Raw genomic sequence first — 60,948 nt, 5'->3', positions numbered from 1 at the left:
TATTTCTCGGTGCAAGTTATTTTTATTTGGTTAAAATATTTTAAGTGCTTAATTTTTTAATCATTTTTTTAGTACACAATTCACCCCGCTCTTGTGTCGTTTGGAGTCACTTGACTAACAGAATGTACATATTATGATGGATGATCTTTGGAGAGGTCAAATGATTTTAGTTCTAAGGTTAAAATATTTGTTTTCGGTTGTTTTAATAATCAAATAGGTATTATTACGGTTTAGTTTGTATTCTCTAAATTATCGGTCCTTGTTTGTCTTGAGCAAGGATTTGGTTATTAAATAAAATTTGTCGTAAAAAAAAAATCAAATAGGTATTATTTAAATCATTTTTTCAATTATAAAAATTATAAAGGTCATTAACCTAAAAATTTAAGAAACGATATTTATTATCAATTGTTGATGTTTTGAACATGTCTCAAAACATATGTTGAGGGAGATTTTTGTCTCTTGGATATGTTTCCTTCGTACTCTCGTTGACTATAGTTACTTTTATTTACGAGTAAGAATCAACCTTGGTACAAATCATAGACATATTACATCAGAGTCGTTAATTTTAAATCAGAGTATTTAAATCAATTATTACTATGTGGAATCCGAATTCGATCCCAATTTATATATGTGTTTTGTTTACCTTCTTAATTACAAAATTAAAATCTCCGTCTTGACAAAAAAAAAAAAACTCCAATTTGGATTAATTTAGCAAAATTGCATCTTTTAGTGTGAATGAATAAATAGGTGTACTCGTACACTGGTGCAATGTTGTTATAATTAAGAAGAAAGTGAGAAATTAAGTCGAACAAAATTCTTATATATGTTTTAATTAATTAATATATGAGTTGAAAAATGAATATGAAACGGTGTTTTAAAAACCGGACCGGTCATCAAACCGGTGAGGGCACTAGGTCACTGGTTCATTGGTCGAACCACTGGGTCACTGATCGAACCGCATGATAAATCAGATTAAACCGGTGAAATGAACTAATCTCTATAATAAAACTACATGGTTATTAAACCGGTCGAATCAGATAACTCGATCTTTAAAAAAAAATCATAAAATATATGAAAATTTGAAAATTTCACAAACTCATAATGTTACAATTTCTTAAATTCAAATCATAAATATTGTCATCACACATATTAAAATATTATAAATTCACAAGTTCATTATTTAAATTCAAATTCAATTTCTAAACAAATTCATTCACAAATTCTTGAAACTCAAATATCAATTAACTCGGTTAAATAAACTGATGTCTATAATATAATTATATAGTTATAAGTTTTAGTGCATACAAATAACCTGATTTTTTAAGCCACTAGGTTTGGTCTAGTGGTAAGAGATTTGAATAGTATATTATAGGTCCTGAGTTCGATCTCCAACTCATTGTAAACCAAAATAAATAACCTGATTTTTTATTGTCAACAAAATAACCTGACTCTTTAGTTAAAAAAAAAGCCCACTTTGACACGTGATAAATTAGCCCACTAAAGTATCATTTCACGAAAATTGTTTTTTTCCCCTCCATTGTTTCCTCCAAGGCCCCCCCAAAGTGACCATTTTGACCCTATAAATGCGTTTGGACTCTAGAATCCGAAATTTGTTTGTTATGGTCCATACAATCCGAAATCAGTTTAAACAAGCAATTGGCTGGTTATGCCTGCCTTGTACGTGATGTTTTGCCCAGGAAAACCTGGGTTTGGACTGTACAATCCGAACGTCCTTATTTTTAACGGTTTTGGAGTATGGAAGTCGAAACTTGTTTGATATGGACCATACAATCCGAAACCAGTTTAAACAAGCCATTGACTAGCTATGCCTGACTTGTACATCGTTGATGATTTGCCCAAGAAAACTTGATTTTGGACTGTACAATCCGAAATGCTTTGATTTTTAAAATTTTGCATCATTTCGGATTCTACCAACCGGAAACGCTCATATTCGGTGTGTAGGATCCGAATAGAGTCTATATAGCCTATATTTCAGAAGTTGCACTTTCATAATCACTTGGACACTCAATTGGGAGTTTTGGAGCTAGGGCGATTTTTTTGGCGTATCAGAGACTTGAAAGCAACGTTTATTCACTCAAAGAGGGGCGCAATACTCAATCGGAGTCATACAAGAGGTAATAAGCACTTTAAACCGTTAATTTTTTCAATTTTAATGGTTTTATGATCGCAGTCGCATTTGACTCATACAATCCGAACCCATTTCGGATCCCACATGCCAAACTGGACAGCTTTTTAAAATTTTGAAATTTATTGTGATAGGTAGGGTTTGTGATGGCCGAACCTCCGTTTGAAATGAAACCGAACATCGATGAACCTGACATTGCATAACCTAATGTAGTTGAACCTGCAAATATTTTGGTTAACATGCATAAGAGCAAAAGAGCAAATTCCGAACATGCATAATGTTGGCCTGTAAAACTGTAAAAAATTTCTGCAAAAAAGTTGATTTTGGACTATACACTCCAAACCTGTAATTTTAGTGATCATTTCAGTTCGCAGGATCCAAACCTGTGATTTTCGTGACCATTTCGGTTCGCAGGATCCAAACCTGTGATTTTCGTGACCATTTCAGTTCGCAGAATCCGAACATAATTGGTTTTGGATTGTAGACTCCAAACCAACGTATAAGCACAATTTTAAAGTATTAATAATGATATGTTTTAAAAAAAAATCATTTTGAATGTGATACACATACATTTGAAAAAAAAAAGTAATCACTTTCGAAGGCTCATAACTTGTCCACAACCTAACCATCCACTTACCTTTATCCCCATTCCATTTTAAAAGTGTAGAACCAATCCTAAATTAAAAGTGTAGGTAAAATTGATGCCAGCCATTGATTTTTATTAAATATAAACAGTCAACACAAAAATATTATTATTGGACAGTTCAAATCCGCACAAGACATCAAATTGGAGATGAAGTATATGAGAGAATCCGTATCCTAAATAGTATATAGCAAATCACCATGATAAAGTTTCGCACACATGATTTTTATATAAAAATCAAAATTTAAAATCAAAATGATTTAAAATCCTAACCTCGATTTTTATATAAAAATCAAAATTTAAAATCACCTAATCTTAATTATAATCAAATGATTTATAGATAATGACAATTGACTTCATCCACGCACGGTATCTAATCTGTTTTGAGAACCAAACGTGGTGTTTTTATACAATGTATTTAGTTGGAAGGCGACCTCGGAGTAAATTTCAAGAAAATGTAATCATTTTTTAAGGCTCGTAACTCACCCACAACCAAATCATCTACAGTATCTAATCCGTTTTGAGAACCAAACGTGGTATCTTTATACAATGTATTTAGTTGGAAGGCGACCTCAGAGTAATTTTCAAGAAAATATAATAAATTTTGAAGGCTCGTAACTCTCCCACAACCTAACGATCCACTTAACTTTATCTTTATCCCATTTTGAAGGTGTAAAACCAATCCTAAATAAAAAGCTATTGAACAATTTTAGCTACATATCAATATTATAATTTGAAAAATCCTAGAATTAGTGGACAACTGTCTCTAATTTAATTTGAAAGCCCTGTGATTTGTTCGGATTTTAAATTTGGCAAAAAAAGAATGATGTTCACACATCGTTTAAGGAAATGAAAATTGAAATAACCCCCTTAATCAACACGTTTTCCCTGCCCAAACAAAAGTGAAATAAAATTAATTGACATATCCATATGAGGAATTACTTAATTAAATAAGTTTTGTTAATAACTTCAGAAAGTAATTTTCAGAAAGTAATTTTCAAACAAACTATTTTAAAACATAACTTCTAGAATATATCAATTTATGTTGGTTTTAAAATTGTCATATTTTCACTTTGGTCTCAAACTAAGAGTGTTTCACTTAAAGATAAAAATAAGTATTTTTATTTATTTTGTATTTTTTTATATCATATATTATTATGAGAATATGATAGACGGTGAGAGTCTCTGGACATGCCAACTTTATTGGTATATCAAATGATCATTTGATTCCCGCTATTCTCTTAACTTAGCAAAATAAAAAAATTTAAAAAAAAAATATTTTTAGAGGGAGGGAGTTGTAATTAACACCCATAAAAAAAACTCATAGCTTATTTACTAGTCTGAAATCCTCTCTAAATAAAATTACTATTTATCTTTAGTTAAATTTTTATTAAAATGAAAAGAAAAGTTTTTTTTTTTAAATGTTATTCTCTGTTAAGTAGTCTAGTGGTTAAACTTGTGGTGCAGATGACTGGAAAGTAAATAACTGAAAGTGTGTAGTCACTGAACTAAGGAATTATCTGCAATATTGCGCAATTCTCTCAGAGTTCAACCGGTTCTTCACGATGATACACATGTCGAGATTATCAATAGACGAAAATATCAATAAAGTTTAGGTAGGTAATTCGGCACTCGGTGAAATTATTTTTTTTAATTTTGTTTACAAGAAAGGCATACCCAAAACCATGAAAGTAAGTCATCTTATTCTGTTAAAAAAGATCATGGATACAACAGCTCTGATTGCATGATACAAATCACAGATATATTATGATTACACCATAATATAATAATAATAATAATAATAATAATAATAATAATAAGTAATAACCATAACAAACACACACAAGAAATATATATTATTAATATTGTAACATCATCGATTTATTTAATGATTCATATAATAGATATATGAATATGATGATGAATCTAATTAATTAACCTTTGGAGAAGGAATGGATCCAGCTGCAGCAACAGGAACAGGAACAGGAATAGGGGGGGCGTGATGCTGAAGGACACATATGGCATAGTATTCTTGACAATAATGACGGTCAAGTAAACATTTCTGGTAAAGATCGGCACAAAAAGCTATCCATCCTATCCAAGTGTTTTGATGAGACTGAGACTTGACCATCTGAGGAATATCACTCATGACTATCAGGAGAGTAATCATAAAAATCAAAGTAACACTCATTCTTTTCATCGCCATATATTTTTTTATTACTCACTATGTATGTTTGTTTTAATTCTTAGGAGGATTGATCCCTTTTATATATAGAACAAGGGAAGGAATTTCCAATATTAATTATTATTATTATTATTATTAACAAAACTTATTTACTTAAGTAATTCCTCATATGGATATGTCAATTAATTTTATTTCTCTTTAGTAATTACTTAAGAATATTGATTGATATGTTTGTTTGTTTGGGTAGGGAAAACGTGTTGATTAAGGGGGTTATTTCAATTTTCATTTCCTTAAACGATGTGTGAATGAATCAAATTTTATATTGACTTTCCCTATATGGATATGTCAATTAATTTTTATATTTCTCTTTAGAGAAAGATTATTTACTTAAGTAATTCCTTATATGGATATGTCAATTAATTTTATTTCTCTTTAGTAATTACTTAAGAATATTGATAGATGATAGATATGTTTGTTTGGGCAGGGAAAACGTGCATGTACGTGTTTATTTCAATTTTCATTTCCTTAAACGATGTGTGAACATCATTCTTTTTTGCCAAATTTAAAATCCGAACAAATCAAATAATTAAATTAGAGACAGTTGTCCACTAATTCTAGGATTTTTCAAATTATAATATTGATATGCAGCTAAAATTGTTAAATAGCTTTTTATTTAGGATTGGTTTTACACCTTCAAAATGGGATAAAGATAAAGGTAAGTGGATCGTTAGGTTGTGGGCGAGTTACAAGCCTTCAAAATTTATTATATTTTCTTGAAAATTACTCCGAGGTCGCCTTCCAACTAAATACATTGTATAAAGACACCACGTTTGGTTCTCAAAACGGATTAGATACTGTAGATGATTTGGTTATGGGTGAGTTACGAGTCTTAAAAAATGATTACATTTTCTTGAAATTTACTCCGCGAGGTTGCCTTCCAACTAAATACATTGTATAAGATTACACATGAGCTTATTATTTGCATTTCCTTATTGAAGTATATATATGTCACATTCTTTTAATTAATCTTGTTAAAAAAAGATATCCTTAATCTTTATATATATATAAGATAAGATTTGTTTTACCTAAATTATTGCATATATTTTACATTGTCAAATTTATATTTTGTGTGTGGACAGAATAAGGAGCAAAACAATAATAAAAAAAAATAATAATAATAAAGAAGAAAACAATGAAAAGAAGGATTCAGACAAAGGGGGTGTGGTGTTAAAAGCAAATATACATTGTGAAGGTTGTTGTGACCAAATCTCTAAGTGCTTGAAAGGTTTTGAAGGTAATTAAATATATTAATTTGTCTACTTAATTAACATTTTATGATGGATAAATATTTGTGTTATACTCGTCTCATAAGCTTAACTTAATTAATGGAAACATCACATTTTATATGTACGGGTCGTGGTTCGAACTCCAGACATTCCCAGTTATCCAATTTAATGGTGAAATTTATTGTCACTGGACTATCTGACAAAAAAGATATATTTGTGTTATATACTCTAATTATTATATAGTTAATAATTAAATTATGATATGCTGTGTACAATGACTAGGAATAAATCATATAAGGATTGATAGGGAAAATTCAAAGATCTATCTGAAAGGAGATGTTATAAAAGATCCATCAAAAGTTTTGGAAAGACTTCAAAAGAAATTCAGCAAAAATGTTGAGCTAATTTCACCAAAACCCAAAGCCTGAAAACAAACAGAAAAACGAGTCTGAAAAAAAGGAACAAGTTAAATTCTATATTCTTTTTTTTTCAATTCAATTTTTTTAATATTACTCTCATCATATTATTTTTACTAAATATTTACTCTCTCATCTTGTTAAATTTATGTATTTTTGTTTATTTATAATTTTTTTTGACGAATTGTTTATTTATAATTGTAAGCAGGTAAAAGTGAAAACAGTGAAAAACGGTGGTGCTTAAGATGTACATTCATTGTGAAGGTTGTGAAAGTGATGTCAAGAGAAAAATTGAGAAAATGGAAGCTATGTTTTTATTCATTGCTCTCTGATTTTCCCTTCCAAAATAAATACATTGTATAATTTTATTTTTAAACAAGTTTTTTATTTCTATAAAATGTACAATTTTTTTTCATTTTTTGTTCATCAATTTTTCTCTTCAAATAATAATCCTCGAATATTGTCCCGTGAGCTTAGCACTTAAGTAGTTGGTAAGGACATTGTATTTTATATGCAGAGGTCGGGGTTCGAACTTTGTACGCTCCACTTATTTACCTTAAAAAGATGAAATTCTAACCACTAAACTACCCGACAAAAAAAAAAATCCGAATATTTCTCGTCAGAAAATCTGATGTTCTACGGATGGCAATTTAGCAAATAACATCAAGGAATTGTAGTCAAATTAATTAAATCTTGATAAGTCTCCAATGTTATTTGATAGATAATAACTTCTTTTTATTCATAAATATTTTATAAGTCTTGTAAAAGAATCTCAATCTCTATTTTATTTGAAATAAATCAAGATAATAAAGTAGTCCCCATGAGCTTAGCTCAATTGGTTGGGACATCAGCATTTTATATGCAGGAGCCAGGGTTCGAACCCTGGACACTCCACTTATCCATCTTTAAAGGTGGAATTTCAAGCCACTAGGCTACCTGACCAAAAAAAAATAAAAAAAATCAAGATAATAAAGTAGAGGAGTTTAAGACCTTTTATACTATAGCTCCCCCTTTATTTTAAAACACAATCGTTAGATCGGATGTAAGGCCGAGATCTGTTAGTGGATTTTTAAATCCAAGCCATTTGATCAAATCAAAAGGCCTGGATCCGGGAAGCCTACCATACACCCTTATCTTAACGCTGTACTTGATTAACTTTTGTTCTGCTTTTTTTTTGTTTGAACGGAAAGCTTGTGGAGCAAGGCAAGTCCATATTGTAGGATAATTCGGGATTCAGCACAGAAAAATCAACACAAGATGTGGGAAATTATGTTGTTGCTGCTGAAGAGGGTGAAGAGTTTCCTCGTAACCGGAGACTGGACTTAGAGCTCAATCTTCGGCCAACCAAAAAGTAAAGCTTATTTGATGTTTATGATATTTTTGTTTGTAAACATCTTTCTCACGTGTTTGATACTTGACAGTCCCTCAGTTGAGGATTTGTTACCGAGTCTGGACATGAAAAACCTGGACGGTCCGACATAAAGTAATGGTTTGTTTGTGGCAGGTTCCGTAGCTATTGAAGAGAACAAATCAAATTAAATTAGAGACAGTTGTCCACTAATTCTAGGATTTTTCAAATTATAATATTGATATGTAGCTAAAATTGTTCAATAGCTTTTTATTTAGGATTGGTTTTACACCTTCAAAATGGGATAAAGATAAATGTAAGTGGATCGTGGGCGAGTTACAAGCCTTCAAAATTTATTATATTTTCTTGAAAATTACTCTGAGGTCGCCTTCCAACTAAATAGATTGTATAAAGACATCACGTTTGGTTCTCAAAACGGATTAGATACTGTAGATGATTTGGTTGTGGGTGAGTTACGAGCCTTAAAAAATGATTACATTTTCTTGAAATTTACTCCGAGGTCGCCTTCCAACTAAATACATTGTACAAAAACACCACGTTTGGTTCTCAAAACGGATTAGATACCGTGTGTGGATGAAGTCAATTGTCATTATCTATAAATCATTTGATTATAATTAAGATTAGGTGATTTTAAATTTTGATTTTTATATAAAAATCGAGGTTGAATTTACCTAAAGGTGAAATGTTTGTTATTTTTTGACTATTTTTTGTGTGTGACTAAAATCTAAATTTGTTATCAGTGGCTATTGGCAAAGAATTTAGACACTCCTTGTATGTCTTATAATTTTTAAACAAAGAATTTAGGAACTCCAACATGTTGATTTTTATTAACTACTATACTGTAACTATTATAATTTTAAAATGCAAGTCATGGTATAAAGGTACATGCCCTTATTATATAGTGGCGATGTCCATGGTTTCAGCGTTGGTCATCAATCATCATGTTTTCATTTGCCAATGTCCATGTTTTTACTAGTTTATGTGTGCGAAACTTTATCATGGTGATTTGCTATATACTATTTAGAATATGGATTCTCTCATATATTTCATCTCCAATTTGATGTCTTGTGAGGATTTGAACTGTCCAATAATAATATTTTTGTGTTGACTGTTTATATTTAATAAAAATCAATGGCTGGCAACAATTTTACCTACACTTTTAATCTAGGATTGGTTCTACACTTTTAAAATGGAATGGGGATAAAAGTAAGTGGATGGTTAGGTTGTGGACAAGTTATGAGCCTTCGAAAGTGATTACTTTTTTTTTTCAAATGTATGTGTATCACATTCAAAATGAATTTTTTGAAAACATATCATTATTAATACTTTAAAATACAATTAATCTAATAATTTAACTATTTAGTATTTAATTTTTGTTAATTTAACTATTTAGAGAGAAGAATTGCAAGAATAAATCCGGGGGTGCATCCCCTCACTTATAAAGGACACCGCCCCTACTTGTGGTAACAATGAAAAATGGACAAAGAAAAAGAACGAAAGGGGGTTCCTTCAAATGCAGCACTTTTATTATGTGTTTGAACTATTATTGTCTTGGATTTCTCTTCAAATTCAGCACGTTGATTTTAAAATGCAAGTCATAATATAGAGGTGCATGCCTTAATATATGCATTGTTTGTGGCAATGTGCATAGGTTGACCGTTGGTAGAGGTGGGAACAGGCCAGGCCGGCCTACATGGCCTGAAGGCCTAGCCTACATAGGCTCAGGCCAGGCCAGCCTATTTCTTTAAATAGAGCAGGCCAATGCTTTTTTATAAGCCTATTTAGCTAAAAAGGCCAGGCCGCAGGCCATTAAAAAAGCCTTTGAGGCCTACTAGGCCGGCCTATTTAAGTTAACATGAATAATATTTTTATTACGATTATTATTTATATATTAAAATTTATACTTTGATTAAATTATAAATCTATTAACTTTTTAAGTAATTTAAGTTTATTAATCTACATTAGTTTTTAACATATATAAATGTATTATTATAAACTAGAATTGAAATATGATGACATATATAGTCAAATTCTCTAAAATATCAAATGGAACATTATTTTATTAGTTCATAAGTATATTTCAAAATAAATATAATTATTTATTTAAATATGTTCATATGAAATAGGCTTTTAAACAGGCTAACAGGCCACATCAGACTTTCAAAAGGCCAGGCTCAGGCCTAGAATTTAAGCCTATGATAGGCCACAGGCCAGGCTCAGACCTTCGATTTTTTGACAGGCCAGGCTCAGGCTTGGCAAAGCCTAGCTCGGCCTAGCCTATTCCCACCTCTAACCGTTGGTCATCATTCTTGGACTAGAAGAGGAGGATAAAATTGAAGAAAATCTGCTGAAATCTTTTATCATCGTGGCACGATGAGCTGTCGTCGTGGCGCGATAAGGATGTGAAAAATAAGCAGAAAATTTGGAACAAATCTTCCATCGCACCACGATAGGATCCATCGCGGCCACGATTAGGCGAATTTGCACTCCATCGTGGCCACGATGGGTGCGATGAGTATGCTGAAAAAGCCTAAAGTACCCGCAAAATACCCTTTTAAGTACCCAAAGCGAAGGCAACTAACCTATTCCTAAGCGAAACTAGTAACCTTGTCACAATCCCTGTGGAGAACGATAAACTTATCACTTTATTACTTGTTAGCGATTCTGTGCACTTGCAGAGCCGACTCATGACTGAAGATGTCTCATGTCTTTCTGCTTGCTAGTATATAATATATATAGAAATGATAACATAGATTGGTTTCTATAAAAAGAAGGGTTAAGTATATTTTTGTTCTATAAATATTTCGAATTTCGTTTTTAGTCTTTATATAATATTTCACTAATTTTTTGTCCCTAAAGTATTTTCTGTCATATTTTTGGTCCCTACTTTTCAATCAACTCGTGCATATCATTTAAACTTTTAAATTTGAATTGATCTCTTGCAAAATTTTAAATATTTTTTAATAAAAATAAATGAAATATGAATTTTTTAGTTTTTTGCACATAAAAAGTCATAAATAATTCATCTTATGTTAAAAAATTCTAAATTTTTATGGGAGAGATTCTTATAATATTATAAACATGAAAACAAAAAAATATTCAAAATTGTAAAAATACACAAGAGTTTGGTTAAAAGTAAGGATCAAAAGTTGTGACAGAAAATATTGAGGACTAAAAATTACTGAAAAATTTTATAGCGACTGAAAACAAAATTCAAATATTTATATAGGTACCAAAAACTTATTTAATTCTAAAAAGAAATAGACCAATTTAAAAAGCAATTGGTGCAATTGATACATTGTTATTTACATGTGAGAGGGTGCGAGGAGAATTGGTGTAGGCATACTATTGAGGGGGTGCAAAGTGCATAAAGTATTGGAAGGTAGATACGTGTAATTTCTGAAACTTGAGGGAGGGTGCAGTGCAGGTTCACTACTACTCTGGACCTAACGTAAGCCCACCACAGGCTATATTGCCAATACTAAGGAAGGATCTAATCCCAAACTATAATTTTTCTTTCTCTCAATAAACACCAAATCAAAACATTTCTCATCATTTGTCCCAAAAAAACAAACATTTCTAATGAATCAAACACAACAAGATTAGTTTATAAATAAACTTAATGAACCGGAAATTCAATGTAATACAGTTCTCTCAAGATTAGTTTTTATCAGCATAGTACAAAACTTACTTTTATTACAGTAATTAATTAATTAATAAACAGCAAATTGAAGCACATATATATTTATTGCTCGATGCAATCTGCAGGCTTAAAAGAAATAATATTTTTTTGGAGATCAAATCCAACTAAAAAGTTTTGTTGTGCTACATTGCCGAAGATGACACCTCGAGGAAACTGTGCTCCTGTGACAAATGCGAAGCACCAAACCTCATGATCTGTTTGATAAAAGGTGTTAAGAGCATTTAGTTTTACATCTGCGCCACTAAAATGTGCAGTTATAATAGGAACCTCCAACTTCTTTTCAAAAGGAGTTTTGTAGCAAAGGCTTAATTGCTTAGTAGGATCCTTAACACGCTCTAATTTAACCATGCTTGAAACTGCATATTCCAACTTAGAATAAACATCTTTTGGCAAACTAGTTAATGTTGATCCTGAATCAATAACAGTATTTCCTTTACCAAATCCAAATATGGACTGCTCCAATTTTATAATCTCATTTCCCACACTAAATGCTTCCAAATTTGTGATGTAAAAATTGTCTAAAAATAAACCACCTTTGAAACTTTGTAATAAGGGAGTTGAGACTGTACCTGGACCCGAAACTGTTGCTCTATTTCCAAAATATAATTTACTAGAGCTGTGAGGTAATTTTGAAAAATAAGGAACGAAACAATACGAAAATTTTCCACCAATTGAAGAACCCAATTGAGATATCAATGACAAACGTGCACGTCCAAGGCCAATTATACCAGAGACAATCCCATCTACTTGCAAATTATTTTTGTGTGCACATCCTATTACAATTCTCGGGAACGAGATAGTAGAGCGATCATTAGAGTTTAAAGTAAGAGTTTCAACACTAAGATCTCCTTTTGAATCTGACTTATCATCGTAAACAATATCAAATTCGCAATTATCTTTTTTGTTGGAAGAGCAATAATTACCTTTTTGTTGTAGGTATTTGCATGTGGGGGAAGAGCAAGGAATAGTTTTATAGGTTGAAGATTTTAAAGGGTCAAACATTGGTGATGTTTGGTTGAAACATTGTTTACTACACGGCTTGCATTGAAACCAAATCAAGTCACTGCCCGTATCTATAGCCCCATAAAGTTGAACAGGTGGAGTACCGATTGAATAATTCATCATATAACCTAAACCCATAAACGGTGTTATAGTGCTTTCAGGCATGTTTTTATTTGGAGACGACACAAATAAAGCATGATTAAGATAATGGATACGATTCATTGAATGTTGCATTACCTTTGAAACTCGTTCCAATTCAGATTCCATGATATTGTAGATTGGTGATTTTGGAGAATTGGGATGTATTAGTTCCACCGTGAAACCATGGTTTTGAGTCTCAGTCAAAGATACCTCACAAAAGCACCAAAGAAATACAAGAAGAACAGCAACAGACGAATAAAATGTCATCATTTATTTAATAATATTTGTGGTTTGTTTCTGACCACTAAGGCATTGTTAGTTACTTATTTATATTTTATTTTATTTTATTTTTGGTAACAACTTTTTTATATGTTTTTCATTTAACATGTGTATTACAACAACAACAACAAAAATTCAACGTGTGTATTATCTAGTTAATTTTTATTAATTTTAAGGAATTAGTTTTTTAAGGAATTCTTGGACGATTTTTTTAAGGAATTGTTTTAAATAAATTCCAAAACATACAAAATTTCTATAAATAAAAATATAGCATAAACAATTAATTTTATACAGAAATAGTATAATATTTAATAAATTAAATAATCTGTTTGGTAATTATTGAAAAAATGGTGATACGGTAATTATTTAAACAAATAATTTCATAATTAGAAAATCAAATTTCTTCAATATGGTCCATAATGTTCCTATGCTAATTGATTACTCAAGTTAAATTCATCCCCGTATTAATCCCAAACCTATAATCTTCAATTAATGATCAAGATTCAATATAATAATTAATTTAGGAAAATACTAATTAGTGCTTTAGAGAATCTCCAATGGTGATACCACTTTGGGTATCATACATTACTAATAAGTGGTTCCTGTAATGTCATGTAATATTTATACAACTCATACATATTTTATTTCAATGGTGATACCACTTTTTGAGTATCGTACATTAATGACAAAAAGTAATGTTTTTACATATATGGAAGCTGTTAAATTGGGTTTATACCAAAAATTAAAATAATAATAGCATTAAATTGATGATACTGGTATCTTATTTCAGGTACCGGTATCGTCAATTTTGATACCCTCTATGCCACGTCATGGAACTCCAATGATAAAAAAGTTAAGGTACTGCATCTAGAGCTGTCAAAACGGGCGGCCCAACCGATTTTGGGCCGGCCCGTTCGGTCTTCGTCGGACGGGCTAAAAAGCCCGGATAAAAAACAGGCTACCAAAATCAGTGTCCTATTTTTACTCATCCGCTACCTACGAGTTTCTTAGGTGTCCTATTTTTACTCACCCGCTAAGTAGCGGACGGTGTTTTATAATTTTTATTACAAAATAAGTTCAAATCATCCAAAACAAATTATTTATATTTATTTTAATTTATTCAACAAAAAAAATATTTATTTTTAATTTTAATTTTTTCGGGCTTGCGGGCCGACCACGACCCATTCGGGCTAGCCCATATTTTAATCGGGCTTTATTGGGCCGGGCTAAAAAGCCCGTAAATAATTCGGGTTAGGATTTTCAAGGCCTGAGCCCGGGAAAAAATCGGGCTTGGCAGGCCGGCCCATTCGGGCTAGCCCGTTTTGACAGCTCTAACTGTATCATTAGTTTATGAAACTCTCTTAGATATCCTTATTGGAGATGCTCTTAGGAGTACTCTTTACGCACCTTAAATAGTGTAAATTTTAATGAATTTTATAGAAATGTGTGAAGTCAACATTTTTTTTTACTCAAAAACAAAGAAATTCATTCATTCAAATTCACAGAGAATACATCGATCGAAATCATTACAAATTTAATTTCGTTAAAAACTAATAAGGATAATCTGCAAACAGATTCACAACATCCGAGTTAATAACATAAAACGGCCTAATCTCTAAGACAAAGCCTACAATTGAGATGACAAACTTCAAATGTCCAAAATAATCATGTATCTGGATCTACAACGTTGATGATGCTAAAATTATTGAATCTGCACTGAGTTGGGATCGAAATAAACTTGCAAATCTGAACAAAAACAAACACCGTACCAAGACGAGACAAACACCGTAGGAAAATCAAAAAAAAATTTGGCCAGACTTTATTTATCTTGCTGTCTAACTCTGAATAATAGGGGCAATGATGTAAGTAGAAGTAGAATCAAAATCCTTTGACAATGTCAAAATTAAGCCCAACAAACAAGAGATACATCCTTTAGTTTGTCCAATTAAACTTGTGCTTTCCAACAAGAAGCATGCATTCCAATAACCCATTCTTCCAGTCCAAGAATGTAAGGATGATGTGCCTTTTATGAATTTAGTTATTTATGAATTAAGTTATGACCAATCCAAAATTTCCTTCATTATTCATATCCAAAAGAATTCCTAGAGTCAGCAGCTCTTGTTGTGTGTGTATCTTCAGATGAAATAATGGGCAATCACTATGTGAGTTCTTAGAAGTTGAATCCATATCTCTAAGAATTTTGAAGACCTATTAGCTTTTATGTCATAGTTTTTTATGGAAGAGATTTTATTTTTCTTGGTTGAGTGTATAAATGTTGCTTTGCACTGTCTGTGCATGTCTCGTGCACTCAAAAATTATCAATCTTTGTAATATGTAACTAGGTTAACCCTAATTTGCTTTGCAGTTTTGGAGAGAATTTTTTCAATAGCTATATTATTAAAAAAAAATAGAAATATGTATATCATGTCATGGGAATCAAACCCGGAACACTTGGTATAAATAAAGTCTTTCTACCACTATGACATGTAAACCAATTGTGATTATAATTATGTCCTCCGGTTAATAAATCTGACTAATCAATTATATTTCTTGCATAATTAATTAACATCCATGTGAGTAATCAATAGCAAATATTTCATTCGACAAGTAATCACCATTAATTTGCTTTATGCAACATTTCATATAACAATTAAGTGGGCCAATTTTCTTTGTTTTCAAAGAATACCACACATGCTAACACATTTCACAATATTGAATACCACTCGTTATTTTTTCAAAATGGTATAACATCTAATCATTCAATTATTTTCTTTTCACTATACATTAATTCAGGGCCGGTCCTGACTATTTGAAGGCTCAGTTTAAATATTAAAAATAGACTCCTAATAAAAAATGTTAATTTTTTTTAAAAAAAATCATCTTATATTTAAATTATAAGTAACATATGAAATATCAATAATAAATTGGTCTAAGGTAAGAGTCTAGGTCACCTAAACATATGATATTTTACAAACATCGATAATATATAACTATTATTATAAGGCCTCAAAATTAATATATTGAGTACATAAGATATTTTATAAACATTAACAATTCATAACTATTATTATAGGAGCTCAAAAGTTTGAGTTGAGGTCCCTAAAATTAAGGCCCGATGTCGCCCCTGGCTCTGCACCCCCATAGGGGACGGGCCTGCATTAATTCTATCTAACTTATTTTTTAACAATTGTTCTATATATATATATATATATATATATATAAGCGGGCAATTAGTGGTCCGGCCTATCTTTTTTAACAGAATAAGATGACTTACTTTCATGGCTTTGGGTATGCCTTTCTTGTAAACAAAATTAAAAAAATAATTTCACTGAGTGCCGAATTACCTACCTAAATATTATTGATATTTTCGTGTATTGATAGTCTCGGCATGTGTATCATCGTGAAGAATCGGTTGAACTCTGGGAGAATTGCGCAATATTGCAGATAATTCCTTAGTTCAGTGACTACACGCTTCCAGTTATTTACTTTCCAGTCATCCGCACCACAAGTTTAACCACTAGACTACTTAACGGAGAATAACATTAAAAAAAAAACTTTTCTTTTCATTTTAATAAAAATTTAACTAAAGATAAATAGTAATTTTATTTAGAGAGGATTTCGGACTAGTAAAGAAGCTGTGAGTTTTTTTATGGGTGTTAATTACAACTCCCTCCCGCTAAAAATATTTTTTTTTAATTTTTTTATTTTGCTAAGTTAAGAGAATATCAGGAATCAAATGATCATTTGATATACCAATAAAGTTGGCATGTTCAGGGACTCTCACCATCTATCATATTCTCATAATAATATATGATATAAAAAAATACAAAATAAATAAAAATACTTATTTTTATTTATCTTTAAGTGAAACACTCTTAGTTTGAGACCAAAGTGAAAATATGACAATTTTAAAACCAACATAAATTGATATATTCTAGAAGTTATGTTTTAAAATAGTTTGTTTGAAAATTACTTTCTGAAATATATAAAATTAAATAAAAAAATTGGCACATTTCAAAACCTAGAGAAAAGGTGCAACATTTCATTCAGCCTACTAAAAATCTAATATAACTTTAATAAAAAGATTAAATTTAATTTTAGTCCCTCCAAATATTTCAAAATTAGTTTTGCTTCATCTAAAATATTTCGTTAAATATTAGTACATAAAACATTAAAATTAATCTCTACCGTTAATTTCTATTAACAATATTGACATAAACAATGTTAATATACAGAAATGACAAATTTTGTATTTGACTTGACATTCTTATTTTAATTTTTATTTTGAATTCTGAAATATGTTTAAAAAAATGCTTTTTTCTTGTTTAGCTGTTAATTTATTTTGACACACTTGTTTAGATGTTAATTAAGATGTTAAAAATGTTATTTTATTATTTCTGTGAGTTTAACTCAGTTGGTAGGGACATCGCACTATATATGCAGAAGTCCGGATTCGAATCCGGGACACTCCACTTATTTATCTTTAAGGTGGATTTTTTAGCCAATAAACTACTTAAAAAAAATCATTTCATTATCTTATTTTTTCCTACAATTCGTCGACCCTTATATTTTGCCCACCATCAATTTCAATAGTGAGAGTTGTTAAGGTACACAATTACACATAACACATTGAAAAAGTTAAAGCTATTGTAATTTTGGTTCCTATGCTAATTGATTACTCAAGTTAAATTCATCCCCATATTAATCCCAAACCTATAATCAACAATTAATGATATTCAAGATTCAATATACAGTAATAATTAATTTAAGGAAAATACTAACTAGTGGTTTTGGAGTACTCTTTAAACACCTTAAATAGTAAATTTTTATAAATTTTATGGAAATGTGTTGATAGTGACTCTGCAAGTGCACAAAATCACAATCAATTAATAAAATGATAAGTTATCGTTCTCCACAGGGATTGTGCCAAAATTACTAGTTTTACTTAGGAATTTAGAAAATAAATATTTTGCATTCACTTTGTTTGTTTGGAGAGAGTTTTGCATTAAAAGTAAATGACAATAAAGTAAAGACAAGATATTAAAGAAAAGGTGTGTGTGTGTGGCACATGCTTTGTGCGGTTAAGTGTTTCGAATCCCTCCCTTATTTCTACTTGGTAAGTGGCGTTATACTAATACCTTGTTATTATTTATAAGTTATCGGATTATTTTTTATTAAAGTAAGCCTGATGTTACTATCTCACTTCTATTGCAATCTGTCTAGGTCGAACCAATTAAGCTTCCCTAGCTATAGCCTCCGTTATTTCGTATCATTACCTTTAACGGGTTCAGTTTCCTTAAAGTACGTCATAACCTTTAGAAGTTCATAATTTAACAAGTTCTTTACGTCAGCTCGGTTTCCTAGTAGCAGTGCAAAATTTAACTACGTGTTATTCTTAATCCTGCCCCCATATCGTCAGATACTGAATTTAATGATCTCATATTAGTAGGATGAAATGTCTTTTTGGTCTGGTCTATTAATTCTGTTGTCACATGATCAACTAATTCCCTCTAAGTTCATTCACTTAATGTGATCAATATTAAGAATGAATAATTATAGCTAAGACAAATATAGAAAATAACGTAATAACAATTGAGCATAAACTTTATCGAACCAGGGTTACATGTCTCAAACATTCATAAGGGAGTTCATCTACTCGACCTAACCTAGGAAAAATAAATTACAAAAACAATAAAAGGAAGGAACCTTATTGCCTCAGAGTTCCTTGGCCTCCTTTTCTCCTCCTTAGAGTTCTCCTAACTCTCTCTTGAGTATCACTATTGTTGAGTGATTTCTGAATGAATAATAGTGAAGGAGGGAGACTAGGCATGACAATAAAATTCATACCCGCTTTGACGGGGAAAACCCGAGTTGACTGGGTTTGAGTTTGGGTTTCCCCGATTTCAAAAGATTGATTTGGGGCGGATAATGAGTACATTGATACCCACCCCGAACTCGTCCCCGAACCCGCCCCGCTTATACTAAAAATCAGATTTAACATCTTTTAAATTAGAAATCTGATTTCACCTCTATTTTACTTTGAAAAAAATTAAATATTAATTAATCATATCTTTTTTATGTCATTTAATACTTATAAGCTAATTCAACCGCTAGTTTTACCAATTACTACAAATTCAATCAACTAGAAGCTAAAAGCTAACCGATAAACTATTCGCTATAGCTTCATCCGTTATAAACTATCTTATCAATTGTTCGCTATTTTTTATCAAAGACCGTTGTACTTACATAAGTCAATCCATATCCGAGTATAATACCCCAGTTGAATTGCCGAGTAGATAGATCAGCTGTCCATTATAAACCATTCGTTATAGTTTTACCCGTTATAAACTATCTTATCGACTATCTGCTATTTTTTACCAAAGACCGTTATAGTTACATAACTCAATCCATGTAACACACTGGTTGGTACAGTAGTGGTAGCATTTATCTCTTTGCTTTAATCAAAGAACCATCGAGAAAGGGTGAAACATTTCATCCAGTCCAGCCATGCACTTGCACACAGCTCACAAAATGGTCCCCATTCCAATTTCCCATACTCCCAATTATCATCCGTCCGATTTCAAAACTAATCAAACGGTCCAAACTCATCCACGATCTCAGACATTAACCTTTGATTACTCATATTCCACATGGTTCACATTGTTCCACGGTCATCACTTCTAAGCCATCAGATTCTAAACAATCCAACGGTCATAACTTCACATAGAACCTCAACATGGTAGCGGGAACAACAACTTGAAGAAAGAAAAAAAAAGTGTAAGAAGAGTTTGAGCTGGCTTAAGATTTGGATGAACATGGAAGGAATAGCAACTGGGTCACATGAAAGAAGCGAACTTGTTCGTGTTAGAAATGGTTCAGCTTCTGGGGTTGGTGTTTCTTACAAAAAAAGCAATTAATTTCATAGTATTTTCAATTATGAGTTGTTTTTCTTTTCTGGGTTTGTGAATTTTGTTCTAAAGTTTGAATTTTTATGCTTTTAATAGAAATGGGTTATGGAAGTTTTCAATTTTTAGTCTTTTCATAAGATTGGTTTGTTTTTTTTTTTTCTTGCTTCATTTGACTAAGCTTTGTTGTATTTTTTGTTTGAAATGTCTGCAGGGATTATGATTTTGTTGGATGTTGAAAAATTTGATTGTTGATGTATGCACTAATCATTTACTATTGGTTATTTGAACTGATGTTTATCTTAATATGGTGTTTAGGATGTGAATTATGTGCTTTCTGATGTTTAAAAATGATTAATTTCAATTAATATGAGGATTTGAATTTATAGGTATTAGATGAGAATTTAGAAGTTTGTTTGGTAGGGGTGTTTGCGGTTCTGTTTGCATCGGTTTTGAGGCAAAAAGTCGTCTGATTCGAAGATTGTAAACATGTGGTTCGGTAAAATTGACATTAGGTAGAACTGTGATTGTATTGTGGTTTGTTTCTCAGATCCTATTACATTTAATTGCTAATTTCGGAAGACATCTTGAAAAATGATATCTATTAGTATCTAACTTGTTCGTGCCGTTTTTTGTTGTTTTAATTATCTATCTTGTGAGAAATTTTACTGGATATGCTTAATTGTGCCGTGTAATTTCAATAACTTGTATAATTACTATATTTTGCAGTCTAAACCCTTAAAGAATTTGAATGGTCAAATCTGTCAAATATGTGGCGATACTGTTGGATTAACAGCAACTGGCGATGTCTTTGTTGCTTGCCATGAGTGTCCTTTCCCACTTTGTCATCCTTGTTATGAATACGAGCGAAAAAACGGCCAATCATGTCTACAATGCAAGACTAAATACAAAATTCACAAAGGTTAGCTTGTGATCACATGGTATTTTAGTTTTCATCTGTTCCTATCATCAGAATTTGCCATGATCAAGATGAATATGGATTTCAGAAGGTCCTCGAGTGAAGGGAGACGACGATGAAGATGATCTGAGGAATGAGGTCAAGTATGGTCAAGGAAATAATTCTAAGACAGGATGGCAATGGGACGAAGATGCGGACCTCTCTTCATCTTCCGGACATGATTCTCAATTACAAAATCCCCATCTCGTAAATGGACAGCTGGTAATTTATTTATTAATCTGTTTTTGGACTCTCGAATTCGGTTAGTTCACTAGTATACCTGCAAAAAAATGTGTGAACTTATAAATTCACAATTTGAGTGAAGTTTGAAAATCATGAAAACATCGGGGATTGTCTTAACCTACTTCTTCACTTTTAAGGTTGTGATTTGCTATGTATAACAGTGTATTATTTCAACTTTTCAAGTATGCAATTATGTATATATCATTTGTTTAGATTGACTAGATATCGATCCATATGTAATTGTTTAACTTAGCACACTTACAATTCAAATTTACATTCTCTCAAGAAATTTATGAAAGTATAATTTCTAGTTCGACAATTTTCTTATTTACTTTTAAATCATGTTCAGTTGTCTTCAATTTTGAGCAGTGAAGTTGAAAGGAACAACTTTATAAGATGTTAAGATAAACTTTCTTTTGTTCTTAATTTGTGTTAATTAGTATTATCTGTGTCCAATATATGGAATATATTGCATGAAATAATTTTGCATTTATATACTAATTGTACCTTTTTATGTTCAGATGTCTGGTGAGATTTTAGGTGCTACTTCTGATACTCAATCTGTGCAAACTACATCAGGTCCTTTGGGTCAATCCGAAAATGTTCACTCACGACCCTATGTTGATCAAAAGCAACCAGGTACGCAGTTGGCTTGTTTCATGGTTAGAACTTAGAATGAATACTCATGTGTGAAAATATCATTTTATCACAGATATTGTACGAGTTTTAGACCTTTTCAATTCCTTTAAAATGCTATATTATGTGCATTAAAACTAAATAAATTATGTAAGATCCTTTTTTAATGTCTAAATTAGGAGCCGGTTTTGGTAAGCTTTTGAACAAACACTAGTTGGAAAAGAAAAGTTGGAATGATCTTACGATATTTGCGAGTGTTTTAAGTTTTAACAAGTAGCTTCTTTCATGACTTGAAATAAGCTTATGCATGTAGGAACTCACTCATATAACTTCTCCGTAAGCACCTATAAACACTTGTAAGGGTTTTCAGTAAATCAGGAACCTAATTTGTGTTTTTTGTTTAAACTGCAAAAGAGAAAGAAATATATTGATCAAGAGGCATAAGATATGCCTAGCAATATACAGGGAATAAGAGAGTATTGTCCACACAAACCGGAAAAAAAAAAACTATTAATACAAAGAATCCCTATGAAGCAACCACTAATTCGTGTTAGTTGAGAAGCTAGATAAAACGGTAATCTTGATTGACCTAGATATTTTACTGGGGTTTGAACTTTTAGTGACTTTGGCATAATGTAGGTCTTGAGAGTGACGAGGAGATCAGAAGAGTGCCAGAGATGGGAGGTGAATCTGCCGGAACCTCAGCTTCTCGTAAAGGCACCGGTTCTACTGCAGGTCCTGAACGTGCTCAGGGGGCTGGAGAGGGTCAAAAGAAGAGAGGAAGAAGCCCAGCCGACAAAGAAAGCAAACGACTAAAGAGGTATGTATGTAAACTTTGATTGCATAATCCATAAACTCTAACTCCTTTTTCCTGTGATTGATTCATAGTATTTTTTGTAATTTGTTTCATTGGTGGCGTATAAAAATGGTAATAGGCTACTGAGGAACAGAGTTTCAGCTCAGCAAGCAAGGGAGAGGAAAAAGGCATACTTGAGTGACTTGGAAACAAGAGTCAATGACTTAGAGAAGAAGAATTCAGAGCTTAAAGAAAAACTTTCCACTTTGCAAAATGAGAATCAAATGCTGAGACAAGTATGTCAATTTTGCACATTCGATTACATCATTGAGTTTACATTTCTTCTAAATCATCATCACCATTCACCATCATGATGTTATTGTTTTTTAAAGTAACATCATCATTATGTCTTATTTATTGTTGTCTTGAGTTCTCTATAATATTTGCTTTAGAAAGGAATAGAACTGAATAATCATTGGTATCTTATCTATGGTTTGTAACCATCAATACAAAATTTCTCATATGTCCACATACCAAACCATTTTATTGAACCTTTTATTATGCACGGCCAAATTTTCGGATTCCAGTTCGTCTAATAGTATGTGATTGGTATTTTTGCAGATATTGAAGAACACGACAGCAAGCAGAAGAGGGAACAACGGTGGTGCCAACAATGCTGAATGAACTCGAGGAGAATAATGACAATCAAAACATAGAGTAAATTTAAAACAAAGTGAATAAAACATTAGTTTTGATGATTCTTTCTAGGTGTGCATTTGGAACATGATGAAGGATGAACGCAAGACCTGCTTTATCCTAAAATAGTATGTTTTGTTATGTGAAGCACTGACACAGGCACAAGCCAGAGATTGACTCTGACGCATCGCCACTAGTAATTTGAGAAAACATAAGTTATTTAATGTAACCATATGTATCAGTTTCAGACACCAGATACTCATTCAATCTGAAGTGTTGGTGCTACATAGGTTCGGATGTATGTACGCTTTCTCCATTCAAATTTAGGTAGTATGGATGCGAGTGACTGTCATCGGTTTTGGAATAATATCATTATGGTACTTACCATTTGATGATGAGATCAAGAGTAGTTGATGAACCATTTGTGAAGTACTATTATACTATATATAGCAAGTGAATTGTTTGATAATTTGGTTAACTACATATAAATGTCGGGTAATATCATCAATAACTTTGGTAGAATTAGTTTCATCAATCACTCAGACTTTGTTTCAATTTCAAAACCATTATTTTAACATTTCAATCGAACGCCTATCACAATTTGGAAGTTAGAAAGAAAATCACACAATCAACATTTAAAGAAAGAAAATATATGAATGACATTTACGACTTAATGACTATATTTCTCTTAGAGCAGTGTTATTCGGACAAATTATTCTGACACTGTGTGTCAACACTGAATACAATATATGCTCGCTCGGATGTCTTCTATACAATGTCAACCGACAAATTTTGTGTCAAAAAATCATTTCCCTTCTTAAAAACACATTTGAATCACTATCCAAGACTTGTTACAGCTGCATGTTGTGTATACCATTATTGTTCATTCTCAACAATGCATTTCCTTAGAGTCAGACATCAACCTCATCCTGCTGTTCATTGTATTGTAAATCAAGATCAACAACATCACATGCTAATTTTGGCATGAGATCCTGTGGAAAATTTCCAAAGTTATTATTAGTATGGTGATAAACATAGATAAACTCATTTAGTTTTAAAAATCGGACTGGCTGGTTTGACTATGCTAGGTGAGATGAGTGAGAGCTGTTAACATGGCGGAGAATGGCGGGAGGGTTTGAATCTCCAGCATGTCAACTGCTCTTAGTGTTCTTCACTTCTCAGTACTTAGTGTGTGTGAGTGTTGCGGCTTAGGCCCCACAAAAAACAAAAGATTAGGAAGGTTTGAGTTTAAATGCAGTTTAGGTCCCACAATGTCTCACAATTGCTGATTTTGGCCCTCCAAGCTTGATGTAGGTGATGAAGAGTTCAATTTGAGGTCGAATTCTATCTAAGAGGGAAGGAATGATAAGGACATAAACCAACAAGACATAAGTGATGTAATCCAAAACTTAAGAGGTCATATGACAAGGGTGCATGCTGGGAGAGTAAAAAAATTTCCAATTTTTCAGATTTATCATGCACCCAATCATGTTTGTTATTGTTCCGGTCAAATTTTTATAAGATAAGTTCAATGTTTGAACTTGAATAAGATGAAATAATTCAAGTGGAACTTCTTTGGACAAGTTTTTTTTTGTAAGTAGTCTAGTGGCTAGAAATTTCACTCTTAAGGTGGATAAGTGGAATGACCCGGGTTCGAACCCCGGCCCTGCATATATAATGCAATGTCCCTGTCAACTGTGTTAAGCTCACGCGACTCTTCAGACAAGTTATTAGCTGAAAGATCAATTGCTCACCTATTTGAATTGACATTATATACATACTCTTGTCCTTATTGTGGGCAAGATCCAAGTGAAACAGAGAAAAGAGATTGAATAGTTGAGGTGAAAGGTTGCCTTCAACTATGGTTAGCTCTCAATATCATCTCCTCTAAGTTTTTTGGCATCTTGTTCAGTATAGTTCCTGAAAATTCATTTTTCTCCTAGTTTATGACTACTAAGATCTTTGACAATAGAAAATTACCACATAGCTTATTTCTCCACACATTAATATTATTCCAAATGTTCCAAGTTTTGCCAACTAAGTGGAATTGATCCTAAGAAGGAGTTCTCAGACAAATTTGCCAACTATGTGGACTTAATCCTGAGAAAGAGTTCTGAGATAAATTCACGCGTCCAACCATTGGCGATATGGTTGGTAGTTTTCCTGTGAAATTTCTAAGGTTTGACAATGTTGATGGACAATGAACAAGATCTTCTCTATGGTGGTACAACTTTAGAGGCAAGGTAATTTTACCACTAGTGATGAATCCAAAGCATTCATTATTGTTGTATAAGTATAATTCAAGAAACCTGGATTGAAGCAAGGAAAAGGTAATTTTGTTCTAAACATGCATGAACTATCATTGATTCTGCTAATTTTGTCATTTAATTCTCTTTAAATCATTATCCAAATTGTGAATTGTCTTAGGTTGCAAAGTCTCATTTGATGGTTTCAAGTGTTTTGTCCAGGACCAAAAATCACTGAATATGATTTTTGTTCTGTTGAAAACTCAGAAGGATAATAAGATCCAGCTTTCAATGATAAGAATGTATGTGCCTCTAATAACCTGACCTAAACTATAGTGTTATTTGGTTTTAGTCCCTATTTTTTTTTTTGTTTTGGTTTAGTCCCTACAAATTTAAAAATTGTTGCTTTTAACCTCTGACATCCTATGTGATCCAATATAATCACGCCATGTGGCCCAATAAGCTGAACGTTATGGACTAAAAATCAACAGTTTAAAATTTAAAGCGACTGAATCCAAACCAAAAAATTTACAAGGATTAAAACCAAAAATTTCTATAATTGTAGGGACTAAAATCGTATTTAAACATATTTGAGAATGATCAGAGAAATGACCTTTTCTTTCATTAGTTTACTGTTTCATGCAAACCATGAAAACTGCTTAAGCATATTATCTAGAAAATTTATTAATCTACTAAATTTTCATGTTTCAAAATTGTAAGTTTTTTGAGCTTTGGGGCTTTCCCTAACCTCGACGAGCTTCTGAAACCTAACTCACCTAGCATCAAAAGGAATTGTAAAAGACAAATCATGAAAATTAATAATAGACCTATAACCAATTGCAAACACAAAATATTCACAAATCTCTCTGCATCATTAACTAATAATATCCACAAATATATAACCCTACACTTTTGTGCAAGGAGGAGTGTTTAGTATTTTACTTATAGAATATGAACTCTTAGCCTAATGCCTTAAAGAAGAATTTGGTGTCCACAATAAAGTCTCAAATAAAGGTATTAGATTCAAAAACTTCTAATATACATGACATGACAATGAAAGAAACAATGCATTATTAAAACTAAAAGTAGCAAATATGTTCTTCTTCAAAAGAGTACAAAAGGGAATATAAATAATACATTATGTATTTTACAGATATCTTGAAAGAGCATAAAGGGGAGTAATTACAAGAATGACCATGTAACTCAAATCCTTGAAGGGATAAGAGGAATATTGTTCTGTAAGTATGCACTGGCAGCAGCAACTCCACTTCCAAGCTTGACTGGATAACCCACATCTTTGAGTATCATCTCCACACCAGCAAGACATCCCAACAGTTGCAACTGAAAAATGTTTAAAGAATTAACAATTTCAATGGCGTAATGCTTTTGTAATAATTTGATATTACCTAACAGAATAAACATTATCTAGCATACTTGAAAGAACGGGACCTTGATGATATGCTCATCAAACCTATGAAACACAGACACAGACACCAGATACAACACTGATATGTCATATGTAGACACCGGTAATGATTTAAGAAAATACGCCAGCAATTTAAAGTATCGTGCTATTCAGCACCGGACAATGTGTTTTGTCGCACTATTATATTATCCATGAATATGCTAATCAGCTATGAAACACCTACACAAACACCAAACACATACTGGCACTGACACATAAACTCTGGGAAATCAACATTACCTCATTCAAGTTGCCAAGATGACCAATTCTGAAAACCTTTCCAGCAACTTTGTTTAGTCCCAAACCTAAGCTCAAATTGTATCTCTTCCACCCCCTTCTAACGATTTCAGCACCGTCAATGTAAGGAGGAACAACAACAGCTGTCACAGTGTCACTGAACCACTCTTCCTCTTGAGTGCAGTTCTTCAAGCCCCATGCCTCCACAGCAAGTCTGTATTTAGCATATTGTCAATCGCATATCATGAAAATAACATTTTGTTCAAATTTTGCTATCTTATAACCTTTATTTGACAACACTTTGTAAAATATCGTATTGCAAAACAATAGTAATTTGTTCAAATTCTCCTACGTGATAGGAGCTATTTGACAAAACTGATTTTGCTCTCTTGTAAAAAATTAGCATTTTCTTGTTGAAGTGCTTGACAAGAAAATTATGTCTTACCTGGTTGCTTTACCTAAACGAGCATGTCTTTCGATAATATTTTCTAGTCCTTCCTCGAAAATCAGATCAAGAGCTGCTCTAAGACCATAGAGAAGCTGAATGGAAGGAGTGTAAGGCCAATAAGTTCCCATTTTGTAGAATTTCAGGTAGTCACTCCAATCAAAGAAAACTCTAAGTGATTTAGCAGATTTTGAAGCTTCAATAGCTTTAGGACTTGCAACCACAAATCCTATCCCAGTAGGAAGGGAAAGGGCTTTCTGAGAACCAGTTATGGCCACATCTACTCCCCATTCGTCCATACGGAAATCAAGAGCACAGATGGACGACACTCCATCGACAAGGAGGAGGGCTGGATGCTGGTATGCATCTGAGTGTCCAAACTACAATGTGAGTGCCATTTCATAAAGACAATATAAGTAAAGAAAAAACAAGAACATCGAAAATCCAAAGGTTTGGTGACTGCAAAATCATTTTATACATTTTTTCATCAAAGAATAACAAATTTTGTGGTTATGCAAGTTCTGTAGGATCCATGAGTGTAAGGATTTTTCTTGCTTACCAAGAATTTGTCTAACTTTGGCCAAGTTATTGGTGACGCCAGTTGCTGTCTCATTGTGAACAATGCAAATAGCCTTTATAGTGTGTGCAGAGTCTGAAGCAAGTTTTGATTCCAGAACGTCGAGATCAGCACCACGGCCCCATTCACTTTCCACAACATCAACATTAAATTTAAGGCGTTGCTGCTGATCAATCCAAAGCAAACTGAATTGGCCGATCACGAAAGATACAATACGATCTCCAGGCGACAATGTGTTTGTCAGTGCACTCTCCCAAGCACCAGTACCTGAACCAAATGCAAAAGCCATGGTTAAGCATATAGTTAGATGCTTCTAAGTCATGAATGCAAATAAGGTAACTATTCTATTCAAGTGAGCATCATCTTGATGATTAAGTGTTTATGTATAAGCTATTTCTCTAACAAAAGATAAAATAAATTCAACCTGTTTTCATATAAGCTATAAGTTTTTATCGTAAGCTATCATGGTAAGCTTATGATGCTAAGTTGAAAACAGCTTATCGACATGTCATAAGTTGTTCTCATATAAGCTCTTACAAACAGTCTGTCTCACAAGTGCTTATGTCAATAGATAAGCTTAAATAAGTCAATCCAAATAGGCCTCTTTGTTTGGATATACAACTTAATTAAGCTCTTATAGCATAAGTGTTTATCATATTATGCATAAGTGTTTATCATATAAGCTTTTATGAAAATAAGTTGAAAGCAACTTATTGATATGTCATAAGTGTTTTTCATAAGCTCGCACAAACAGTCTCACAAGTACCTATGTCAGTAGATAAGCTCATTAAGTAATAAGTCATTATACACATACAAACATTGAATAATTTGGTTTGTTCAGGTATATTACAATACCAGTAGTAGGGATGAGAAATGGTGTTCCAGTAGTAGTCTTGAAAATCTTCTTGACATCCTCAAGTAGAGTTTTTGTCAGAGCTGGAATTGCAGGAGAACGATAGTCCTCGTTGTTTCGGCTCATAGCCCGGATGACCTGGTCAGGTATGTTAACCGGCCCTGGAACAAAGAGATGGTTTCTTCCTGGTGCATTGACATAGTCCATCTTTCCTTGCTTGAAATTTCAACCTTTTGAATTCAAGCAATTTTTAGCTTTTTCCCACCAAAGAATCACCTACATAATGAAATTGAAATTTCAACTCACTTGGACACTACTTTCTAAACAAAATTATAAGTAACTAAGGCATAACATGGAAAAGTTTAGTTTAAATGGTATTAAATCTAAGTGTTAACAAGTGAGGAAAAAGGGTTTAAAGTGGAAACTGTATAATTCAATTATTGAACTTGTGATTTTGTCATTGAACATTAACTTTACTGATTGCCTTGTCAACAAGTTAAAGTAATATTAACTGTTTTGTAAATAAGTAATCTTTATTGAAACAGTTAATATTACTTATTTTACTCTAGAAATTGAGAAAATCACTTTGAAGAAGTTAAATCCTTTATGAGAAATACTAAAATTGGAACTTATTATGAATTCACTACTTTGCATAACATAAAGAAAAAAAGTAGTAAAAAACTTAAACAGCATATTAGAACATTTATATTAAGTGCTTTGATTCATTAGCATGACCAAAAGTGAAAGTTATAAAAAGTAATTTTTGCTCCAGAAGAATGATTTCAAGATATTGGCAGAGAGAATAAGATCAAAAGAGTAAAACATGCAAAAGGACATATTTCATGCATACTATAACCATCTCCACTTGATACTCAATCTTCCAAAGCTAACTCTTTTATAGGAAAAGTCAATAATATCATAAAGCATGAGTAGCATATCATTCATAAAAAAGAAACTACAGCATACCAAAATATATACATAGAAGAATTTTTTTTTTTTTTTGAAGACACAGAAGAATAAAATTGAAAGAACCAAACTTGGACTCTAAAAATTGAATACAAAGGAAAAATATTGCATGTATGATATATAATATGACATGAAGTATAAAATGAGAGAAAGTGAGTGTACCTAAGAGAATTTCAGTGAAATATGGCAGAAGGAAGAGCTATGCTGCCACTGAGCTCTGCTCTTAGCAGAACTTTATTATATAAAAACTTATAAATAAATGTAAATATTCATATATGCTAAGGTGGGGCCAAGTTTTGTCCAAGTAAGTAGATAAGAGGGAGAAGCTGAGAGCACCTTGAGGTTGTGAATGGATAAAGAGGGAATACCTCAGTTCTGGCTTGGATTTGTTACTAATTTCCACATCATATCTTGGGTCGGGAATAGGTTGAATAGAGCTAGGTTTTTTTCGGTAAATAGACGAAATGACAAAGTTTTTATAAACTCACACACATAAGTGGAAAAACCAGGGATAGAACCACAATCATGATGTTCAGTTTAACAATTTCGGTATTTTTTGTCTGTTAAGATAGAATTTATGGACGAATCGAGCAGGGTTTTATAAAACTTAAGTTTTACATGTCAAAAATTTTAAAGCCTATGTTTGATTTATGTTTATAATTTTGATATGACTTGTTAGTTATGTAGAAACATATATTATGAATGTATTTAAATATGTAATTTTAAATAGATTAACAAACTAATAGATGAATAAAAATTAAACTCCTTTTTAAAATAGTACTCCCTCCGATCTTTTTATAAGAACACTTTGAAAAAATCATGTGTGACCAATGAAACACATTTAACATAGTTATTTTCATTTAATACATTTATAAATTTAAATTTATCCCATGTATACCCTTATTTAATTACTCTTTATTCAACTAACTTACTTATTTTTAAATTCCCTCTCATAATAAATAAGGGCATAAGTAAAATTGAACAATTAAAAAATTTGAAAATTGGTCAAAGTTTCTTATAAAAAAGACCAAATTTTTTCTCAAAGTGTTCTTATAAAAAGGACCGGAGGAAGTATATTATATTAGACTTGAATGGACATACATGTTCATTAATAGTTTCAATGCATATTTTTAAATTAAAAATATAAATAAGTGAATAATGGAAGGATATTTTACAGCCATAATAGAAATTTTAAGGAACATTAGAGTTTGAGGCTGAGAAAGCAATATGAGAGATAAAGAGATAATATAATGTCAACCACACCTCACTTGTGGGATATGAGGCTAAATCCAATCTATTTTATTTGGAATCCTTTTCATTATTTGGCCATATGCCCCTATTTTGTAGTTTTGCTTGCGTGTGTTCTTTGTTAGCAATAATAACAGTGCTGAGTGTTTATGATGTATTCATCTTTTGTTTCTTTCCTCCCATTCCCATATCTTTTAGTACAACATGATAACATGTAGGTGATTGGCATAAATACACGTGTGTGTGGATGGAAAATTATTTTTTTTTTGGTGTAAATCATCCTCTGACGAAATTATAGAGACTAATCTCTCGAATTTTGTAGAACTTAAATGAGCGGCAAACTCTCGCTAAAAGTTTTAACACTACTATATGTCCGAGACAGAGATCGGACAAAGATTTTGGATAAAAAAATATTTAATATTGGGTTAATTATTTGTGATGTAATTTTGTAGGAAGCAAAATCAATATTTTCTAAGTTTTGGTAGAAACCACTTAATTAGGGTCTTACGTTGTCTTTTGATGTAAAAATATAAAATAAAATATGATCAATTTTATAAAAACGGGCAAAAAGATGAACGCTAACAATATCGTTTTATCTTTAGTCAAAAAAAAAAAATCCTTTTATCTGGGTGCTATTGTGCTTAATCGTATATTTATTTCAAGAATCATGTGGTTTTTCATGAGACTAATTTTATCATATACTGCTTTTGGGATATCTTTTTATAAGGATGTAGTCCTCTCTTTTTTTTGTCATTTTGTTTCTTTTTTTTTTCTTTTTTTTTATGCAAGTGTATCCATAAAAAATTATTATGTACAAGTAAAATAATAGTGCATCATACACAAATCTATACTTCACCATTACTTTTTTTGTTAACCCTCTTGTTCCTAAAAAAGTCCGGTAATCCAGAAATCGACCGCGAAATATTATTCCCACCAGAAATTGAACTTGAATTCTCTCAAACAATTCGTCCTAAGACAAGTTCATTAACGACTTCAATTGAACGGTTAGAATTTCACTCTTATATAAAGTAAATAGAATAAGTAAATAGAATGCACGAGACTCAAACATATGCAATACCAACTAAGCTATTTTACTTGAGCCAATTTAGAGACACTTTAATCTAAACATAGAAACAAACTTGTAAATAGTAAAATATCTATCTCATTCATCCACCTAGATCTAGTCTAGTCTTCAAATCCAATCCTTCGTTCCTCATTGTTCAACTTCAATCATAGTCGCACCACTTTAAACAAAGATGACGTGCTTATTTTGTGATTGCAACACCACTTAATTAACCCTCACATGTGACGACTACTCAGCACTAACTTTAAAATGCATACATTAAAAAAAAAAAAATTAGATGATTGAAAGTATTGCAAATGGCGACTATGAAAGGAAATGGAATGTAACGATTTGAATTTAAGAATAAGTGTTACTTTATGCGTCATTCTGAAGTTTTCCTACTACATACCGTAGCATAGATGTTCATGAGCTGATATTAATGGGAGTTTGGAGTCATTTTCTGTACTAATCGCAAATAAGATGATGTTTACTACACAAATGAGTGGTTGGCTTCTACTGGGTTGGAGGTGGGTAGTTACTTGGACTAATTAGCACTTTGGCTTGTTCCCATTGGGAAAATGGAGAGCCATGGTGAATCAACAAGAGAAAAATAGATGATAGATGAAGTGATCTACCAAAGTAAATGAAAAGCAAATGATGATTAGTAGAAAAGATATTCATTATTGTAGTCTAAATGTTAAATAAAATAATAACATAAGCAACAATATGAAATACTAACCACCATGTATGACCTTAAATGAGTAAGCATGCTGGAAACCGAAACCGAGCCAGAAGCTGAGAATTACTATCATTTGCTGATGAAATTTACTTCAAAGAGCTACACAAAATTTCAACATGTTATAGCTAAAATTGAAATTAGTACAAATAAATTTCTGTGCATATCAGCCAACATAATTTGTATGGTGCGAACAATTAAGTCCAATAAAATGGGGTAACTTGGAATGTACACTTTCTTAGGTATCTCTACTAGTAAGGTAAAATGTGTTTCTATTCAAGATTTTCACTATAGATGTAACCCTTTGGCTCATCTTCAAGGACTGTAAAAATCAAAAGGTAAAGGGGAAGAAAAATGGGCAAGACTACGTTCACCTTGCATTGCAAACGCCATATCATCAATGGCGTCAGCCACTTTGTTCACGGATGCAAATCCATGTGTAGGATATTTCTCGGATCACCAAGGAAACCAAAAAGGTATCTACAATATCTTAATTCCCATTGGTGGGAGAGAAAAATTCCAGAGTATTTACGATTTCTGAAGCTAAGTGCAGAGTGAAAGCCAACAACCAACACTCCAGGAATCAGGTGTTCTGATCTCACATGACTAAACTACTCGATTCCTGAAGAAAACTCTTGCCTTGAAGGAACCCCACCAGGTTGAGTTTTAAATGGTTTCTCACCAGCTAAACATTTACCAGATGGTCCTGCCCCAAGGATCCCCATCGAGTTAGGATCCAGCGGTTGAATTCCATTACTCGTGATTCTTCGAGGTGGTGGCTGACTTTGGAAATGACCATTATTTTCTGCTCTTCTTCATTTCCATGCCTCAGACATGCCTGTATCACTAACTTGTCCGGGCTTTTGATAGGCAGTAGTCACATTTTGGAATCCCCTTTGCCTCTCAATATGGCGAGGGAATGAATAAGAATGATTAGGGTTTCCATTTCTACTAAATGGACCAGACACATACCCATTGGAAAGAGAGGGGCCAACACCTTCAGCATTTTGCTCCAGTTTAAGTTTTCAATAAATTTGGTGAAGCCTCTCCTGAAAGATGGGAAAAGGTAGAAACATACTTCCACAATCTCGTAGTCATTCCTGTAAACCAATCAGGAAAAAATCAATCTTGCATTAATCTTAAAATGAAGACAATACCAGTCCTCAAAATACATAGGAAACCACTGGTGTTCTAGAAAATAAATGGACCCAGGCATGCACGAAGCAGACTCTTCTCCAAAAAAATTAGGTCACACAAACTAGAAGTTCAGAATGAGAATAAAGCACATACTATCTTGGATAATATGAAAAATGAATTACATGAGGAATTAGCAATTCATGGATAATATGAAAAATGAACCAACACAAGTTATAAGTAACATAAATGTAACTCACTTCAAAACAAAAAAAAAAGTTTGACCATATAGCCATTCCTGTGAGCATGAGATGTGAGAGAAGTTGATCACTCAATCTTTGACCATATAGCCAAACATGGATGATCAAAAACAGTTTTATTTAGATCTAGACTTGATCATCCATGAGTCGTTTTATGGCTTAGATTAACACCTCTCCAACCTCTCAACTAATATGCTTCCATATTGTTTGACATGTAATATAAATCTACTCGTCTTCACCTAACAGCTAAAGCTTTTAAAAGGTTTGGTTTATCATGTTGTATCATACTGTTCGAACAAGTGACCTAGAATTCAATCCAAGGTACCCTCATATTTCATGATCTGCTTTTCATGTATACTTAACATATTGCTGAAAAAATTGGATATTATAAGGATGTGAGTCTAAGTAAAATTAGAGCATCCGGAGATTTTCTCTCCATGAAGCCTTTAACCGAACAGAGGAAAACAAAAACCACCCTCAATGCAGCTGCTTTGAATCATCAATTGTGCACACAATGTGTGGCATTATCTTCTAAAAAGTGAAATTTACAATACAAGAGAACGTTATTGAATAATATCAAAATCATATAAATGAGGGAAATACATGTACCAAAACAAATCATGAAAATGAAATTTGAAGTGTAGAGGGAATGGAAGCATGTAAAGAAAAAGACAGTAAAGGACTTGAAGACACTCATTATTGATGTGTAAGTGGCATATCCAGAAAATATAACAAAAATAAGAATATGATTGAAGTGCCCACATACTCGTGGTAAGAAAGTTTCATGATGCTGAAGTTCCACTGGTGCAATTTTTTTCATTAGACCAAGCCTTTCATCCAACCTTATAATTTCCCATTTACCAAATCCATGATAATGTACTCCAAGAAGCAATCTTGCATCATCAACTATTAGCAAAGTGAAATAGAATTAGAAAAGGTAGAAATCAACCCACACTTCTGAATGAATACACAAATGACTTAGAGGATAGCACCTACTTTGATTCCATCCACAACCTTTTGACCAGTTTGAAGGTTTGAGAAATGTTAAAACACGGAATTGTGCAATAGGATCTTCATACCGACTAATGCACTTTGCTAGCAGTTGAAGTTCTTGAACACGGATAAGTAACTCATTTGCCTTCACATGGAAATCCAACAAAGGCCCCTGGGTGCAACATTTCATTAAGCATCTTAGCACATAATGAGAATACAACTATTTAAGTATCAACTCCACACAAGATTTATGTTATTGAAACCTTCAGATGCAGACTTCCAATTTCCGCTGCTTCTTTACAGCCATCAATCAAAGCATTGAAGAGTTCTGCTTGTGCTTTGAACGGAGCTGCTTCTACTGCACCACCAACTTCAGCAACAACCAAATTGATTTGGCTCTCATTCCTAAATTTCATCACCTGGTGATTTAGTTGAGAATAAGCATAGGACAAAAGATATACAAATTAGGAAAATAGGAAAAATGAACCATACAAGGATTTATTAAATAGATGTCAAAAATATATTTTTTAATTCAAAGGCTGGCACAAAAATCAATTATTAAGAAAAAGGTACAAGGAAGGAGACATGCATGACAATAATTTGAGCTTGCTTGATTCATAATCAACATTAGCTTGAGCAATGTGTATACACACACGTCCATATGAGAGGTGCATGTATCTGCAAGCTTGAAAGAGTTTATTATGAAAATGTTACTTATATGAAAATGTTACTTATAAACACAGGAAAAAAATTGTAATGTATTGCGTAATGTTTTGTATTCTAGAACCTCCACGTTCTGTCTTCATTTAGTTATATTACATTAGCTGGAAGGTCAACAGGTGTCCAAAAACAGGTTTAGCTTGACTGGGTTGTAACAAGTTGAATTCATTTTTATCAATGCGAGTCTATTCAGTGTTACTTCTCTCTAACTATAATCTTTCCCTCCTTCCTTATCCAATCCATGCCATTGCCATATAATTTCAACAGGAACCAAACAAACTTTCCGGATTTCAATTTCCAGTAAGTTCACTGGTCTAAGTTTAAGCCTAAAATTAAGTGTACACTAGAAGACCCAGTATTTCATTTCTATTCAGCTCAACTATAAATTGCTCCCTCAGGCATACAAACTTGCAAAGTGTTACCAGATTATTATGAAGCACCTAGTTAGCCCCTTTTCTGGGCTTTTGAAGAAAAAATGGCATCAACTCGGTGGGAATGATAAAAATCAAAAAACACAAAATTACCAGGTCTCAAAAATAAAAAACAAAAAATTACCAGGTCTCAAAACATTACTACCAGAAGTAATAAATTTTCATATAGGGAGATAACAATGAATATTGCCAACAGTAATAAAATCTTACTGAACAAGAAAACCACAGCGCATCTCGTTTAGACAAATTCCCATATGACCAGCTTCTCACTTGGGCAGATGCTCCATCAATCATTAATGTTACATGAGCTGCATAATCTGCTTTCCGTCGTTTTGGAATCCGTTCAGGTGGTTCACTTTCCTTCTTTTTTTTCTTTTATTAATTCTTTCAGATTGATCAGCCTCAGCATAGCTTTTGATATTTCTTGCAGCACGTGGAACCATTCTGAGCACACATAGGCTAGCATTCTTTCCAAAATGAAGAACCCCACCTTCCATTTATAGATGGTTTCCTGCTCATAGTCTCTACATTTAATTCACTTGTACCAACCCGATTATCAGCAGTTGCCACATTTTGCTTTATCGGCATCATCTGGTTCAGCATCACTCTCATATTGTGCCTCCATGTTCATATCAACTTCTTTATCGGCGCATTCACTAACTGTACTGATCTACGAACTCTATCAGCATTTTGTCCCTGACCTTTATCTTCCAAGACCCCATGTGAAAGTGCATCATATGAAAAGTTCTTAAAGAACACCATCCTGTCATGTAGGACTACCTTATACTTTCATTTACTTCATTTAATATCCTCGCTATAAGAGCTATTGAATATAGCCAAAAACCCAGTATATGTCACCTGCTCATTCAGATATCTTCATCACAGCGTCTGATCACGAGAGTGATCGATGATCAGTAAGACCTTGAACCAAGCACAAGCAATTAGCAACACTATGATAATGCAATAACAAAAGTGAAGCAAGTTAAATTAGAAAACAGAAAAAACCCATAGTGCCAAGCATGGGTTAGTTTGCACTCATAAAAATAAGGTGCAAGATAAGCATGGTGACAGATACACTTCGTGTATGTACGGTTTGCAGTTGCATACATTTGTCCCAACATATATTAGCTTCTTCTTTTTTTGACAAACCGACATATATTAGCTTACTAAGCTTTTTTTGGACAAGCTATTACATAGCTCCTTTGTAACAACTGCAAACCAAACATGCTAGCTTACTCAGCTATTACTAAAAAAAATCCGAGCCTCAGAACCAACCAGTGGCATCAGTGAGTATAAGGGCTCGTTTGGCCCAGCTTTTTTTAGAGCTTACACAAACAGTTTATGCAAATTTTATATATTATTATAAGTTTGTCAAGATAGTTTGTGATAAAATAGCTTATAAAATTACAATTTTCACTAGTGTGAACTTATAAAATAGCATAAAACCTAATTTATATTGCATAAGCTGTTTACATAAGCTCTAAAAAAAGCTGGGCCAAACGGACCCTAAATCCCTTCCCAAACCACTGGATAATGATTGACACATGATTAAAAAAATCCACTGACAAGGTCATTTCAAACATTTTCTATCAAACCAAGTGATTAGTAAAATACTGAATTTGCCTTCAAATTTGATTAGTATATGCAATTAAATTTAATCCCATTGCTGAAGGAGGGAAAATGCACTAGTTCAAACGAGTGCCACAACGGTCAAAACTAAATTCCACCAAAAAAATACATGAATTTAACATCACTTAGTCTGAAACAAGTTCAACACGCAAAAACAATATCAAAGCTAAATCAAAACAGTGAAACCAATGGATCAACAAGTATAATTCACAAGCAACAAATCTTTTCCAACTAAAACCCCTACAAACTTCAAACCGCGACGTAAATCCACAAAACTAAACCGCGCCACCAAGATTGAATCTAACGAACAACGTCAACAACGAGAAGAACACTAGAGGTGAGAAGCTCACCTTTCCAGCACACAGAGTGTACGTTCAATTCGGTTAAATGTTCGTGAAATGGAGAAGAGAAATTTGACGATCGTACAAAGTTTCTCCGGCGAGAAATCGTGAGAAACCGAATCGCCGGCGAGCGAATAGTGGTGAAATGAAAAGGCGCGAATGTTTGGAATTCGTAAAGAAGCTACTTGCGAGCGAGATTTTGAATGTTAGTGTGGTGGAGATTGTGACGGAGTTTGGACGGTTACGACGGTGAGATTGTGACGTTGGATTTTGAGTGGAAGGAGGATGCGATTTGGGTGAATCGATGATGGTGGTGCTGTGTGCTGAAGATGAATAGAGAAAGAGAAAAAACTTTTCCGTTTGCCTCGTGAAATATATTTATAGTTAAGAAAAAAAAACACAAAAATAATTACTATATATATATATATATAGTCAAAAACATAAAAAAAAAAAAAAAAACAAAAATTATCCGCTATGTAACTTTTACAAACTTGTTATTTTAGCCGTTGACTAAGTCAATAAACAAACGTGTCAATTGACTCACATAAAACGTCATTATGTATAATAGCTTATATGACATGTCAGCATATGTGGCAAGCTGAGTTGGTGTATCATGTGAGCCATTGTCTACGTGGCAAGACATACTGATGTTTTATGTGAGTTACTTGCAACGTGTATGTTGATTTTGTCAAAATCAATGAAGGTCATCATTTTGCAAAATGGGCTAATTAAGGTGAGGGAGACAAAATTGCAAGTTTGTGATAATTAGGAGATCAAAAGTGTTATTTTGAAAGTTAAGGGATCAAAATCGCAAGTTTATGAAAGTTAGGCGACAAAATGTGCTGTTTGACAGTTTTGGTCCTCAAAGCTCCAACACATTTTGTCTAAAATATAATGATACAACACGTTTTAAATAAACTTTATAAATGATTTTTCTTACAATTTCATCGATGTTATTTTTTCATCATCAGATTATATGTTAGATCGTTTAAAACGTATCACATCGTCAATTTATAATTAAAAATTAGGCTTAAATGCACTTTTGGTCCCCCTATTTTCAAAAAAATGAAGTTTTGGTCCCCCTATTTTAAAAACCAACTTTTTAGTCCCCCTATTTTCATTTTTTTTGAGTTTTGATCCCCCATCCTATTTTGGGGTTAATTTTATTGATGTGGCCTTGTAACTAATGATGTGGCAACATTCATGTGGACAAATTTAATATCCATGTCATTATTATATATTTTTAAATTCAATAAAACTTTATTTATAAAATATTTTAATTGTTAGAATTATATATTCAACTGAAATAATAATTGTTAAATCTTATAATAAAATATGAAATTTGAAATCCTAATTATCAAACCTTCAACTACTAGAATTTTATTCACCGTCGGAGAGAATCCTTCCTTATGGATTTCACTAATCCTATGGTTTTCGTTCAAACTCAACAATTTTTGGATTTTTAAAAACGAAAAGAAATTAGAGATGATTTTGTGTTTCAATAGAAATTACTCATACTCTTTAAACTATCTATGACTTTGGATGAGTTTGAATGAAAACCCAAAAATTGTTTTAAGTTTGAAGTTTAATTCTAGATTGGTTTTATATAAAGTTGGATGATGATGAAAGTTGAAGGTTCTTGAAACACAAAACTTGCTTTCAATATGCAATTGTTTGATATGAATCAAAGAGGATCATGTCCATGTTGTGATTGTTTGTTTTTTCTTAGGTTTAATAAATTAGAGGTTGTGAATTTTTTATTTTAATGAACTTTCTTAGGTTTAATTAAATTATTTTATAAAATAAATTTTATTGAATTAAAAATAAATAATGATATGGATATTAAATTTGTCCACGTGGACGCTGATATGCATTAGTGACAATGTCACATCAACAAAATTAGCCTTAAAATGGAATGGGGGATCAAAACTCAAAAAAAATTAAAATTGGGGGACTAAAAAGTTGGTTTTTAAAATAGGGGGACCAAAACTTCATTTTTTTGAAAATAGGGGGATCAAAAGTGCATTTAAGCCTAAAAATTATAATAGAAGGTCTAAAACTGTCATATTTTAAAATAGGGAGACCAAATATGCAAAATAATAAAAATAAGAGACCAAAACTACAATTAAACCTTTTTATTTTACTTTTTTAAAAAAAATCGATATTCAACCCAAAACCGATTAAGGGTCTGTTTGGTAAAAATAAGCTATAAGCTAGCTGATAGCTGATAAGCTAGCTGATAGCTGAAAAGCTAGCTTATAGCTGATAGCTGAAAAGCTAGCTTATTGAAATTAAAGTGTTTGGTAAAATTAGCTTTTAAAGTGGTTATTAAATATAAAATTACATAATTGATAGTGGGTAGTTTATTTTTTAGAGTGGGTAGTTATTAAATTAAAGGGTAAAAATGGAATAAAGTGTAAAAAGCTATAAGCTATAAGCTCAAATGCTACTTGAAATAGCATCTGAAAAAAAGCTATAAGCTAGTACAAAAAGCTTGTTACCAAACACCTCTAATTTTTTGAAACAAGCTTATAAGCTCATATAATAAGCTATAAGCTAGCTTATTTGTGTTACCAAACAGAGCCTAACTCGGCATTCGGCTTAAGCCTTGTAATTGGTAATAGATATTTCAATTTTTTATTCCCAAATTAACATTTAATTATACATGACAAGTGTCCCTAAAACATGCAAAACCTTTTTCTCGTACTACAAAATTGGGTACTAATAAAATGAAAGTGCCACACACCAAAAAAAAACTTCAAAATTCATGACAAATTAATTTGGAAATATTAATACTTCAAAACATAAACACAAAGCTATGTATATATAGTATATAATATATAGACTTCAACCCTTCTTTTTTAACAAGTCTTTCTCTTTCTTTTCTAGATCACTCCATTTGAACCAGTACTACCCAACTCAATTGATTAATCTCTACAATTAAGCTCAGAGGAAATTCGATTTACACACACAAAAAATACTACATTTAAAATATGTTTTGTTACTTTGCTTGTGCAAGCATTTCAACCACTTCCCTCATTGTTGGTCTCTCAACACTATGTTCATGAACACATAACATTGCCACAAAAAACACTTGTTTTGCTTCATCTAAAGGAATTTGAGGTAGTCTCTCATCAAGGATCTTAATCACCATATCTTTGTTCCAATTGGTTTTCATTTTTGTCCATTGAACAATGTCTAATCCTTCTTCCTCAAAATCCCCAACTGGCCTTTTTCCTGTTATGAGCTCTAGTAACACCACTCCAAAACTATATACATCACTTTTTTCATCAACTTTCAATGTGTATGCATATTCTGCAAACATAAATTAATTATAATCAGTTTAAAATATGTATAAAATTCTATTTTTTACAACTTCTTGATATCAAACACATGAAAAAGAGTACACATGATAAAGTACATAAAAAGAAAAAAGTGTATTAAAGGGGTTTGTGTTATACATACATTAAATTAATGTGCGACACATTAATTAATCTTAGCCGTCCGATCTCAAATTAATATTGTAGATTACTTAAAGATGATTTAATGAATGTGTAATGTGATTTGACTAATCTCAAATCAATGACCGCAATAACTTGATACGTCTAAATGCGTGTATTTGTTAATGCAGATCTCAAATCTGTATTAAAGATTGGGCCAATAATATTGTATATTTTTTTGTCAGGTAGCTTAGAGTAGTGACTAGAATTTCACATTTTAAAGGTAAATAAGTTGAGTGTTCGGAATGTTAAGAGTCCCACATCGGTTGAGAGATGACCTGACTAAGTGTTTATATACTAAAGGCAATCCTCACCTTACAAGCCGATTTTGTAAGGATGAGTTAGGCCCAATACTCATTTCTAAGATGGTATTAGAACTTATCCACGATCCGTTGGGCCACCTGTTATCAGGTTTCCGCTATCAGGCCACCCACCGTTTATATCCACGCACCAAGCTCAATAGTGTTGGGCGTGAGGGGGTGTGTTAAGGCAATCCTCACCTTACAGTGTTAAGAATCTCACATCAGTTGAGAGATGACCTGTCTAAGTGTTTATATACATGAGTTAGGCCCAATACTCATTTCTAAGACGAAATTCGAACTTCATCTCCTGCATATAAAATGTGATGCCCTACCAATTGAGCTAAGTTCATCGAAACATATATTATATTTTATAGATGAATAAAAGGATTAAAAAAAAAGCTTCATTCCAATATTCCTATAAATTCTTTGTTGTTTTTTCTTCTTTTGGGGTTTTGAGAAAGTGAATATAGATCCTAATATAAAACTTTAATGAAAAAATATGCTGGTCAAAAAAAGGATGGGTGTATGTGTGATTTGATCTTGTATTGTAGTTTCAATTCAACTTTGAAGGCATGCAAGCAAAAGCACAAAATTTTCAGTTAGCGTGAGGAAAAAGTAAATGGAATTTCCTTTCTATTAGTTAGTGGAATCTTTATTTGCTCAGTTTAGGAATCCATGTACTTGGTGCCTGACAAGTTGGTCCCACAAAAAGAATGGTGAATGTGAGAAAAAGTTTTTTTTTTTTTTAACTAAAAAAATACATGAAAAGTATGCTTGTATTGTATTTATCCTATGGTAGTAACTAGTAGTAGTACTTTTTTTTCTGTTAGGAATATTTGATTTTGAGTATTGAGTTTGAAAAGAAAACGACCCTGAATTCATCTTTGCTTTTTGTACAGTAGTATAATGTTAGTATTTTTACTCTTCTCAATTGTCAAATCAGTAATATCAAATAATCTAATTTTATGATTTTTCTAGGGGAGCTATAGATGATGATGTTTCATGAACTTCAAGTTAATGGTGCTGACTAAATGTCTAAATTAGATTAATGCAGAAGATTTAAATATATAGTAAAAAAAAAAACTTGAAGCATTAAAGTACTAAGCACCAATTGCAATTGTGATACTGTTTAGATACTTCTAAAACCATTATATTGTGACTGCAATTGTGGCTGCAGACCACAATTTAGAATTTATGTACACACCAATCTAGACTATAACATCAAGGCTTTCACGTCAATGTGGACACAATGCAAACGCGATTAAAACAATCGACCACAATTAACTTTAGTTCTCGATATCAAACACTATGACGCGACTGCAATTGAGATCACATCATCAACCGCAATTAATCACAATTCACAATATCAAGGATCACAATGTCACACCTAGTTTCAAAACCTTGCCAAGCATCTTTCAAACCAATTGCGAAGTACACTACGTACACATTGAGGTTTTAAATAGAAACTTTTGCGAACCTATTTGGCCGCGACATCAAGATTTTTTATGTCTATGCAGCTTAACGCAATTGCAGTTAAAGTTTCATTAGACACAAATAATCGCGATTCTATGCAACATCAATAAAAATTTCCTAAGCATATTTCAAACTAAGAAAATGAGATGCACATATTTGAGAAAAAATTTAGAACTATATGTACCTGGAGCAATATATCCATAAGAACCAGCAATAGAAGACATGCATTCAGAATTTCCATTATCTTGCATAAACTTAGCAAGTCCAAAATCAGCAACATGAGCCTCAAATTCAGAGTTCAACAAAATATTATTTGACTTAACATCTCTATGAATAATCAAAGGTGAACAATCATGATGCAAATAACAAAGTCCTTTAGCAGCTTCAACACCAATTTTCAACCTAACATCCCATTTCAAAAACTCACCTCTTTTTCCATGCAAAACTTCACCAAGACTACCATTTTCCATATAATCATACACAAGCAAATTTGTTTCTTTGTTTGAACAAAACGCAACCAACCTAACGATATATCGGTGTCTTATTCTACCTAGTGTCTTAATCTCAGCTGAGAAACCATTATCTTGATGAGAAGATGAACCATTGTTGATTCCTAACAATTTCTTCACCGCGATTTCATCTCCATTTGGCATTGTTCCTTTGTACACAACACCAGCTCCACCTTTTCCTATCACATTACTTTCCTTTATGCAACCAACAATTTCTTCACTTCCATATTCGATTTTCTGAAATGCTGTTAACTTCCATGAATTTGACTTACTCCTCCGCGATTTTCTACTTTTCATGATAGCAAAAATAGCAAAAACCAATGAACATAACAATAAGGCCAACGCGAAAACGAGCTTAAACTTTCCACGAAATCCATTTCGTGAACTGTTTTTTTGTTGCGAGTCCAATTCATTCGTCGATGAAATTTTGCATGGATTGGACTCATAACCACATAGTTGAGGATTACCTTCAAAACAAGTTGACTTAAAAGTTGAGAATTGTCCTCCTTCTGGTATCGAACCGGAGAAGTTATTATGAGAGAAATCAGCTGAAGTTAAGCCTTTTAAGACACTTAGCTCCTTAGGAAGACTTTGGTTTAAGTGATTCCATGAGACATTAAGATGGTTTAGTATATGAATTTGAGCAAGTTGAATTGGAATAGGACCTGATAATTTGTTTTGGCTCAAATCTAAATAAGTTAGTAAGGTACATTTACCTATCTCAATAGGTATAGTACCTGAAAATTTGTTACTACTTATATCTAACTTAAGCACTTTTTTTAGTTTTCCTATATTTGATGGAATTTCACCTGAGAATCTGTTTCCACTAAGCTGAAGAATTTGCAAATTTGGAAAATTTACAATTGAAGTTGGTAAAGAACCTGATAATCTATTGTTTGATAGATTACATTGTTCTAATTTGGATTTTGTTGAGTTTTTGGTTTTTTGTTGTGGAATCACACCATTGAGATAATTGTTTTGTAGTTCCAAAAGAGAGAGATTTGGTAAATAAAGAAAACCATGTGGAATTGAACCTGTGAAATAGTTTTGACCAATTCTAACTCTTTGAAGTGTTTTGCATTGACCAAGATCATTAGGCAAAGAACCAAACAAGAAGTTGTTAAGCAAGATCAAGATTTTTAATCTCTTACCAAGACAAAGTGATTTTGGCAATATTCCAGTGAGTTTATTTGTCGACAAATCAAGTTCGGTTAATCTTTTATTCTGACCTAGCTTTGGAGGAATAACTCCGGTGAAGTTATTCCTCCAAAGCTTAAGTACTTGCAATTTAGGAAGCTCAGAAATAAAATCAGGTATTTCGCCGTGAAACTTGTTGATAAAAAGGTTCAAAAGAGAAAGTTCTTGAAGGTTCGAGAATTCGTTCGGGATTCCACCTGTTAGGTTATTGAGTGATAAATCAAGAGCATTTAATTTACTCAAATTACCTAACTCAGGTGGAATCGAACCGGTTAATTGATTTTTTTGCAAGAAAAGTGTATCTAACTTGTAAAGTTGACCTAACTCATTTGGAATTGAACCTTTCAAGAAACAACTTGCTAAATCTAAATGAACCAAATTAATCAACTTACCAAACTCATTTGGAATTCCACCATCAAATTGATTGAAATAACCTAAATAAAGATATTCCAAACTAGTCAAATTTCCAAGCTCACTAGGTATCTCACCACTCAAATCATTTCCAGCAAGAGACAAAAAATTCAACTCTTTCATTTCACCATAACTTGTAGGAATTTTTCCATTAAAATAATTCCCTCCAAAATTCAAATGCTTAAGCTTCAACATTTGAGTAACATTCTTTGGAAGTGAACCATTGAAACCATTGTTGTAAATATCCAACACTTCAAGCTCTTTCAAATTGTTGAATTCCCAACTCAAGTTTCCACTAAACATATTATTTGATATGTTAAGGTATTTCAAACTTTGTAGCTTATGAATTTCAGATGGAAACTCACCATAGAAGCTATTTTCTTGAATTGAAACATTCACAAGTGTATAAAGTTTGGTGATATGAGGTGAAAATGAACTTGAAATGTTTAACTTTGAAATGTCAAGTGAAACTATAGACATGTTTTTTTGGTCACATTGAATTCCATACCAAGTACAAAGTGACATGTAGTTAGAAATGTTCCAACTATTCAAACAAGAGTTTGAAGCTTTGTCAAATACAAAACCATGTTTCATAGAAACTATGATTGAGGCTTGGTTTTTCAAAGAAAGTTGAAGTGAAGAAATTGAAGTGAAGGAAACAAGTAGAAGGAAGAAAAAAAGAGTGGACATTTTTTGAGGTAATAATAAGGTTAAGATAAAATAAAATAACATGTTATGAAACACTTGAACTAGGTTTATAGTGAATATACACTTGAAGATACAAAGACATGTAGCATCCAATGTTATGTAACTTTGGTGTTAACTTTAGCTTTTATGAAAAGAAAAAGCAAAAGTGTGTTTGGAAAGAAAATGGATAATAACCACAGACAAGTTGATCACACAATTAATATATGTATGTTGCTTTGTGTCAATTTGTGAGACCAGTTTAAGTGTTTCACCTTTGTACTTTGCCTTTAGTTTTTGCTTTTTTTTTTTTTAAAAAAAAAATTATTTGATTTATAAACTGAATTTATAGGGTCCAACATGGAAATTGATTTAGATTTGGAATCTTCATTCATGCAGATGAATGAAGGGATGTATGATTAAATCATTAATTGATATTTGTAGGCATCAATCATGGGAAAAAGTAAAAGTTCAATAAGAGTATTAGTGCACATCAATTTTTTTTTAAGTTATACTAAAGTAAGGGGTGGGGAATGAATGTACATGTGGTAGAATGTGCAAAGATATAAAATATGAAATTAACCACCAATATTTTTTTTTTTACGAGTTTATTTTTTCTATATGTTTAGTTTACTGGAGATAATCGTAGTTAAGACACTAAGGGTCCGTTTGATTCGCTAAAAATAAGGGACTAGACAGGACAACTGTAGTTGTACTGTGTTTGATTGTAAAACTGTTTCAGGAACTGGACAAACTGGGAAGCAATGGACAGGACAAAAACAGAATTTTTTGTACCTCACTAAACCACAGCACAACTTTTTGTCCACAGTACAAGTTGTCTAAAATGTCAAAATACCATTTTATTAACAAAATATCGTATAAGACAAAAAAATGTTCAATATCCCAAAAGTTTGTTCTGTGCTGTTCTGTCATGTGTTGTGCTGTTCTGTCTTGTACTGTTCTGTCCAGTACTTACCCTTTAACAAATCAAACACACCCTAATAGTACAAAGAAATCTTAACAAGTGTGATTAGAGCACTCCACAAATGGTGCACTTAGATGATTTTTTATTTTGAAAACTTTTTTAACCAAAAAAAGAAGTTAAGGTATTAAATTATTCATCTCTCACCAACAGAGTTCTTTTAACATATATAAGAGAGTGTCCTAATCCTTAGAGGAGAAACTACTAGGAAGCAACGTGGAGAGGAGAAACTCCCAAAACATAGAAAGATGCATAATTATGGAAAAGTTGCTAGGTGATGATCAAGACCATTAGGGCATTTAACAAAATAGTAACTTGTAAGAAATAATTATATAGATGGGAATTTTCCTATAAGGAATTGAGTGTGAGAGCCAAATGATTCATGTAAATTATCACAATTATAAATCACGACATCTTAAATAAATAATGAACTCTTTATCTAGATTTACATCATGAGATTTCAATTTGGTTCAAATATTAATCCTCTTCAAAATAAATTCTCTTACACCGGACGGATTTAGATCTTTTAAAGTGACTATAATTCTTTTGTGAAAAAAAAAAAGTGACTCTAATTTTAAAGTAAAAGAATCAATTATAGTTATTTAAACAAATTCATAATTTGTTATGATATATTTAAATTTTTTTAATGATTAATATTACTCATTTTTTACTATATTTGAAGTCGGATCCTCTTACAAACCTATTTGGCATATATCATATCTATTAATTGTTTCATTCAACAAAACATGGAAATTATATGGCTCAAAAAATGCACATCGAGGTCATATAATAGATGTAAATTATTTATAATGGCGCAATCTCTCAGAAAATTGTTTTGGACGGCTTCAACCCGCTCCAATGACACCAATGGGGTTCTAACCCGAAATTTTCAAGTCTAAAACATGTCTTTTTAGCATTAGACAAAACTCTTGAAGTAAATAAGGTGCTCTTTTCTTCATGCTATTTTGATTATCTAGATATTACTACTCCTGATTTTGCTTAAAAGTCTTATTTTAGGTTGATACCTTTTAATCCTTTTTTTTTTTATATTAACCTTGTTTTTTTTAATTCTTGTAATTTTTGTTGAACATGAATACAGCAGTACGGTACTCTACAATGAGCATGCTCTGCTTCACTCACTAGTCACTGCATGTTTGATGTTTTCACCCCATCACTATCAATTTTTCACCATCAAGCGTGAAAAATAAAAAACAGAGTGCATTGATTCTTTTTTTAAATCATGCTGGCTAGGAACCATCATTTTGTTGTCTTTCATTATATTCTCACTAGTTAATTAAATAATTTAATAATATATATAATGTTCGATATTTTTTTCTGTCAAGTAACCTAATAACTAAAAATTCATTGTCTTAAAATAAATAAGTGAAAATTCTTGAATTCGAACTTCAACTCCTACATATAAAATACAACATCTCTACCGTATAAACTATGCTCACAAAGACCTATAACATTCGATCCTATACACCTAAAATCGGAGCAAGGGAAAAATGGTCCAATCTAGATTAATAGAATTGGGGCAGTCGCCGGCAGTAGTTTATTCATTTTTATTATTATATTTTTTTTGACATAATTCATTTTTATTATATGTTGATGAATAAAGATGAATATTTTTTTTTTGAAAAGTAAAGATATAAATTGTTGAATAATTTTTTGGACATATACACACACAAAAATTGATAGTGTAAAAAATGAAAAAAAAAAAAAAAAAAAAATCATACAATTAAAGTATGTAGACAAATTAGATGTTTTTTGAATATTTTATGATAACTATGTCTTTAATTTTTATAATTATAGGTTGTTTTTAAGTTTCTTAAATATAAGTTGTTTTTAATTTTGCCAAATATAAATTGTTTTTATTTTGTAAATTATTGTTTTTGACGATTGCAAATTATTGTTAATTATAAACTAAATAGGGGAATCTATTAATTATATATTTGAGAGTATGTAAGGAGAAATAGGTCTATCATAATCATAATGTTTAAATTTTGGAATTCAACGGTATTTGCACTATGGGTTCATCAATCCGTTTTTGCATCAAATATGTAAATTAGCCAAGTGACATGGATGAACATAATCCCGGTATACAATAGAAATAAGGAAAATTGGAAAAACATTGTTTGGGCAGTTGATCGTTTTGAAGAGTAGGGTTTCAGTTACATCCATACGTTGGTTATGAAGCAGAGTGAGAGGTGTCATTCATATTTCATTGGAGGAAGAAAAGTGTTTTTATGTAATGCATATATTTCACCAACATTAAACTAGATACATCGATTTTAATTTGTTTTAATATACTTAGAATAGGATATATATATTCATCAATAATTTAAGGTTTCAACTTAATTTAAAAGATAAAATATACTAGATCACCGTAATAAAATGCAATATTTTAAACAACCCACCAATCACCAAGTAACATCCAAAACATTATAATAAAAACAAAAAAGCAAAATCATTTAGAGTTTTTTTTTTCCACATATCTTAAAGAGTTAAAACCGACAATTTTAGTGATTTTGGAACGATTTAAATAATCTAAAATCGTTCCAGACTATGAGTTTACCCAAAAACAATTCTCCCAGCAATTTAACTCGAAAAGCTTACCTAAACGTAAAATCTATGATTTTTAGGTTTTAAATCGGGATTTTAACAATCTTGATTTGAATACAACTCAATTGAAACTGAATTGATGAGTAGATTTTTTTAAATTCATAATTAGTACATCCTTAAATTAGTATTACCATTACCATGGCGTCGTTGAAGATTTAACGACTATCGCATGGCATAAAAGTTTTATAACATTAAACCAGTCAACTAATCAAAGCTTATAGACTTATAGTGACTACAAATAATAACAGGAGTCCAGTTTTTTAATATTAATCACCCTCCCTTCACTGGAAATTGCTACCTGCAAAACAAAACAAAAAAAGAATGACTTAAACAACAACCGCTACCGGAGTGGTATGCAGGAGACATAACAGAAACAAGAAATAGAGGGAAAGGACTTGGGACGCAATTCTAGCTCTTTTGTTTCATGAAATTGTAATTAGAACTAAATTTCTTAGGAGTTAGAACTTTTAACCATACTAGTCACATACAGCAAAAATGAGTTCTTAATGAACAGTACAGATGTAGAAAGCATAAGCAAACTATGTATTGCAAAAGAGAGAGAAAAAAAACATACACTGCGACAAAGCTGATTGAGGATTATTTAATCTGTTCTGCTGTCATCCTAACTTCAATACTTTTTCCTCTTCTTTAGCCCTCGAAAAAGAGTCATTGTTGGGGGCTTTTCTAATAGTCCCATATTTATAATCACCAACTGCATAGACAAATTAGCCAGCATGATATATTCATATATTTACACAGAACACTGGTTGAGGACAGAAATAGAAAAGTACTCTTTACCAGGTAGCATCTGAGGTTTCTTTAGATCTTCTTCGGTCAAAAGACAATCTTCATTTTTCAGTTCCGAATCAACATCAATCTGAAATTTAGGCGACATCTTAGTAAATGCAAAAGATAAACCAGTTTTCCATAAATCATGTCCAGCTGTGACCTATGTAACACTGGTAATAAAATGAATGAAGAGGCCAAATTTATGCAGAAATAATGGTGCACAGTACCCACTGTAGGTTCAAACTAAATATAAACAACTAGTAAGAAGAATATTAACAGAAGGACACGACAGGAAACTGTCTTGAGGCAAGTTCTCTCAGCTGCGACACATTTATTTAAGCAAAAAACATATACCGAACTTGGCAAAATTACATACCGCACTTTAAAGTGTGGTAGTGAAAGAATGACGTTTGGATTAGTATGTGTATTGGGGTCTTTTTATGTCGGGAGTATTTTTTGGGGAAAATGAATGATGTTTGGATTAGTATGTGTATCGTTTTGGCGGCATTGCCGAATGGGGTAAGGCGGGGGGCTGCAAATCCTTTTTCCGTAATAATAACAAAGAAAGGGGTGGCTTGAAGAACAATGCCCTATAATATGCAAGAGACTGAAGAAAAATCAAACTGATTCTCATGCAGGATAATATATCATTTTGGGTATGAATCGCAGGGGGGGGCGATTGTTTGAATCACAAGGCACATCTTTCAAGTCGCAGGGAGCATCATTCAAATCGCATCAATTAGTTAAAACTTCAAGCTGTGGAGCGGAGCAGGATTTTTGGAAGGTCCGGTCCCACAACCGACCAGTTCCTTTTTGCAATATTTTAAAAACACTCTTCAGAGGCCACAAGTTTTAGAATTTCTAAAGTCTTGGGTCTTTATTATACATTAAAAAACAGAAAGTTAAAACATTCTTAAACATTCCCACCCTCCAACTTTCAAGGTCCGCACAACACCCGTGTCCCGTAAGAAGTAGAATAGTATATATAAGTAGACACACCAAGAATGGAAGAAAGATTATTGAAGGAGGGGTGGCCTACACTTCTAGAAGCCATCTGAGCTAAAGTAAAAAGGTGGAGACATCTAACGAAACCGTTGTCAAGCTAGGAAACTAATTGTACAGAACAAAGGAAGAAAATGTTACGGAAATCTAAATTTCTTAGGAGTTAGAACTTTTACCCATAAAATTCGCATAAAGCAAAAATAAATTCTTAATGAACAATACAGATGTAGAAAGCATAAATAGATTATGTGTTGTAAAAGGAAAAATAAAAATACATACATAGTCACAAGCCGATTGAGGATCCTTAATCCGTTTTGTTGTGGAGCATAACTTTAATACTTTATCCTCTTCAGCCCCCCCGGAAGTGTGATTTTTGTGGTCTTTTCTAGTGCTCCGAGTTTCACAATCCCCTAGTGCATAAACAAGTTAGCTAGCCTGATATTCAAATTACAGATTGAGGACGGAAATAGAAAAGTAGTCTTTGGTTACCGGGTGAAATCTGAGATATCTTTAGATCATCTTCATCAACCACCTCAAAACAAACATCAATTTTCAGTGTAAGTGAAGTCTTCTCAAATTCAAAAGTTGAATGAGTTGTCCATGAACGTTGAGGATTTTTTTGTGTGAGCTATGTAATAAAGAACGTATTGTGTAAGAAAAAGAATGAAGGAAGGCAGAAACAGAGTGAATACAATTAGTCATTCATAAAATGAAATATTACCACAGATGGAATAGGAATAGGTGATTGTAAAACAAATGTCTTGGTAAACCCTAATGACGATAACCTGTTCTCAAGATCATATATCATCTGCAATGTAAGACAATGGTAAAAAAATCAGACCATGTACACATTTATCGTTTGTTTGGTTTGAGAAAAAGGAAAGAGGAAAAATTACGGAAATGGATGAATAAATTTTGGACTAACTTTAGTCCAAGTTCATTCATTGATGGCCGTGTTTTTCTTTCTTTTTTTCAAACCAAATGCATCCTTCCTTACGGATTTAGGCGACACAACATTGTTATGCATAACTTTCTGATATAGATAGATAGACAGAGTACTATTAAGAAAACATGTAATGACCTTATAAAGGTAAGCAGCCTTGGAAGCACGCACATATGGCTTGCGAATAACAAATGTGCCACCTGGTTTTACCACCCTAATAATTTCTTGAATGACATGATTGGAAAGACAACGAGTCTCTGCCATCCAGAATAGTATTACCATATCCACAGAGGAAGACTCCTTTGGCAACTTTCCTGAGAAAGATATAAGCAATATATATTTAACATATCAATCTAGTTAGGAACAAAAGCAACATGGTAGAGAGAATTAAAATTACTCACGCATTAATGATACATTGATGATCAGTTCAGTTCTCAGCTTAACCCCTTCGTACTTAAGGTCGTCGAGCGTGTGAGCCAACACAACCAGAGGCATAGTCATCTCATCATTACATGCCAACAACTTTATAGTATCCTAAAAAAAAAGGAAAAATTAAAACTATGAAAGGAAACATGGGGAAAATCAAGGGAAGAGAAGATTGCACGAGTAATATAGGATTTACTCTTTTAATTTATGAAAAGAGAAATTGAAAATATTATAACTTTTGATACTTGACTGATAATACTTGATTCAGAGTTACAATATTTATAGATTTTTATAGACTAGATAATGGTAGTTAGGATCAAGCGATGCATAATCCGATCAGATTCAGCAAATCATTGGTTTACATATCATCGCGGGGGGGGGGGGGGGGGGGGGGGGGGGGGGAATACCTGGTTCAGAATTACAATATTCATAGACTAGAATTCTAGGTGTTTCCTAGTGAACTATAAATCTGATCAGGTGGAACAGGCCAGATTACAATATTCATAGACTAGAATTCTAGGTGTTTCCTAGTGAACTATAAATCTGATCAGGTGGAACAGGCCACTCTTGGCCTGCCAATTCTGATTGAGTAGTTCTTGACCATTTACAAGGGAGATTAGCTACGTCGAAGGTAGTTGACAGGTGGGTTTTGGTCACTTGAAGGAGATGAGTTGTTAGGAACCCAATTGCAAGGTATAGGACTCGAGTCCCACATTGGAAGTATGGGACTACGATGTAGAGTTTATAAGACCTTGGGTTCTCCAACTACAAAGCACTTTTGTGGTATGGTTCTCCTAAGGTTCTTATCAATTGTTATAAGAGCCTTCACCATGTCTCTCAACCGAAAACGAGCGGTGCGTGTGATGAAGCCGACATTGCAGTGTTTACCCGGGGCTAGTCAAATGGGTTAGTGCACAGTCAGCCCACTTGGGGGCGGGGGACTGCGGTGTGTGTTGGGATGTAATGAACCAATGCAAGGTATAGGACTTGACTGACAAATTGGAACTATAGGATTCTAATGTGGGTTTTATAAGGCCTTGGGCTCTCCAACTACAATAGCTATCTTGTGTGGTACGGTTCACCTGCGGTTCTTATCATGAGCTGAGTGGTTGTGGTGGTAGTGAGTAGTGAGAACTCACTCTCACTGTCAAGGACGGATCAAAAAATTAAAGTTGTGGGCGCAGGCACATGTAATATTAAAATTAAAAAAATTTAGTGGGGGCAATTAGTACATTTTCAATTTATAATGTTCAGTCCTATAAGACAGTGGCAGGAACTATGACAGCAGCAGCTGATGGCTTCTATGTCGGCTATTGGTGATTGCTTCCAGTGAGTAAATTTGAAACAAAACTGAGTTCCAAATGTTGAGGAACTCAACAACAGAATAGTGACGACATGGGTCACCGAGGTTGTTAAAAATATAGGATTTACTCTTCTAATTTATGAAAATATTATAACTTTTGATACTTGATTTGGAATTACAATATTTATAGAATTTTATAGACTAGATAATACCTGGTTCAGAATTACAATATTCATAGACTAGAATTCTAGGTGTTTCCTAGTGAACTATAAATCTGATCAGGTGGAACAGGCCAGATTACAATATTCATAGACTAGAATTCTAGGTGTTTCCTAGTGAACTATAAATCTGATCAGGTGGAACAGGCCACTCTTGGCCTGCCAATTCTGATTGAGTAGTTCTTGACCATTTACAAGGGAGATTAGCTACGTCGAAGGTAGTTGACAGGTGGGTTTTGGTCACTTGAAGGAGATGAGTTGTTAGGAACCCAATTGCAAGGTATAGGACTCGAGTCCCACATTGGAAGTATGGGACTACGATGTAGAGTTTATAAGACCTTGGGTTCTCCAACTACAAAGCACTTTTGTGGTATGGTTCTCCTAAGGTTCTTATCAATTGTTATAAGAGCCTTCACCATGTCTCTCAACCGAAAACGAGCGGTGCGTGTGATGAAGCCGACATTGCAGTGTTTACCCGGGGCTAGTCAAATGGGTTAGTGCACAGTCAGCCCACTTGGGGGCGGGGGACTGCGGTGTGTGTTGGGATGTAATGAACCAATGCAAGGTATAGGACTTGACTGACAAATTGGAACTATAGGATTCTAATGTGGGTTTTATAAGGCCTTGGGCTCTCCAACTACAATAGCTATCTTGTGTGGTACGGTTCACCTGCGGTTCTTATCATGAGCTGAGTGGTTGTGGTGGTAGTGAGTAGTGAGAACTCACTCTCACTGTCAAGGACGGATCAAAAAATTAAAGTTGTGGGCGCAGGCACATGTAATATTAAAATTAAAAAAATTTAGTGGGGGCAATTAGTACATTTTCAATTTATAATGTTCAGTCCTATAAGACAGTGGCAGGAACTATGACAGCAGCAGCTGATGGCTTCTATGTCGGCTATTGGTGATTGCTTCCAGTGAGTAAATTTGAAACAAAACTGAGTTCCAAATGTTGAGGAACTCAACAACAGAATAGTGACGACATGGGTCACCGAGGTTGTTAAAAATATAGGATTTACTCTTCTAATTTATGAAAATATTATAACTTTTGATACTTGATTTGGAATTACAATATTTATAGAATTTTATAGACTAGATAATAGTTTGTATCATGCGATGCATAATCCGATCCGATTCACACGACCGACCCAGATTCTTTTTGCAATATTTTAAAAAAACTCTTCAGAGGCCACAAGTTTTAAAATTTCTAAGGTCTTGGGTCTTTATTATACATGAAAAAAACAAAAGATGTAGAAATTCACATAAAGCAAAACTAAATTCTTAATGAACAATACAGATGTAGAAAGCATAAATAGATTGTAAAAGGAAAAATAAAAATACATACAGGGTCACAAGCCGATTGAGGATCCTTAATCTTTTTTCTTGTGGATCCTAAATTGAATACTTTATCCTCTTCAGCCCCCCCGGAAGTGTGATTTTTGTGGTCTTTTCTAGTGCTCCGAGTTTCACAATCCCCTAGTGCATAAACAAGTTAGCTAGCCTGATATTCAAATTACAGATTGAGGACGGAAATAGAAAAGTAGTCTTTGGTTACCGGGTGAAATCTGAGATATCTTTAGATCATCTTCATCAACCACCTCAAAACAAACATCAATTTTCAGTGTAAGTGAAGTCTTCTCAAATTCAAAAGTTGAATGAGTTGTCCATGAACGTTGAGGATTTTTTTGTGTGAGCTATGTAATAAAGAACGTATTGTGTAAGAAAAAGAATGAAGGAAGGCAGAAACAGAGTGAATACAATTAGTCATTCATAAAATGAAATATTACCACAGATGGAATAGGAATAGGTGATTGTAAAACAAATGTCTTGGTAAACCCTAATGACGATAACCTGTTCTCAAGATCATATATCATCTGCAATGTAAGACAATGGTAAAAAAATCAGACCATGTACACATTTATCGTTTGTTTGGTTTGAGAAAAAGGAAAGAGGAAAAATTACGGAAATGGATGAATAAATTTTGGACTAACTTTAGTCCAAGTTCATTCATTGATGGCCGTGTTTTTCTTTCTTTTTTTTTTTCAAACCAAATGCATCCTTCCTTACGGATTTAGGCGACACAACATTGTTATGCATAACTTTCTGATATAGATAGATAGACAGAGTACTATTAAGAAAACATGTAATGACCTTATAAAGGTAAGCAGCCTTGGAAGCTGCATGAGGATTCACCACCACCACCTACCGAAACTCGACTCAAATTGTTTCGCCAAATTCTCAAGGGTTTGGTCTGCATTCACGAGAAAAAAAAATCATACATAGGGACTTAAATCCCAACAACATCTTCCTGGACGGTAATGGTGACATAAAGATTGGAGACTTTGGTCTCGGTGAGTCTAAATCTTTTTTTCTTTTTATATTTTCCAAAGAAATAATAATAATAATTTGTTTTGCGGAAGTAACTAGCTACATAACTGTGCTTAAAAGCTCATTTGGTAAATGCTGTTATAATGTACAAATTAGGAACTGATCATAAATCGAAGAAATATTGTTATATTCTCATATAAGGAATAAAGGTTATGTAAGCATGATGAATGAAAAATATATTAGGATATTGTAATAGATTTGTGTTATAATATCGCATTTCGTTACTATCGAATTACTATAGTTCACTATACTAAGTTGACCCCATAATAATTAATAAGAAAGGTTGAATAGGGTTTTACCAATACTTGATTTTTCTGCAGGCTAGCCATTGCTCTGGTTACTATCTGATCCCAGGTATGGGTCTCAGAATGTTCTTCCTGCATGTGTAAATGGGCAGGGTAAAAACATTAACTGTGTTGTTGGAATAATAAATTAATTAAATGTTGATATATGTAAAATTACAATTAAATGAAAGAAATACCAAAACTTGAGTATTTTCATTAGAATGGTTGTTGTTTGAATCAAGCTTTAGAACTATGGCAACTTTTAGAATCGGTAGTTTATGTTGATATATGTAAAATTAATTTATTTGTAATTTGTAATATCTTTTTTCTCAGCTGCATTTTGCAAAGACGATGGAGCTGTTCCCAACAGTCCTGATGTTGGAGTCCCGCTATATAATGCTCCGGAGATTGTAGAGAATTTTCCCAAAGTTGACATGAAGGTAATTAATTTTTCAAATTATTTATTTTTGTTTTCTTTAATTTTCTGACTAATTTTTTTTACTTGCTACAGGTTGATATCTTCAGTATCGGAATGATTTACTTTGAGATGTGTTATCCCATGGGATCAGCCTCAGAGAGAATCAAGTGTTTTTTGGATTTTAGAAAGGATGGGAGTCTGCCTGCTGACTGGAACTCGGATGAACAAAAGAATCTGCTGAGGCAAATGACAAGTGCAAATGCCATTGATAGGCCGACTGCCGCTGAAGTTCTGCATCAAATTGGTCCTCAACAAAATGTTCATTAAGAGCTTATTCTTGCTTTATGTGAATTATGGTTAAAATTCCAACTCCTAAGAAATTTAGATTTCTGGAACTTTTGATTCTCTGGAACTTTTAACCAATTGATTCACATAAAGGAAGAAAATGTTCCAGAAATCTAAATTTCTTAGGAGTTGTAACTTTTAACCATAATTCACATAAAGCAAGAATAAGCTCTTAATGAACATTTTGTTGGGGACCAATTTGATGCAGAACTTCAGCTGCAGTCGGCCTATCAATGGCATTTGCACTTGTCATTTGCCTCAACAGATTCTTTTGTTCATCCGAGTTCCAGTCAGCAGGCAGACTCCCATCCTTTCTAAAATCCAAAAAACACTTGATTCTCCCTGATGCTGATCCCATGGGATAACACATCTCAAAGTAAATCATTCCGATACTGAAGATATCAACTTGTAGCAAGTAAAAAAAAAATAGTCAGAAAATTAAAGAAAACAAAAATAAATAATTTGAAAAATTAATTAGCTTCATGTCAACTTTGGGAAAATTCTCTACAATCTCCGGAGCATTATATAGCGGGACTCCAACATCAGGACTGTTGGGAACAGCTCCATCGTCTTTGCAAAATGCAGCTGAGAAAAAAGATATTACAAATTACAAATAAATTAATTTTACATATATCAACATAAACTACCGATTCTAAAAGTTGCCATAGTACTAAAGCTTGATTCAAACAACAACCATTCTAATGAAAATACTCAAGTTTTGGTATTTCTTTCATTTAATTGTAATTTTACGTATATCAACATTTAATTAATTTATTATTCCAACAACACAGTTAATGTTTTTACCCTGCTCATTTACACATGCAGGAAAAACATTCTGAGACCCATACCTGGGATCAGACAGTAACCAGAGCAATGGCTAGCTTGCAGAAAAATCAAGTATTGGTAAAACCCTATTCAACCTTTCTTATTAATTATAATGGGGTCAACTTAGTATAGTGAACTATAGTAATTCGATAGTAACGAAATGCGATATTATAACATAAATCTATTACAATATCCTAATATGTTTTTCATTCATCATGCTTACATAACCTTTATTCCTTATATGAGAATATAACAATATTTCTTCGATTTATGATTAGTTCCTAATTTGTACATTATAACAGCATTTACCAAATGAGCTTTCAAGCACAGTTATGTAGCTAGTTACTTCCGCAAAACAAATTATTATTATTATTTCTTTGGAAAATATAAAAAGAAAAAAGTTTTAGACTCACCGAGACCAAAGTCTCCAATCTTTATGTCACCATTACCGTCCAGGAAGATGTTGTTGGGATTTAAAATTTTTTTTCTCGTGAATGCAGACCCAACCCTTGAGGATTTGGCGAAACAATTTGAGTCGAGTTTCGGTAGGTGGTGGTGGTGAATCCTCAAGCAGCTTGCGAAGTGTACTGGAAAAAAAAGAGAATTGAACATAGTCAACAACTTAATAGAATTCAGAGGACATAAAGAGTGACCTAAGTTCCCACAAGAAATGAAATCTTACCGGGAACAACGCTCCATCTGGATGTAAAGATACGGTCATTCCTTAATGTCAACATCCTTGCTGGATTGATCGCCGGAAGCAGAGCCCGCTTCACTTGATAAATCGGGATCTAAAGGCCCGTTCTGAAACCATGACTGGAAAAAGAAAATTATAATTAGCACATATTGTTGAATCGAGTAATGCTATGGTCACACCCATTAACGCACTCTTTTTAACAAACTATCTTTTATTGGTCCACATCATCAATTTATTTAAATCACTTACCTAATAACCTGTAGAGAGAAAAAAAAAAAAACAAAAGAGAGACAGACAATGTCTTGCTTTGTAATTCGCGTAACAAAAACTAATTTTTTTAGTTGAAACAAAAAAAAAAAGTCATTCTCAATCTTTGTGAGTTGTGACCGTCTCTATTAAACCCAGATCTGAGAATCAAAGAAAACTAATTGATTGTGCTGAACAACCCAGAGAGATGCTGCTGCTTCTTTTCATATTTGGAGAGGATGGTACATTAAAAATGGGTTCTTTCTTTCATGTGTTTGAGTAGAAACAATGAAGAAAATGAAACCCAAAAAACCCTTTTGAGAGAAAAATACAGGTAGTGTTCAAGTGAGAAAATAGATGGAAAAATTGAAAAAAAAGGCAAAGGAAAATCAAAGAAGTGTTGAGAAAGAACTTGAGTTGGGAAAGAAAATTGAGAAATTCGTGGAATTTTGTAGGGGGGAAAAGAATTGATTTGTAACAACAAATTCTTGAAATAGGATTAATTAAAATTCAGAAGTAGAATTGAACTCTATTCTCCTATCACAAAAACAAAACTTTTTCTAAAATCTGAAAATCATATTCAGATCCGCCGTCGAATCTCACTGTTTCCTTTACGGGTTGTTCATCAAAATGA

At 32.6% G+C, this 60,948-nt stretch overlaps 6 protein-coding genes and 1 long non-coding RNA gene across 14 annotated transcripts in view; 2 read left to right on the top strand and 5 right to left on the bottom strand.

The window, feature by feature from the left end:
• Window positions 1–11,710: 11,710 nt before the first annotated feature.
• Window positions 11,711–13,179, bottom strand: LOC123917303 (aspartic proteinase CDR1-like). Its single transcript, XM_045968992.1, has one exon. It carries the CDS (start codon window positions 13,159–13,161, stop codon window positions 11,791–11,793), a length of 1,371 nt encoding a protein of 456 aa, XP_045824948.1. The 5' UTR covers window positions 13,162–13,179; the 3' UTR covers window positions 11,711–11,790.
• A 6,653-nt stretch (window positions 13,180–19,832) lies between these two features.
• Window positions 19,833–23,873, top strand: LOC123917301 (cellulose synthase A catalytic subunit 1 [UDP-forming]-like). 2 transcript variants are annotated; one of them, XM_045968991.1, is made up of 7 exons: window positions 19,833–20,057; window positions 20,805–20,997; window positions 21,083–21,255; window positions 21,798–21,915; window positions 22,552–22,732; window positions 22,848–23,004; window positions 23,330–23,873. In XM_045968991.1, exons 1-7 carry the CDS (start codon window positions 19,980–19,982, stop codon window positions 23,390–23,392), a joined length of 963 nt encoding a protein of 320 aa, XP_045824947.1. In that variant the 5' UTR covers window positions 19,833–19,979; the 3' UTR covers window positions 23,393–23,873. The 2 variants fall into 2 exon arrangements, with proteins under 2 accessions (XP_045824947.1, XP_045824946.1); XM_045968990.1 differs by having other exon boundaries at window positions 19,896–20,057; window positions 21,086–21,255.
• A 1,338-nt stretch (window positions 23,874–25,211) lies between these two features.
• On the top strand, window positions 25,212–28,164 carry LOC123917300. Its single transcript, XR_006812429.1, has 2 exons — window positions 25,212–25,734; window positions 25,832–28,164. It is a non-coding gene; the product is annotated as an uncharacterized LOC123917300 (long non-coding RNA).
• On the bottom strand, window positions 26,699–30,869 carry LOC123917299 (serine--glyoxylate aminotransferase). The gene is made up of 6 exons (XM_045968989.1): window positions 30,356–30,869; window positions 29,230–29,503; window positions 28,357–28,641; window positions 27,798–28,164; window positions 27,356–27,566; window positions 26,699–26,991 (listed from the first exon to the last, which is right to left on the bottom strand). Exons 2-6 carry the CDS (start codon window positions 29,432–29,434, stop codon window positions 26,854–26,856), a joined length of 1,206 nt encoding a protein of 401 aa, XP_045824945.1. The 5' UTR covers window positions 29,435–29,503; window positions 30,356–30,869; the 3' UTR covers window positions 26,699–26,853.
• Window positions 30,870–32,511: 1,642 nt separating this feature from the next.
• On the bottom strand, window positions 32,512–39,155 carry LOC123917298 (protein CHROMATIN REMODELING 5-like). Of its 5 annotated transcripts, XR_006812427.1 has the most exons (8): window positions 38,758–39,112; window positions 36,989–37,699; window positions 35,891–36,046; window positions 35,631–35,799; window positions 35,401–35,540; window positions 33,615–34,340; window positions 33,244–33,342; window positions 32,512–33,135 (listed from the first exon to the last, which is right to left on the bottom strand). XR_006812427.1 is itself a non-coding variant. In XM_045968988.1 (6 exons), exons 2-6 carry the CDS (start codon window positions 37,070–37,072, stop codon window positions 34,335–34,337), a joined length of 555 nt encoding a protein of 184 aa, XP_045824944.1. In that variant the 5' UTR covers window positions 37,073–37,666; window positions 38,758–39,155; the 3' UTR covers window positions 32,512–34,334. The 5 variants fall into 5 exon arrangements, 2 of the variants coding, with proteins under 2 accessions (XP_045824944.1, XP_045824943.1); XR_006812428.1 differs by having other exon boundaries at window positions 33,244–34,340; XR_006812426.1 differs by having other exon boundaries at window positions 32,512–33,342.
• Window positions 39,156–41,512: 2,357 nt separating this feature from the next.
• Window positions 41,513–47,232, bottom strand: LOC123917297 (leucine-rich repeat receptor-like serine/threonine-protein kinase BAM3). The gene is made up of 2 exons (XM_045968986.1): window positions 44,208–47,232; window positions 41,513–42,063 (listed from the first exon to the last, which is right to left on the bottom strand). Exons 1-2 carry the CDS (start codon window positions 46,870–46,872, stop codon window positions 41,750–41,752), a joined length of 2,979 nt encoding a protein of 992 aa, XP_045824942.1. The 5' UTR covers window positions 46,873–47,232; the 3' UTR covers window positions 41,513–41,749.
• A 3,264-nt stretch (window positions 47,233–50,496) lies between these two features.
• LOC123917296 (anamorsin homolog) overlaps window positions 50,497–60,948 on the bottom strand; it is a 10,584-nt gene continuing 132 nt past the window's right edge. The window contains exons 1-13 of one of the 3 annotated variants that reach the window (XM_045968983.1): window positions 57,981–58,117; window positions 57,263–57,876; window positions 56,899–56,985; window positions 56,667–56,805; window positions 56,457–56,587; window positions 53,567–53,699; window positions 53,304–53,479; window positions 52,944–53,030; window positions 52,712–52,850; window positions 52,502–52,632; window positions 51,230–51,308; window positions 51,006–51,143; window positions 50,497–50,729 (exon numbers count right to left, since the gene is read on the bottom strand). In XM_045968983.1, coding sequence (XP_045824939.1) covers window positions 51,049–51,143; window positions 51,230–51,308; window positions 52,502–52,632; window positions 52,712–52,850; window positions 52,944–53,030; window positions 53,304–53,479; window positions 53,567–53,699; window positions 56,457–56,587; window positions 56,667–56,805; window positions 56,899–56,985 — 1,197 coding nt within the window. In that variant the 5' untranslated portion in view covers window positions 57,263–57,876; window positions 57,981–58,117 and the 3' untranslated portion in view covers window positions 50,497–50,729; window positions 51,006–51,048. The other 2 variants (XM_045968982.1, XM_045968984.1) reach the window with 2 other exon arrangements.

The sequence above is a fragment of the Trifolium pratense genome, linkage group LG3 (genome assembly GCF_020283565.1).
Source record: "Trifolium pratense cultivar HEN17-A07 linkage group LG3, ARS_RC_1.1, whole genome shotgun sequence".
NCBI lineage: Eukaryota > Viridiplantae > Streptophyta > Magnoliopsida > Fabales > Fabaceae > Trifolium > Trifolium pratense.
The sequence above is the reverse complement of the archived record's forward strand: the minus strand, read 5'-3'. Positions and strand labels throughout refer to the sequence as shown.

Bases quoted from the DNA above. Each gene is read 5' to 3' on its own strand.
- LOC123917303 (XM_045968992.1), bottom strand. From the start codon at position 13,161: ATGATGACATTTTATTCGTCTGTTGCTGTTCTTCTTGTATTTCTTTGG.
- LOC123917297 (XM_045968986.1), bottom strand. From the start codon at position 46,872: ATGTTATTTTATTTTATCTTAACCTTATTATTACCTCAAAAAATGTCC. The intron at 42,064-44,207 runs GTACATATAGTT...TTATGTTTGCAG, and splicing joins TTATGGATATATTGCTCCAG to AATATGCATACACATTGAAA.
- LOC123917298 (XM_045968988.1), bottom strand. From the start codon at position 37,072: ATGATTGATGGAGCATCTGCCCAAGTGAGAAGCTGGTCATATGGGAAT. The intron at 36,047-36,988 runs GTAAGATTTTAT...CTAAATCACCAG, and splicing joins CGCTGTGGTTTTCTTGTTCA to GTGATGAAATTTAGGAATGA. The intron at 35,800-35,890 runs GTTTCAATAACA...TGTTGCACCCAG, and splicing joins TTGGAAGTCTGCATCTGAAG to GGGCCTTTGTTGGATTTCCA.
- LOC123917301 (XM_045968991.1), top strand. From the start codon at position 19,980: ATGAACATGGAAGGAATAGCAACTGGGTCACATGAAAGAAGCGAACTT. The intron at 21,256-21,797 runs GTAATTTATTTA...TTTTATGTTCAG, and splicing joins ATCTCGTAAATGGACAGCTG to ATGTCTGGTGAGATTTTAGG. The intron at 22,733-22,847 runs GTATGTATGTAA...AAATGGTAATAG, and splicing joins GAAAGCAAACGACTAAAGAG to GCTACTGAGGAACAGAGTTT.
- LOC123917299 (XM_045968989.1), bottom strand. From the start codon at position 29,434: ATGGACTATGTCAATGCACCAGGAAGAAACCATCTCTTTGTTCCAGGG. The intron at 28,642-29,229 runs GTATTGTAATAT...CATTTGGTTCAG, and splicing joins ATTTCTCATCCCTACTACTG to GTACTGGTGCTTGGGAGAGT. The intron at 26,992-27,355 runs GTAATGTTGATT...AACATTTTTCAG, and splicing joins ATCTTGGCAACTTGAATGAG to TTGCAACTGTTGGGATGTCT.